The sequence below is a fragment of the Bufo bufo genome, chromosome 8, assembly GCF_905171765.1.
Source record: "Bufo bufo chromosome 8, aBufBuf1.1, whole genome shotgun sequence".
Taxonomy (NCBI): domain Eukaryota; kingdom Metazoa; phylum Chordata; class Amphibia; order Anura; family Bufonidae; genus Bufo; species Bufo bufo.
This window is the reverse complement of record NC_053396.1, coordinates 208,657,317-208,729,405: the sequence shown is the minus strand read 5'-3', so window position 1 is coordinate 208,729,405 and position 72,089 is coordinate 208,657,317. Positions and strand designations below refer to the sequence as shown.

The 72,089-nt window shown below is 45.0% G+C and overlaps 1 protein-coding gene across 1 annotated transcript; it reads left to right on the top strand.

Annotated features, from left to right (window-relative positions):
- The first annotated feature begins 12,748 nt into the window (after positions 1-12,748).
- Positions 12,749-46,334, top strand: LOC121009468 (mamu class II histocompatibility antigen, DR alpha chain-like). The gene is made up of 5 exons (XM_040442598.1): positions 12,749-12,893; positions 30,148-30,393; positions 35,671-35,955; positions 37,028-37,181; positions 45,786-46,334. The coding sequence occupies exons 1-4, from the start codon at positions 12,821-12,823 to the stop codon at positions 37,171-37,173; spliced, it is 750 nt and encodes a 249-aa protein (XP_040298532.1). The 5' UTR covers positions 12,749-12,820; the 3' UTR covers positions 37,174-37,181; positions 45,786-46,334.
- Positions 46,335-72,089: the final 25,755 nt, after the last annotated feature.

The following is a 72,089-nucleotide window of genomic DNA, read 5'->3' as shown; positions in this document are numbered from 1 at the left end:
AAGGACTCTGATATGGGGCTGGCACTTCTGCTAGCAAAGGAAGTCCCACTTGAGATTGTGGTTCCACCTAAGGACTTTGCATAGTCTCTCATAAAAAGCTTGTTCATTCTCTTTCTTGCTTTAACTTCATCATAGTTTGCTGCAGATGATAGTTCTATCATGAGCTTTACTAAATCTTTAGTGACCGCAGTACGTGTCCATGTTCCTTACAATATCCTGGGAAGATGTCGTAAATGACCGCAGGTTGACATATGCTGCCATAATGTCATGCCCCGCTCTGACGATGTGCGGAGGTCGGCCAGGATAGCAGCACGAGTTTAGTGTTTGTTTTGGAGCCGTGCTGGATCCGCCCCTCATCAGGTGCACTGGTGGGGTCATTAGTTTAAATAGCACATCATCCCAGAGCTCTGAGCGGATTATAGGAATCATTGTGGTCTTGGAAGCTAGGAAAGAAGGTTGTCTGTTCCAGCTCAGAAAGATAAGTGTGATTTCTAGTTTGGTTGTTTGCTGTCTTGGTTGTTTTGTGTCATCTCTCCCATCCAGGTTCTGTGCGAGCAGGCTGCTCCTATTTCCCCTCTTCACCATCTCAGGGAAGTTAGGGTGTTTTTCAGCCCAGGCACGGGGACACATCATACCTACCACCAAGGTCTGCATGTGGGCTGAGCAGTGCAGGGAAAGAGGTCAGGGATTAGCTAGGAGGTGACCCTTCCCCTGTCTCTCGCCCAGAGCCTGGTTGGTGGGTTATCTGTGAGTCTGAGTGCACGCCCGCCATGACATTATAATCCGCCATACTGTGACTGCCATTACTCAGCGTTTTTTTGATGGCATCAATTGAAGCACTGGTTGACCGCTTGCAGGGGCTATCCCTAGAGGTTGTGGAGCTACGTGGTTCGGTCACACGGTGTCAGAATGCTCTGGCAGCTGGTGCAGGTCAAATTTGTGTGGGGCCTAAAGTGGCTCTTCCTGATCGATTTTCAGGAGGTACGGATGACTTTATCCGTTTTAGAGAATCCTGCAAATTGTACTTTCGGCTGCGTCCATCGTCGTCAGGTGATGAGAGTCAGAGGATAGGTATAGTTATTTCTCTGCTTAAAGGGGACGCGCAATCCTGGGCCTTTTCTCTGCCACCTGGTTCTCGGGCCCTCCGGTCAGTGGAGGAATTTTTTAAGGCTCTGGGAATAATCTACGATGACCCAGATCGGGTCTCGATGGCAGAGTCGAGATTACGTAATTTGTTTCAGGGGGAACATACTGCAGAGGCTTACTGTGTTGAGTTTAGGAGGTGGGCTACTGAATCAGAGTGGGGTTATCTGTCAGGGGTTATCTGAAAGATTGAAGGATGCCCTTGCTTTTCATGAATACCCAGACTCTTTGGAGAACGCCATGTCTTTAGCAGTACGGCTAGATAGACGTATCAGAGAGAGGTATAGGGCTCCCCCTGCGCAAGGTATCCCTTCTGTGAGTAGTTTCATCTCTACTGCCTCCCCGGGTGATGTTACAGGTAACTCTGGGGTAGCGGAGGAACCCATGCAGTTGGGTCAGGTTTCTTGCCATTCTGATAGTAGGACTAAGTACTTGCACTTTAGAGAACGAGATTCGTATTTTTGCAATTTATTCTTCCCCTCTTTCTCAAAGGAGCCTTACTCACATTGTTCATGGTATTCACTTAAGGGTGGGTGATTCACATGTTGAAATGATTTCTTGTTTTGTCATGAAGGATTTGCCAGCGCCTATAGTTTTGGGGTTGCCATGGTTGACTTGACATAACCCAATTATAGACTGGCAAGCGAGACAAATCATTGGTTGGAGTGAGTTTTGTTCGGATAATTGTCTTGTCACATCTATCTCTGGTGTGTCCATTACGGCTTTACCTCAGTATCTCTCGGATTTTGCGGATGTCTTTTCGGAGGGTGGGGCTCAGGAATTGCCCCCTCATCGAGACTATGATTGTCCAGTTAATCTCATTCCGGGGGCTAAGTTGCCAAAGTCTCGGCTTTACAACCTCTCTCAACCCGAAAGAGAGGTCATGCGAAAGTATGTCGCCGAGAGTTTGGCAAAGGGTCATATTAGACCATCTAAGTCTCCAGTGGCAGTAGGTTTGTTCTTTGTGAAGAAAAAGGATGGATCACTGAGACCGTGTTTGGATTTCCGGGAATTGAACCGCATTACAGTCCGGGATCCATATCCCCTGCCTTTGATCTCTGATCTTTTTGATCAGATTGTTGGAGCCAAGGTGTTCTCCAAGTTGGATTTGAGAGGGGCCTACAATCTGATCAGAATCAAGGAGGGGGATGAGTGGAAAACGGCCTTCAATACGCACGAGGGTCATTTTGAGAACCTGGTTATTCCTTTTGGGTTGACGAACACGCAAGCAGTATTTCAGCAATTCGTCAATGACATTTTTCATCATTTGGTGGGGAGGTTCGTAGTAGTTTACCTGGATGACATTTTAATTTATTCTCCTGATCTGAAGACCCATCAGGATCATGTGAGACAGGTTTTGACGATCCTTCGGGAGAATAAATTATATGCCAAATTGGAGAAATGTTTGTTTGCGGTGCAAGAGCTTCCGTTCTTGGGATACATGCTTTATGATTCTGGTTTTCGTATGGCCCCCGAAAAGGTCCGGGCGGTTCTGGAGTGGGACCGACCAGAGAATCAGAAAGCTTTGATGCGGTTCTTGGGGCTTACGAATTATTATAGAAAATGTATTTCGAATTATTCTACCATAGTAAAACCTCTCACTGATATGACCAAGAAGGGCGCCGACGTCTCTGTCTGGTCGGATGAGGCATTGCAGGCCTTTTCGGCTATTAAGGAACGTTTTGCATCTGCTCCCATTCTGGTGCAGCCGGATGTGTCTCAGCCATTCGTAGTGGAGGTTGATGCATCAGAGGTGGGGGTTGGAGCGGTGCTGTCACAGGGTTCATCTTCTGGCAAGTGGGTCCCGTGTGCCTTTTTCTCCAAGAAGCTCTCGGTCGCCGAAAGGAATTATGATGTTGGAGATAGAGAGTTGTTGGCTATCAAGTTGGCCTTTGAGGAATGGCGTCACTGGTTGGAGGGGGCGTCTCACCCCGTTACGGTATATACAGACCATAAGAATTTGGCTTACCTGCAATCTGCCAAGCGTCTGAACCCTAGGCAGGCCAGATGGTCACTGTTTTTTACCAGGTTCAAATTTGTGGTTACCTTTCGCCCAGGGGTCAAGAACGTCAAGGCAGATGCCTTGTCTCGCAGCTTTCCTGGGGGAGGTGATTCAGAGGATCCTGCGCCGATTTTAACGGATGGGGTGGTGGTCTCCGCTCTGTACCCTGAATTGGAGATGGAGGTGTTGGGAGCCCAGGAAGGGGCTCCTGGTTCTTGTCCCCCAGGGAGGTTGTTTGTTCCTGAGGGCCTGCGATACAAGGTGTTCAAGGAACATCACGATACTGTCCTCGCTGGACATCCTGGTGGTAAGTCCACCTGTGATCTAGTATCCCGGAGGTTCTAGTGGCCAGGGTTACGTAAGAGCATTGAGAATTACGTGACAGCTTGTTAAACCTGCGCTCAGTCAAAGGTTGCTCATACTCGACCGGCTGGTTCACTTCTTCCATTGTCTATTCCGTCTCGTCCTTGGACGCATTTGTCTATGGACTTTATTACGGATCTGCCGAGTTCCTCCGGGAGAACAGTGATTTTGGTAGTAGTTGACCGTTTCAGTAAAATGGCCCACTTTATACCACTAACTAGTCTGCTTAACGCTAAGACTCTATCAGATTTTTGTGGATAATATTGTGAAATTGCATGGTATTCCTTCGGATGTGGTCTCTGATAGGGGCACGCAGTTTGTCTCCAGGTTTTGGAGTGTGTTCTGCTCTCGGCTTGGCATTCAACTTTCATTCTCTTCGGCTTTACATCCGCAGTCGAATGGTCAGACGGAGCGTACTAATCAAAACCTGGAGACCTATTTGAGGTGCTTTGTGGCTGAGAATCAGGAGGACTGGTCCTCATTCTTGTCCTTAGCAGAATTTGCATTGAATAACCGTAGGCAGGAGTCCACGGGTAAGTCGCCATTTTTTGGCGCATATGGTTTCCATCCTCAGTTTGGTACCTTTTCTGGGACTAGTTCCTCTGGGATGCCAGAGGAGGAGAGATTCTCTTCTGCCTTATCCTCCATCTGGCGGAGGATTCAAGGGAATTTGGAGAAGATGGGTGAGAGGTATAAACGAATGGCTGACAAGAGACGTGTGACTGGTCCGGACCTGTGTGTGGGTGATCTGGTGTGGTTGTCCACTAAGAATATCAAATTGAGAGTGCCATCTTGGAAACTGGGTCCAAGATTTATTGGTCCGTATAACATTTCTGCGGTGATCAATCCTGTAGCGTTTTGGCTGGATCTTCCGCAGACTTGGAGGATCCATGATGTGTTCCACAGGTCTTTACTAAAAAAATACGTGAGACCGGTGGAACCATCGCCATTGCCTCCTCCTCCTGTTCTAGTCGAGGGAAACTTGAAGTTTGAGATCTCCAGGATTCTCGACTCTAGAGTTCTTTGGGGTTCCCTTCAGTACCTGGTGCACTGGAGGGTATACGGCCCTGAGGAGAGGATGTGGGTTCCGGCGTTGGATGTCAACGCCAGCCGACTGGTGAGGGCTTTTCATAGGTCCCATCCGGATAAGGTTGGTCCGGGGTGTCCAGAGGTCACCCGTAGAAGGGGGGGTACTGTCATGCCCCGCTCTGACGATGTGCGGAGGTCGGCCAGGATAGCAGCACGAGTTTAGTGTTTGTTTTGGAGACGTGCTGGATCCGCCTCTCATCAGGTGCACTGGGTGGGGTCATTAGTTTAAATAGCACATCATCCCAGTGCTCTGAGCGGATTATAGGAATCATTGTGGTCTTGGAAGCTAGGAAGGAAGGTTGTCTGTTCCAGCTCAGAAAGATAAGTGTGATTTTTAGTTTGGTTGTTTTGTGTCATCTCTCCCATCGTTCTGTGCGAGCAGGCTGCTCCTATTTCCCCTCTTCACCATCTCAGGGAGTTAGGGTGTTTTTCAGCCCAGGCACGGAGACACATCATATCTACCACCAAGGTCTGCATGTGGGCTGAGCAGTGCAGGGAAAGAGGTCAGGGATTAGCTAGGAGGTGACCCTTCCCCTGTCTCTCGCCCAGAGCCTGGTTGGTGGGTTATCTGTGAGTCTGAGTGCACGCGCGCCGTGACACATAAGCTCTGATTCAGATTCTTCTACCGTCTCTACCATATAACTCAAGTTCCTTTTTATACTTTCTTGCTTTAGCTTTCTACGAATATCTTTAATGTATAATTTCCACTTATCATACATTCAGGCAAACTTCTTCTCTTTTAATGCTGCTTCTTGCTCCAAATTTTCCAGCATTTTTGGGGTTGGTTTTCTGGCATGTTATGAATGTCTTAGTTCATTTGTTTGGGCTATATTTGTTTGAGGCAAGACTAGTGCTGCATTAGACTCTTCTGACTCAGACAGGTTCTCTTGCTCTTCACCTTCTATCCTATCTATCTTTGTATCCTCTAACAGTGGCATGGTAATACTAGGCTCAGACATTTTACTTTAAATGCTATAATAATCAATACAAATATTAAAGGACCCTTCACTTAAAATGCAATATTGATAAATGCAGAAATAAGTGCCTTTCACTTAAAATGTAACAGCGATAAATGCAGGCAATAAATTACTTTCACTTTAAATACTTTAGAGTCAGTGTACTACAAACTGTCCTTTGTTTTACTTTAAAGTCTTTTATTCCTGAACACAAAAATGTCTCTTTATGCCAAAGCCTATATGCAATGATAAGTAATAAAAAGGAAAGCTCTGACCTTTTTGAAGAGCAGGACACTGCGATCTGAAGGTTGCTGGAACAAATTTCAGTCTTAAAGGAGATGTGTTTTTTCTTGCTTGCACTTGCTCAATCAGTTTCTCTTGATGTGATGCTCTGTGCCGACTTGCAACACTCTGTGGTGACTTGCAATGCTCTGTGCTGACTTGCGATGCTCTATGCTGACTTGCGATGCTCTGCGCTGACTTGCGATGCTCTGCTCTGACTTGCGATGCGCTAGCTTAAATACTCTGCTGAAGAATTTAGGCCTAATGGCAAGAAACTAGCTGGCTGCAGTATATGGCCTCTCTGTGGATAGTGGTACAGGCACTCTGGCTCTGGACTTTGGCCTCCCACCATTTCTCTCTCTAGGGATCGCAGGAGGGTTGGCGCTCTTTCTATGACTATCTTGCCTTTGCCATTCTGCCACTTTAAGGGTCGGCTGCAGTTTGACTAATACACACGTTCTATGGCCTCTGTGGTAGCTTAGCTGAGGCGTCTTTGCTTGCTCACTCAGGAAACTGTGCTTTGGTATATGCTGGTGCTCCGCTGCTCTAATGTGCTCTTTACTGTGCAAGTTGAGGAGCACTATCACTTCACCCTCTGAGTTCGATAGTTCCACTGTGACAGGCACAGCACAACGATGCCTTTTGCACTGTGGCATTAATAGAATTTGATATTTCAAGCTTTTTAGTCCAACCAGGCTGTCTGTTACTCTGCTTTAATTCCTCTAGTGCCATTCTATGGAAACAGTAGGTTTAAAGAGCACACCAAATGCTTGAAATAACTTCTTTATTAACTTCAACTTTTCTTAATATATAACACTGCCGCCTCTGCAGCAGATAGTCCATGTACAAAACACGTGTTGCATAAAGATTCATAAAATGGCGGTATGCATAAGATGGTGGTTCAACTGTTCAATCTTGTCATTCAACATAAAGTTGTGGATATATTTCTCTCTTCAGTATCTGTACTCTCACTTTAAGTTATTTAAGCACTTTATGATATCTCTGAGAGGTATATCTGAGGTCTAACTAATAGTTCTACTTGCTGAATTTGGTCGCAATTTGCAATATGCAGTTAGTATTAACTATTTGCAGATTGGTTGAGTATGATCTGGTATGGTTGTATGCAACTTGGATTGCAATATGGAATTAGAATTTGGATTGCGAACTTTGTAGTTTGCAATTGGTGGAACTGTAAGTAAACACATATAACTGGTTCAGTATACAGTTTTAATCACTATATTAACAGTAGTTACATTATATTACTGTTTTAAATACCTATTATAGCCTCTCTGCTTCCATAAAGCACAGCTCTTAGTGGAGTGAATGTCTGTTCAGCTTCGCTCCTCTGGTGTAATGATTCTAGCACAGTGTTTCCCAACCAGTGTGCCTCCAGCTGTTGCAAAACTACAACTCCCAGCATGCCCGCACAGCCAAAGGCTGTCCAGGCAAGCTGGGAGTTGTATTTTTGCAACAGCTGGAGGCACACTGGTTGGGAAACACTGTTCTAGCAACTCCTGCTAGGGGAATTTCCCACACAGGCTGTGTGTGAGGCTGGCTGTGATTGAGTTTCTGACTCCTAGGCAGTAAAACTTCTTTAACACAAGCTGGGAGCCATAAGGTAAGGCTTAATAGACACTGTAACGGACCGTTTCAGCAGACAAGGGGTTAAAATCCGTTTAGGCGATAAGCCCCTTTCTGAGAGACAGGCACAGCTACTGCAGGATACACCAAAGTCCCGAACTGGATACAAAATAGCACTCCAAACTGGAACCTCACGAATAGCTGCTAGCAGACGAACAGGGATCAGCTTACACCTCTGGCAATCGGTCTTCTAACAGCATACAGCGAATCCCCCCAATAACGAGACAAGGCTCCGTGTTGAGGGTCAAACAGTGGTCTGACTGTACTTGAAGTACAGCCTCTTTTATTCACAAAAAACAAACATAGTACTGCCCACAGGGGTTTGAAATACAACCAATCAGTATATTACAAGACATACAATGTAACTACAGCAACCAATCGTTCACGCCCCCAGAGGACCAGAATGAAGACTGTGACATAGGACAACATATCCCCACAATGCATCATGGTTTCCTCCTCTCTGTGCAGACAACCTGAGGAGCAATCCAATTATCTCTGAGGACAAAGGGAGATCGCCAATACACATGTGAGGACAACAGAACAGACATCACCATTTAAACACACAATGGGACAATGGCACAATGGAAACACACCCAGCATTTCCTCCCAAGCTGACAAGTTACACTTATTATAAATTGTTACAACTTTGTGAGTTTACATTGGCCATACATATAACTTACATTAATTCAAACATTATAACGTGGGGACAAACCTATCCAAAATTCACTTGAATGGGTTCAGGGGTTTAAAAGTTAGTATATGGCCCATAATCCTGGGGCAAGAGGCCAGCAGCCAGTCCTCTCCAAAATCCAGTGGCGAGGTCGGTTTCGCCACACATCTCCCCCCCCCCCCCCCCAGGGAAGACTAACCAGGTACCTGACCTCACGCCGGTCGGTACCTGAGTTAGTCTGGCAGCCCACCCACAACCAAATACTGGACCTGTTGACTTTAGTAGCCTGTCTCTGTCCAGTGAGTCCACCAAGGTTATGTTGGAAGCTGGTACTCCCGGTCTCTGTGTTGCTCCCTGGCTTGGAGTGGGGGTTGCTTTGTGGGCAGGTATCAGCGGTACTCTGCCATGGTGCCAGCGCTACCACGGAAGAAGCCTGGTTGAGCCTGGTTGTTGGAGGGGGAGACCGACTGTCTCTACCCCCTGTGCTGTAAGTGCAGAGACAACGGTCCCATCTGTACTGTTGTGGGGCTTACCGTCTCCCCCTGGTGCGTTAAGCTGCCGCTGGGGAGAGGGGGTAACGAGCTCCTCTCCCATACATACTTCCAGCCGCTGGGGAGGGCGACCGACCGTCTCCGCTCCCAATACAGTCTCCTGTTGCTGGGGAAAGGAGACTGGACTCTCTATTCCCTGCTGGACACTCTGCCGCTGGGGGACAGGACCGACTGTCTCTGCCCCCGGTAACTCCGCCTGCCGCTGGGGAAAGGAGACTGGGCTCCCAATTCCCAAAAAATCATGCTGTTGCTGGGGGGCAGGAACAACTACCTCTGCCCCCTGTAACTCAGCCTGCCGCTGGGGAGGGAGGACGCTGCTCTCCTCTCCCTGCACTTCACACTGCCTTCCCGGCATATCACTCTGCTGCTGGGGGGCAGGAACAACTACCTCTGCCCCCTGTACCTCAGCCTGTCGCTGGGGAGGGAGGACGCTGCTCTCCTCTCCCTGCACTTCACACTGCCGCTGGGGAATGGAGACTGGGCTCCCAATTCCCTGCAGGACCGGTGGAGAGACCTCGGTCCCATCTCTACCGGCCACCTGGGGTCCTTCCCAGTAACATTCTACAATATCTGCCCAGCTGAATGGGTCTGGATCTGGGTCTGTCACCTTACCGTCCTGCTGAGCCTTCTCAATGGAGTGGAAGAGATCTCGGTAGTCCTGCTCCAGTTCCCACTCCAGGGTTGCTAGGTGAGCCAGGTCTTGCTCTACTTCATGGGGGTCATCCCACTCATACCTAGCCTCCCTCTCATAAAAAATGTCCTGAAGTCTGGACTGTGCAGGGCTCCCGAAGTCAGGCTCTGCAAAGGACTCCCATAACAAGCCAGGACCATAAAACTCCTCTCCCTCTGGCTTGTCATGTTCGGCTGTCCAGGGTATATACTGTGCCATATACCACCAGAGCACCTGGTAGGCATCCTCCAGCCATAGCTCCTGCCATACCCGGTGCTCTAGTTCCTTCACCCATTCCTCCAGAGGCTGCTCTCCCAGGAAGGGCATCCGCAGGGCCACTTGCTTCTGCAACCGCTGCTCTTCACTGGGGAGACTCTCACCCCGCTGGTATTGTAGATTATCCAGGGCCTGGTACCAGATGCCTTTCCTTAATGCATCCCGGCCATCCAGGTCCTCCTCCTCGTATAACACTGCTGGTTCCATCCTGCTGCTGTCAGGGACGCTGTACTGGGACATGCGTTGTCCTTAAATTGTAGAATCCACAGAAATGGTGTCTCCTGTAGCTGTCCTTCTGGCTGTAGGAACGATCTCGCTGCTTGCCACCAATGTAACGGACCGTTTCAGCAGACAAGGGGTTAAAATCCGTTTAGGCGATAAGCCCCTTTCTGAGAGACAGGCACAGCTACTGCAGGATACACCAAAGTCCCGAACTGGATACAAAATAGCACTCCAAACTGGAACCTCACGAATAGCTGCTAGCAGACGAACAGGGATCAGCTTACACCTCTGGCAATCGGTCTTCTAACAGCATACAGCGAATCCCCCCAATAACGAGACAAGGCTCCGTGTTGAGGGTCAAACAGTGGTCTGACTGTACTTGAAGTACAGCCTCTTTTATTCACAAAAAACAAACATAGTACTGCCCACAGGGGTTTGAAATACAACCAATCAGTATATTACAAGACATACAATGTAACTACAGCAACCAATCGTTCACGCCCCCAGAGGACCAGAATGAAGACTGTGACATAGGACAACATATCCCCACAATGCATCATGGTTTCCTCCTCTCTGTCCAGACAACCTGAGGAGCAATCCAATTATCTCTGAGGACAAAGGGAGATCGCCAATACACATGTGAGGACAACAGAACAGACATCACCATTTAAACACACAATGGGACAATGGCACAATGGAAACACACCCAGCATTTCCTCCCAAGCTGACAAGTTACACTTATTATAAATTGTTACAACTTTGTGAGTTTACATTGGCCATACATATAACTTACATTAATTCAAACATTATATATGGGGACAAACCTATCCAAAATTCACTTGAATCGGTTCAGGGGTTTAAAAGTTAGTATATGGCCCATAATCCTGGGGCAAGAGGCCAGCAGCCAGTCCTCTCCAAAACCCAGTGGCGAGGTCGGTTTCGCCACAGACACTTTACAATGGTGGACTTCAGAGCCTTCACAAAGCCCCAGGCTGCCATTAGAGATATCCCGAACTATTCACGGCGAACAGTTCCCGGCGAATATTGCATGTTCGCGTTCGCCGCGGCCGGCGAACATATGCGATGTTCGGTCCGCCTCCTATACGTCATCATTGAGCAAACTTTGACCTGTACCTCACAGTCAGCAGACACATTCCAGCCAATCAGCAGCAGACCCTCCCACCTCCTATCAAAAAGCAAGGACAGCATCCATCTTAGATTAATTCTGAAGCTGCAGTGTCACAAAGTTGTAATCGCAATGCGATTAATACAGGTTATATTATTCGCATTGCGATTACAACTTAGAGCTGGGTTCCTAATGGTTATATTGATAGAATATAACGAAGATTGAGAATATAGTGCTATATTCGTTGTCAATTCTAGCAATACAACCATTATGAACTCAGATCTAAGTTGTAATCGCAATGCGAATAATGCAGGTTATATTAATCGCAATGCGAATTCAACTTAGAGCTAAGTTCCTAATGGTTGTATTGCTAGAATTGACGAATATAACGAATATAGCACTATATTCTCAATCTTCGTTATATTCTAGCAATACAACCATTAGGAACCCAGCAGCTCTAAGTTGAATTCGCAATGCCATTAATATATCCTGCATTAATCGCATTGCGATTACAACTTTCTCAAATCCGACAGTACATTCTAGCATGGAGCCGTTCCCATGGTGATGGGGACGCTCCATGAGCACGGAAGTCGGCAGAAGCTCTAAGTTGAAATCGCAATGCGATTAATTCAAGTTCTATTAATCGCATTGCGATTTAAACAGAACTTCTGCTGACTTCCGAGCTCATGGAGCGTCCCCATCACCATGGGAACGACTCCATGCTAGAATGTACTGTCGGATTTGAGAAAGTTGAAATCGCAATGCGATTAATTCAAGTTCTATAAATCGCATTGCGATTTCAACTTACCACACTCTGCGTCAACTACGTAATTTTCCATGGGAGTTTTGCCATGGATCCCCCTCCGGCATGCCACAGTCCAGGTGTTAGTCCCCTTGAAACAACTTTTCCATCACTATTGTGGCCACAAAGAGTACCTGTGGGTTTTCAAATTCGCCTTCCTATTGAAGTCTATTGTGGTTCGCCCGGTTCGCACGTTCGCGAACATTTGCGGAAATTCGCGTTCGCCATTCGCGAAAGGAAAATTTTATGTTCGCGACATCACTAGCTGCCATAGCTACCAATTGGCCCCTTTTTTTCTGACTAACCGCTAAGAAGTTGCGGTCGCAATTAACCACGTCATTTGAGGGGTTAAATGACCAAGACTGAAGTTATCTCGGATCTCAGTTATTGTGGCTGGGTGTCAGCTGAATAACACAGCCAGCATCCACCATGAATGAGTGAACTTACAGGGATTGCCTACTTTGGAAATACCCATTTGTTAAATAAGTCCTTTGACAACAAGACAAAAAATGTCACCCTCTCTCTGGGACCTCGAGTGATCTGCGGTAATCTGTGGGAAAATCAGAAAATGTTCAATTAACCCACAAGCATTACACACAGGTCCTCCAGAGATAGAGGTGCTCTTTGTAACGACTCTGGCCAAGAAATGAGGATCCTGAATATTCCCTGCATGAAAGTGATTTATATTTATTATATACTAGACAGTCATTTTAAGGGGTAATGTATAAAGTTCTTATATTTCACATATCTTATCATGTTTCTGGTCCTTAATAAAAATTTATGTAAAATCATCAGGCATAAAACCGACACATTTTGAATGATAAAGTACTTGTGAAGACATGCTAAAGAAGCTTGTAGAAGCATAAGTCTACCCAGAGACTGTGAGGTCAGACTCCACAAGTCAGCGTATTGGATGGGAAAAAAAAAGTCATGCACGCCCTTTAATGTTTTCTGTATGGTTCTTTTACTTTTAGTGGAAACAACATCTCAGAGGGTTTATTCAGAATTTCCACATTAGACAAGTAAGATGACCGGGAGAAGACATATGTACCTGGCTCTAATCTGTGCATTGTGCCTGAAAGTAATCCAGGCTGTGAGAGGTAAGTGGGGAGGAGGGAGGAAATGCACGGCTAGAAGAGAGAGAAGGTAAATGATGAGGAAAAGAAAGATTGTCAGATAGAATGATGCATTATTTTGACTGTGTAAATATATATACTTTCTTTATAGGGGTAAGAATCCATTAGTAAAATATGATAATGTACCAAAAATATTGTTCTGTTTGGGGATTCAACTAATTACTAGCATTAAAATACACTTCACCCATAAAAAAGTAACATTTAGAAATTGATAGTATATCTTTAAAATAGGCCATCAATATTAAAGGGCTCCGGGCTTTTCAGTATTGATGACCTATCCTCAGGTTCGGTGGGGGTCCAACACCCTCGTCGATTAGCTGTTTGAGAAAACGGCTCGCGCAGTGCGTACGTGCCATCTCCCGACTCTATGAGACAGCAGCAGCGGACAGAAAGAGACTGGAGACGGCACGTGCGCACTGAGCGCGCCGTTTTCTCATACAGCTGACACCCGGCACCTCTGCTGATCTGATATTGATGACCTATCCTGAGGAAAGGTCAGGAACATGCTTATTTTTTTTGCAGTGCGGAGGCACGTACTCAAGTCTCATGGAAGCACTCCGTAGTGCTTTCGTGGCCTTCCAATCTGTGCCTCTGCTGCACACCGTTCCGTAACATGCAGATTTTTGACCCATTCATGTGATATGGAGCGCACACGGCCGGTGACCATATATTCTGGACCCGCTGTTTGCAGGCTGCAATACGGGCACGGGTGGCACACGTTCATGTGCATTAGCCCTTATTACTACTGATACAGAGTAGATGCGGAGCTGATTACAAGAGACATCAGCTTCTGAAATCCAGGCACTTTTCAGTTTATTCTATTTTTCAGCAGCACTTTCAGATATGTAAACCTAAGCACAACATACCAAATAGCAATTGAAGCATATTTTACAAAAATCAACTTCTGAAATGTTTCAAAGTCATGACAGAATACAACTGGTGTGACAGATGCACCCAGTAACGCTAGTTTCACTTCTTCAGCAGAGCTCTCTGGCGGGCTGGTCCTCAGAGTTCTCCGGATACGGCATAGCTGGATACTGCCGCCAGTCCTCCAGTCCTCTTTGACAATGATATGCCGGGACATGTGACAGCCGTACATGTGAAACTAGTTTCCCACTAGCGGCAGAGGAGTCCGGCAGGCTGTTCCGGTGGGTGAACAGCCTGTCGGGTCCGTCCTGCCGCTAGTTTACGCGTGCCACCGAACTGCCGGTCCGTCCCCATTGACTATAATGGGGGTGGAGCGGAGTTCCAGCAGCAGCACACGGTGAGAGGCAGCCGGACAAAAAGTACTGCATGTCGTACTTTTAGTCCGGCTGCCTCTCGCCGTGCTGCTGCCGGAACTCCGCCCCCCCTCCCCTATTATAGTCAATGGGGACGGAGCGGCAGTCCAGGGCACACGTGAACTAGCGGCAGGACGGATCCGACAGGCTGTTCACCCACTGGAACAGCTTGACTGACTCCCCTCCACTAATGTGAAAGTACCCTAAGAGATGCCCTGTTCTCTCCCATGACAGATTTTCTCTAAATGATAAGCAAGAATATATTTTTCCATACACTATGGCAGGGGTGGCATTCAACTTTCAAAGAATAGCTTCTCAACAGGGAACTGCAGATGTGAGGGCTCATAATACATATATATACAGTGGTTATAAAAAGTCTACACACCCCTGTTAAAATGTCAGGTTTCTGTGATGTAAAAAAATTTGACAAAGATAAATCATTTCAGAACTTATTTCACCTTTAATGTGACCTATAAACTGTACAACTCAATTGAAAAACAATTAGAGGGAAGGTAGAGGGAAGACAAAATATAAAAATAAAATAATATGGTTGCATAAGTGTGCACACCCTTAAACTAATACTTTGTTGAAGCACCTTTTGATTTTATTACAGCACTCAGTCTTTTTGGGTATGAGTCTATCAGCATGGCACATTTTGACTTGGCAAGATTTGCCCACTCTTCTTTGCAAAAACACTCCAAATCTGTCAGATTGTGAGGGCATCTCCTGGGCACAGCCCTCTTCAGATCACCCCACAGATTTTCAATCGGATTCAGGTCTGGGCTCTGGCTGGGCCATTCCAAAACTTTAATCTTCTTCTGGTGAAGCCATTCCTTTGTTGATTTGGATGTATGCTTTGGGTCGATGTCATGCTGAAAGATGAAGTTCCTCTTCATGTTCAGCTTTCTAGCAGAAGCCTTTATTGTGCCAATATTGACTGGTATTTGGAACTTTCCAGCTGAAGAAGAACAGCCCCTTGGCATGATGCTGCCACCACCATGCTTCACTGTGGGGATGGTGTTCTTTTGGTGATGTGCAGTGTTGTTTTTGGGCCAAACATATCTTTTGGAATTATGGCCAAAAAGTTCAACCTTGGTTTTATCAGACCATAACACCTTTTCCTACATGTTTTTGGGAGACTTCAGATGTGTTTTTGCAAAATGTAGCCTGGCTTGGATGTTTTTCTTCGTAAGAAAAGGCTTTCATCTTGCCACTCTACCCCATAGCCCAGACATATGAAGAATGCGGGAGATTGTTGTCACCACACAGCTAGTACTTGCCAGATATTCCTGCAGCTCCTTTAATGTTGCTGTAGGCCTTTTGGTCGCCTCCCAGACCAGTTTTCTTCTCATCTTTTCATCAATTTTGGAGCCATATTTTCTCCACTGATGATGACTGTCTTCACTGTGTTCCATAGTATATCTAATGCCTTGGAAATTCTTTTGTCCCCTTCTCCTGATTGATACCTTTCAACAATGAGATCCCTCTGATGCTTTGGAAGCTCTCTGTGGACCATGGCTTTTGCTGTGGGATGCGACTAAGAAAATTTCAGGAAAGACCAACTAGAGCAGCTGAACTTTATTTGGGGTTAATCAGAGGCACTTTACATGATGGCCGGTGTATGCTGACTCCTATTTAACAGGATTGTGAATGTGATTGCTTAATTCTGAACACAGCTACATCCCCAGTTATAAGAGGGTGTGCACACTTATTTTAGTTTTTTGTTTTCTTCCCTCCACCTAAAGGATTTCAGTTTGTTTTTCAATTGAGTTGTACAGTTTATAGGTCACATTAAAGGTGGAAAAAGTTCACACAGGTGAAACTCGAAAAATTAGTCCATTTATTTCAGTAAGGCCTCATGCACACGACCGTTGTGTGCATCTGTGGCCGTTGTGCCGTTTCCCGTTTTTTTTTCGCGGACCCATTGACTTTCAATGGGTCCATGGAAAAATCGGAAAATGCACCGTTTTGCAGCCGAGACCGTGATCCGTGTATCCTGTCCGTCAAAAAAATATGACCTGTCCTATTTTTTTGACGGACAACGGTTCACGGACCCATTCAAGTCAATGGGTCCGTGAAAGAACACGGATGCACACAAGATTGACATCCGTGTCCGTGATCCGTGGCCGTAGGTTACTTTCATACAGACGGATCCGAAGATCCGTCTGCATAAAAGCTTTTTCAGAGCTGAGTTTTACACTTCGTGAAAACTCAGATCCGACAGTATATTCTAACACAGAGGCGTTCCCATGGTGATTGGGACGCTTCAGGTTAGAATATACTAAAAGAACTGTGTACATGTCCCCCCCCTGTAGTTAACACATTGGTGGCCAGTGCGGCCGGCCCCCCCCCCCTCCCTCCCCTGTAGTTAACTCATTGGTGACCAGTGGGCCCCCCTCCCTCCCCTGTAGTTAACTCTTTGTTGTCCAGTGCGGCTGGCCCCCCCTCTCTCCCCTGTAGTTAACTCGTTGGTGGCCAGGTGGCCCTCCCCCCTCCCTCCCCCTCCTAATTAAAATCTCCCCCCCTATCATTGGTGGCAGCGGAGAGTACCGATCGGAGTCCCAGTTTAATCGCTGGGGCTCCGATCGGTAACCATGGCAACCAGGACGCTACTGCAGTCCCGGTTGCCATGGTTACTTAGCAATTTGTAGAAGCATTATACTTACCTGCGAGCTGCGAAGTCTGTGTCCGGCCGGGAGCTCCTCCTACTGGTAAGTGACAGATCATTAAGCAATGCACCGCACAGACCTGTCACTTACCAGTAGGAGGAGCTCCCGGCCGGACACAGACATCGCAGCTCGCAGGTAAGTATAATGCTTCTACAAATTGCTAAGTAACCATGGCAACCGGGACTGCAGTAGCGTCCTGGTTGCCATGGTTACCGATCGGAGCCCCAGCGATTAAACTGGGACTCCGATCGGTACTCTCCGCTGTCACCAATGATAGGAGGGGAGATTTTAATTAGGAGGGGGGGGAGGGGGGAGGGCCCACTGGCCACCAACGAGTTAACTACAGGGGAGGGAGGGGGGGCGGCCGCACTGGACAACAAAGAGTTAACTACAGGGGAGGGAGGGGGGCCCACTGGCCACAAATGAGTTAACTACAGGGAAGGGAGGGGGGCCCACTGGCCACCAATGAGTTAACTACTGGGGAGGGAGGGGGGCCGGCCGCACTGGACAACAAAGAGTTAACTACAGGGGGGGAGGGGGGCCGGCTGCACTGGCCACCAATGAGTTAAAAACAGGGGGGGGGGGGTCTGCCCCCTGCTGCCTGGCAGCACCTGCCAGGCAGCAGGGGGCAGTCATGTACACAGTTCTTTTAGTATATTCTAACCTGAAGCGTCCCCATCACCATGGGAACGCCTCTGTGTTAGAATATACTGTCGGATTTGAGTTTCACGATCTAACTCATATCCGACAGTATATTCTAACAAAGAGGCGTTCCCATGGTGATGGGGACGCTTCAAGTTAAAATATACCATCGGATTGGAGAAAACTCTGATCCGATGGTATAAAAGGGACTCCTGACTTTACATTGAAAGTCAATGGGGGACGGATTCGTTTGCAATTGCACCATATTGTGTCAACGTCAAACGGATCCGTCACCATTGACTTGCATTGTAATTCAGGACGGATCCGTTTGGCTCCGCACGGCCTGGCGGACACCAAAACTACTTTTTTTTCATGTCCGTGGATCCTCCAAAAATCAAGGAAGACCCACGGATGAAAAAACGGTCACGGATCACGGACCTACGGACCCCGTTTTTGCGGACCGTAAAAAAAAACGGTCGTGTGCATGAGGCCTAATGCAAATTAAAAGGAATTACATTAATGCAGCTTAAAATTAGAATTTTGTGAAAAGGTTCAATATTCTAGGCTCAAAGTGTCACACTCTAAAAACATCCAAGGAATGTCAGAAAAAACTTTACACTAGGCATATCTTCCATAGTTTTGTAAATCTATTTTTCTTTTGAATATTTACCAAATGGAATTATTTTCTCCAGTGCGCTGGGGCCCCGGGGGGCGGGAGAGAATGCAGGGAGGTATTATTACTTTTTTTTTTTTTTTTAGGCAGCAAATAAAGAAAAATGGGTGGGGGGGTGTTATACATGGAACTGTAATTTTAAAGTTGTTATGATGTTTTGTATGATGCTAGAAAATATATAATAAAGATTATAAAAAAAAAAAGCTAATTAATCCATCCCACCTTAGCAAAGGGGACCTCAAAATTGTGACTTTGGGGTTTCATAAGCTGTAAGCCATAATCATCCAAATTATATCAAATAAAGGCTTGAAATATCTCGCTCTGCTTGTAATGAGTCTATCTTATATGTTAGTTTCACCTTTTAAGTTGCATTACTGAAATAAATGAACTTTGCACGATATTCAAATTTTTCAAGTTTTACCTGTGTATATATATATATATATATATATAAAGACACCACAAATAAATACACATACATCATATATATATATATATATATATATATATATATATATGCAATACACGCATATATAGCCAATAAAATAAGAGAAATCCTTGACACCCAGTAATAATAGCAGGAATCCTTATTTTTAGACACTCGTTGCAGGTAATACAAGGGACACCAACACATGTCGATCAGCCTGCAGAAATTGTTAAATAACACAAAACAGCCATTGTCTGCTCCCCGTGTATTTCCTGAAATGAAGCTCCATGTGCAATGAAATCTATGGCACTATTTTAATTGGTAACTGCCGTGGATTTCCTTTATTTTAAATGACTGCTACATAAGTAATTTGCATGATGACTGACATAAATGCTGACATTTCTGTTATATGAACCTGACACACAATAACACACTACACACACACATATATATATATATATATATATATATATATATATATATGCGACACACAAAAAAATAACATACCCAAATAGAAATGTCAGGTTGCTGCAAAACTCAGCATGTGGTTATGTCTCGGGCATATAGTTTGTTTAGACACTGGGTCTTGCCACAAGAGGGTGTAAGTTTTTTATGCACTTACATATTCCTCAGCGCTTTACAGACATTAGCATCACACTGTCCCCAATGGGGCTCACAATGTAATTTCCCCATAAGTATGTATTTGGAGTGTGGGTCCCATGTAAACATGGGAAGAACATTCTAACTCCATGCAGATGCTGTCCTTGGTCAGATTCAAAGCAAGGCATCAGTGCCATCCTCTGAGCCACCATGCTCAGTGATACAAGAGACACTAACAGCTCAGTGATATGTGCAGGACATCCTGCGACCACATGTGTTGCCTCTCATGGCAGGGCTTCCAACTGGCATTTTTCGGCAAGATTGCAACATGTCCTGGCCAGTTGCCATATTTATCATCAGTCAAGCATTTATGGGACTATCTGGGACATCAGATTCAGCAACTTACAAGTGTGCAGGACCTACAGGCCCAGCTGTAACATCTGTGGGCAAATGTGCCGCAGGATACCATATAGGACCTGTATGCCTGCATGTTCAACCATATCTCATTTTGTATCCAGTCAAGTGGCCGCCCAACAGGGTCCTAAAGCCGCCTTTCAAATGTAGAGTTTTTTCCAATAAACTTCTCCTTTCACTCTAAGGCCTCATGCACACGACCGTTGTTGTGTTCCGTTCCGCAAAATGGGGTTCCGTTGTTCTGTGATCCTTTTCCGTTTCCATGTGTCTTCCTTTATTTTTGGAGGATCACCAGACATGAAGGAAAGTAAAAAAAAATCTAAGTCAAGTTTGCCATGCAAATGATAGGAACGCGCGGACGCGGATGACAATCTTGTGTGCCTCCGCGTTTTTTCACGGTCCCATTAACTTGAATGGGTCCGCAAACCGTTTTCCGGTTGGCAAACGGTGCATTAGCCGAGTTTTCAACGGACCCATTGAAAGTCAATGGGTCTGCAGAAAATCACAAAAAACGGAACAACGGACACGGAATAAAACAACGGTCGTGTGCATGAGGCCTAACATTGTAATCACCTACAGATATCATCATTACATTCACGTATAGAGAGTATAATTCCTTTCCAACATCTCCTTCCTGGTACATCAATGAGTGCATATAGTGCACGCACATACACAGGGGTGAACCTATAGGGGTGCAGAGGTAGCAGTCCCTGCCGGGCCCAGGAGCCTGAGGGGGCCCAAAGACTTGTGCCTCATAAGAAGACACCAATATTATAAACAATGCATGCTGTGAGGGCTCTGTTATAGATTTTGCACTGGGGTCCAGAATGTTAAGGTTCACCTCTGGCTGGGAGGAAAGGGTCAGGTAAAGAATTCGGCATGGGAGGGTGCTGTTTCAGTTTTTGCCTCAGCAGCAGGAAGACTATATGCTCCCCTGCCCCAAAGCACTGAGGGAAGGGGGGCCCCAAGCTGAACTCTTGCACCAGGGCCCATGGGCCTTTAGCTACGTTCTTGCACATACAGTTAGGGCTGGGCGATTAACCCTTAGGATACCGGAGGTTTTTTGTTTTCGCGATCAACTCTATGCAACGAAGATGTGTTGCACAACGTGAGGCAAATACACCAGATACTGACTGGTTTTCTGACTCCCCCCCTCAATTCTCTGAAACGCCTTTGGAGACGGCTTATGGTAGAGAAATGAACATTCATTGCACGGGCAACAGCTTTGGTAGACATTCCTGCAGTCAGCATGCCAATTGCACGCTCCCTCAAACGTTGCGACATCTGTGGCATTGTGCTGTGTGATCAAACTGCACATTTCAGAGTGGCCTTTTATTGTGGACAGTCTAAGGCACACCTGTGCAATATTCATGCTGTCTAATCAGCACCTTGATATGCCGCACCTGTGAGGTGGGATGGATCATCTCGGCAAAGGAGAAGTGCTCACTGACACAGATTTAGACAGATTTGTGAACAATATTTGAGAGTAATGGGTCTTTTGTGTCTGTAGAAAATGTTTCAGATCTTTGAGTTCAGCTCATGCAAAATGGGAGCAAAACCGAAAGTGTTGCGTTTATATTTTTGTTCAGTGTGTGTGTATATATATATTAACCCATGCAATCCCCTGGCAGTCTTTAGATATATATACAGACTGGCAGTGTAGGGATTAATATATATAGTGCAATATGCAGTGCAAAATCGTATCAATAAAAATTACAGATTGCTCTGCAAACAAATGAGCCCACACACAGACTGTTTAAAAATCAAAATCCAAAGATTTTTTTTTTCAGTATTAAAACACAAAAAACTCTATACATATGTGGTATGGAGAATGAAAATATTAGGTCAGTTTTACTGCATAGTGGACACCGTTAAAACAAAACTCATAAAACTATGGTGGAATTGTGTTTCGTTTATAATTCCACCCCATTTGGAATTTTTTCCCCGCTTCATACTACATTATATGCAACCGTAAATGGTGCCACTGTACATGTACAGAAGATGTTGGGTCTTTAAAGATGGAACCCGCTCTGGAACCGAGCAAGCACCATAGCTAGTGGTTAGGGCATAGCTAAAGGCTCATGGGACCTGGTGCAAGAGCTCAGCTTGGGCCTCCCTTTCCTCAGTGCTTTGTGGCCAGGGGCAAGGAAGCACATAGCCTTCCCGCTGCCTGAGGCAAAAATTGAAACGGATGCCCCCCCACACCCATGCCAATTTCTTGACCCAACCCCTTCCCTCCAGCCAGAGGTGTAAGATTCTGGGTCCCGGTGCAAAATCTATAAGATCCCTCCAAGCATGCATTTTCTATAATACCGGTGTCTTCTTATGCAGCGCAAGGGTCTTTTTGTCCCCTCCGGCTCCTGGGCCTCTTAGCAACTGCTACCTCTGCACCCCCTATAGCTACGCCCCTGCTAGTGGTTGCCTGCTGTTTCATACAGCAGACACCCGTGGCTAATGTCTATGATCAGCGGTAATGCCGATCATGGATATTTTACCACTCATTTAACCCCTGAGAAGCCGGAAACCCGGAAGCGAGCAGGAACGCCTCCCCCAGCGGAGTTAGTAGGCTTGAGCCAGCATTAGGCTTCCAGGCTCATTACTTGTATATTACAATTCAGACCATCAGGTGACAGCACTGAATTGTAATATAGCTATTTCTGTATAGGATAATGGGGAAAATGTCATTACCCTATACAAATTGGAGTCTGATAATTGCATGTTGTGGTCCACCTAAAAAAAAAGTTTTAAAAAATATTTTAAAGCGCCGTACAATAACGGCAGGGTTTTAAATATGAAAAGACAAAAAAAATGTTAGTTTTTTTAAAGGTTTTTTTCAGTATTAAAGCACAAGAAAAAACAAAAAAAATGTGGTACCGTTGTCACCGTAGTGAAACAGAGAATGAAACGCACAGGTCAGTTTTACTGCCTAGGGAACACTGTAGAGACAAAACTGTGGCCGAATTTTTTTTTTCCAATTTCAGCCCATTTGGAATTTGTTTCCGGCTTCCCACAACATTGTATGCATTATTAAATGGTGCCATTAGCAAGTACAACTTGTCCCGCAAACAACAAGCCCTCATACGGCTATGCGAATGGAAAAATAAAAAAGTTATGGCTCTGGGAAAACAAAGAAGAAAGAAGTAAAAAATGCTCCAAGACTCAAGGGGTTAAGATTGTGTGCAAATGTGCATATGATGTGTGGTGCACGCCACTTGCATGCTTTTCCAAAGCATGTTGTTCAGTATTGCAGGACTGTAGGCTGAAATGGGTGAACTTTACAAATGAGCGAATAGATTGTAACAAATTGATTTGTCTCATCAGCAGGACTTCTTCCCCTGTTGGCATTATCCCCACAGGTGGACAAGCGCCCACCTGCCGCTAGATTGACACAGGCAGACATTTAGCCCAGCCCTGACAATTTCCTTCCGCTGCTCCAATTTGCAGAACAAGGGCAGAGTCTCTGCTTCAGCTTTGGAGCAGCGACTGCTCAGGTTCTACTACACGTCCAGGCCTGCAGAGTTCCTACTCTGATGCCGAAGCAGATCCTCTGCCCTTGCTCTTCTAACTGGAGCAGCGGCAGGAAATTTTCAGGGCTGGGCTAAATGTCTGCCCGTGTCAATCTAGTGGCAGGTGGGCGCTTCTTCACCTGTGGGGACAATACCGACAGGTGAAGAAGTCCTGCTGATGAGACTAATCGATTTGTTAGCATCGACTTGCTCATCTCTAATGAATTTATGATGTTTTCTGAATTGCAAACTGTTAACATGTTTTCGGCAGATTTAATTGATAAATGTGCTTCTGAACAAAGTGAGATTAAAGGACCTGTCATGTCCCTAAAAAGAAACTGCCAACAGCCTCTAATAATTACATAGTAACATAGTTTATAAGGCCAAAAAAAGACATTTGTCCATCCAGTTCGGCCTGTTATCCTGCAAGTTGATCCAGAGGAAGGCAAAAAAAAAAACTGTGAGGTAGAAGCCAATTTTCCCCACTTAAGGGGAAAAAAATCCTTCCCGACTCCAATCAGAATAACTCCCTGGATCAACGACCCCTCTCTAGTAGCTATAGCCTGTAATATTATTACGCTCCAGAAATACATCCAGGCCCCTCTTGAATTCCTTTATTGTACTCACCATCACCACCTCCTCAGGCAGAGAGCTCCATAGTCTCACTGCTCTTACCGTAAAGAATCCTCTTCTATGTTTGTGTACAAACCTTCTTTCCTCCAGACGCAGAGGATGTGTCACGGATGGTGTACAGGAAACAAGATGATACAAATAACATACGATGACTCACTGGATCCACAACTAAGGAACAAAAAGGGAGACCCCTGCAAACGACCTGCCGCTCTCCCTTATTGCTCAGCCTATGCGACCACTCTAAAGGTGAATGGGCGCATATCCACGTACCTCGGCTATCTGAACCTGAAGGCCCTACAATAGTGAGGGGACACGACCACCGGCTCCCTACACAGACACGGAGGGAGTCAGGGTCACCTGGATCCAGACAACAGAAAATCATAAATACTAAAACAACACTTATCTGCAGACGAACTGAGAACTGGTAGTTGGGAGCTGAAGACAGCATGCACACTCATTCCAGGAAGTTGTATCAGCCACACCCAACTACCTTATGGGGAAGAATATAAAGGGAGGTAATGAGTCTGACTGCATGACAGCTGAGATAGCCTAACGAGGTGAGGAACAGAAACCAAAACAAAGAAACTCAAGGGGGAGGATCTGAACGGCTCCTGTCAGAACTTCTCAGCTGTCTGCTTGTGACAGTACCCCTCCCTCTAGGAGTGGACTCCGGACACTCAGGGCCCACCTTCTCAGGATGGGACCTATGGAAAGCCCTGATGAGGCGAAAGGCCTTAATGTCCGTCACTGGGAGCCACATCCTCTCCTCAGGACCATAACCCTCCCAATGAACGAGGTACTGGAGGGAACCGCGGACAAGACGAGAATCCACAATCCTAGAAACCTGAAATTCAAGATTCCCATCAACCATAATCGGAGGAGGAGGCAAAGGTGAGGGTACAATAGGTTGAACATAAGGTTTCAATAAGGACTTATGGAAAACATTATGGATCTTCCAAGTCTGAGGAAGATCAAGACGGTAGGCAACAGGATTGATGACAGACAGGATCTTGTAAGGCCCAATAAACCTAGGACCCAACTTCCAGGAGGGAACCTTCAATTTGATATTCTTGGTAGACAGCCACACCAAATCACCAACATTCAGGTCCGGACCAGGCATACGTCTCTTATCCGCCACACGCTTATATCTCTCACTCATATTCTTTAGATTATCCTGAATATTTTGCCAAATAGATGACAAAGACGAGGAGAATCTGTCCTCATCAGGCAAACCAGAAGAGCCCTATCCAGAGAAAGTCCCAAACTGCGGATGAAACCCATATGCACCAAAAAATGGTGACTTATCAGAGGACTCCTGACGACGGTTATTTAAAGCAAACTCAGCAAGGGACAAAAACGAACACCAATCCTCCTGATTCTCCGCCACAAAACAGCGCAGATATGTCTCCAGATTCTGATTGACACGCTCTGTCTGGCCATTCGACTGCGGATGGAAAGCAGAAGAGAATGACAAGCGAACCCCCAAGCGAGAACAGAAAGCCTTCCAGAATCTGGAAACAAACTGCGTGCCCCTATCAGAGACTATGTCAGAAGGAATCCCATGCAATTTGACAATGTGGTCAACAAATGCCTGCGCCAGCGTCTTAGCATTGGGCAAACCGGGAAAAGGGATAAAGTGCACCATTTTGCTAAAACGGTCCACCACCACCAGAATCACAGACTTCCCCGAGGAACGAGGCAAGTCCGTTATGAAGTCCATGGACAGATGTGTCCAAGGACGGGAAGGAATGGGCAAAGGAAGGAGAGGACCTGATGGCCGTGAGTGAGGGACCTTGGCACGAGCGCAAGTCTCGCAAGCTGCCACAAAACCCTCAACCGACTTACGAAGCGCAGGCCACCAGAATCTCCGAGCAATGAGATCCAGTGTGGCTCTTGTCCCCGGGTGCCCAGCAAGGACCGTATCATGGTGTTCTTTAAAAATCTTGTGTCTCAAAGCGAGAGGCACAAACAACCTCCCAGGAGGACAAAGATCAGGAGCTTCTGACTGGGCTGCCTGCACCTCTGCCTCCAATTCAGGAAAAAGAGCAGAGACCACCACACCTTCAGCTAAAATGGGACCCGGGTCTTCAAAATTCCCACCTCCCGGGAAACAACGTGACAGGGCATCTGCCTTCACATTCTTAACCCCAGGGCGGAACGTAACAACAAAATTAAACCTTGAAAAGAACAAAGACCATCTGGCCTGTCTCGGGTTCAGACGCTTGGCTGACTCCAAGTAGGCCAGATTTTTATGGTCAGTAAACACGGTAATAGGGTGTCTGGCTCCCTCTAGCCAATGGCGCCATTCCTCAAAAGCCAACTTGATGGCCAACAATTCCCTATCTCCCACATCATAATTTCTCTCTGCGGAGGAGAGCTTCTTTGAGAAAAAGGCACACGGTTGCCATTTGGCAGGAGAGGAACCCTGAGACAAGACCGCCCCCACCCCTACCTCAGAAGCATCAACCTCAACTATGAAGGGTAAGGAAACATCAGGTTGTACTAGGATGGGAGCGGAAGCAAAACTCTCCTTGATATCAGAAAAGGCCTTACGCGCCTCTACCGACCAGGAAGAAAAATCTACCCCCTTTCTGGTCATATCAGTGAGTGGTTTAACAACAGAGGAATAATTCAAAATAAATTTCCTGTAATAATTAGCAAAGCCCAAAAAACGCATCAGCGCCTTCTGATTCTCAGGAAGCTCCCACTCAAGCACAGCGCGGACCTTCTCGGGGTCCATGCGAAAACCAGAAGCGGAGACAAGAAACCCCAGAAATTGGATCTCTGGAACCGCAAACACACATTTTTCCAGTTTCGCGTATAATTTATTCTCCCGCAGGATGAGTAAGACCTGACATAAGTGTTCCTTATGAGATTTGAAATCAGGAGAAAAAATCAAAATGTCATCCAAATACACTAATACAAATTTTCCCATTAAATGATAAAAAATGCTGTTGACGAAATGCTGAAAAACGGCTGGGGCATTCATCAAACCAAAAGGCATAACTAAATTCTCAAAATGGCCCTCAGGGGTATTGAAAGCCGTCTTCCATTCGTCTCCTTCTCTGACCCTAACCAGGTTGTATGCCCCTCTTAGGTCTAATTTGGAAAAGACTTTAGCCCCAACAACCTGGTTAAACAAATCTGGGATTAAAGGAAGCGGATACGGATCACGAATAGTGATACTGTTCAGCTCCCTGAAATCCAGACAAGGTCTTAAAGAACCATCTTTTTTCTTAACAAAGAAAAAACCAGCGGCAACAGGTGACTTTGAGGGTCGTATGTGTCCTTTTCTCAGACTCTCAGAGATATAAGCACGCATCGCGACCCTCTCAGGTTGGGAAAGATTGTATAAACGAGATTTAGGCAGCTTGGCACCTGGGATGAGATCAATAGGGCAATCATACTCCCTGTGCGGAGGCAAATCCTGAACTCCACTCTCAGAGAAAACATCCAAAAATTTAGAGAGGAAAGGTGGTACAGTTTTAGTAGAAACCTCAGAAATAGATGTTATGAGGCAATTCTCTCTGCAAAAGTCACTCCAACCATTTATTTGCCTCGCTGGCCAATCAATGGGGTTATGTTTAGAGAGCCAGGGTAGCCCCAACACTAGAGGAGTAGGCAAACCGCTAAGGACGAAACATGACACATCCTCAACATGAGTATCATTCACAATTAAACGGATATTGTGAACTATGCCCTTTAATGATTTCTGAGAAAGTGGAACTGAATCAATAGAAAAAACAGGAATATTTTTTCGCAAAGTGCAAACCTGGAAACCATGAGTTATTGCAAATTGGTTATCAATGAGGTTGACAGCTGCTCCACTATCCACAAAAATCTCACAAAAAATGCTCTTGCTCTCTAGCGCCACCCTAGCAGGCAGGACAAAACGGGAACTACAAGCAAAAGACAATTCTTCAATTTCCGCCTCAACCCTGCCAATAGTAACAGACGGAATATTCTTAAAATATTTCTTCCTTTTTGTCTCTTTATTACTCCCAGAAAACTGCCTGAATCTCCTAGAGGGACAAACATTTGCCAGATGATTTATACCTCCACAACAAAAGCAAACCCTCCCCTGCGGGCTGAATCCTCTATTGTCAGAGGCAATCAACCCCAGCTGCATGGGCTCCTGCTCAGAAGGGGCTGACAGCGACTGAGACCCCTGTGCACAGAATGACACCGCTGCACTGTCCCAGGACTGAGCATGATAAGAAGGAGAAATCTCTCCTCTTTCTCTAAGACGCCTGTCAATACGAACAGCCTGAGACATAGCAGAATTCAAGGAGGTAGGTCTTTCATGAAAGGCAAATGCATCTTTCAATCCCTCAGAAAGACCATAACAAAATTGACTTCGGAGTGCAGCATCATTCCAACCCGTATCTGCTGCCCATCTCCGAAATTCTGAGCAGTAAATCTCTGCGGATTGTTTACCCTGGCATAACAGACGTAGTCTAGACTCAGCCAGAGCAATACGATCCGGATCATCATATATCTGACCCAGGGCTAAAAAGAATTCATCCACTGAACGGAGGGGTTGTGCCCTCTCCGGCAGCGAAAAGGCCCAGGACTGAGCATTACCCCTGAGCAGCGATATAATGATGCCCACCCTTCGTTCTTCATCACCGGAAGAATGGGGAAGAAGGCGAAAATGGAGTTTGCAGGCCTCTCTAAAACGTACAAAATTCTCACTACCCCCGGAAAACGTATCCGGGAGCGAAATCTTAGGCTCAGCACAAACTCCATGAACGCAAGCTGAACCGGTCACTTGAAACTGAGAAAAAGTCTTACGGAGGTCAGCTACCTCCAAAGCAAGACCCTGAAAGCGTTCAGCCAAAAGTGAAACCGGATCCATGCTAGACGGTTTTGGTGGCTGATAATGTCACGGATGGTGTACAGGAAACAAGATGATACAAATAACATACGATGACTCACTGGATCCACAACTAAGGAACAAAAAGGGAGACCCCTGCAAACGACCTGCCGCTCTCCCTTATTGCTCAGCCTATGCGACCACTCTAAAGGTGAATGGGCGCATATCCACGTACCTCGGCTATCTGAACCTGAAGGCCCTACAATAGTGAGGGGACACGACCACCGGCTCCCTACACAGACACGGAGGGAGTCAGGGTCACCTGGATCCAGACAACAGAAAATCATAAATACTAAAACAACACTTATCTGCAGACGAACTGAGAACTGGTAGTTGGGAGCTGAAGACAGCATGCACACTCATTCCAGGAAGTTGTATCAGCCACACCCAACTACCTTATGGGGAAGAATATAAAGGGAGGTAATGAGTCTGACTGCATGACAGCTGAGATAGCCTAACGAGGTGAGGAACAGAAACCAAAACAAAGAAACTCAAGGGGGAGGATCTGAACGGCTCCTGTCAGAACTTCTCAGCTGTCTGCTTGTGACAGGATGTCCCCTCGTCACAGTCACAGTCCTGGGGATAAATAGATGATGGGAGAGATCTCTGTACTGACCCCTGATATATTTATACATAGTAATTAGATCTCCCCTCAGTCGTCTTTTTTCTAAACTGAATAACCCTAATTTTGATAATCTTTTAGGGTACAGTAGTCACCCCATTCCAGTTATTACTTTAGTTGCCCTCCTCTGGACCCTCTCCAGCTCTGCTATGTCTGCCTTGTTCACAGGAGCCCAGAACTGTATACAGTACTCCATGTGTGGTCTGACCAGTGATGTGTAAAGTGGTAGGACTATGTTCTCATCACGGGCATCTATGCCCCTTCTGATGCAACTATTATCTTATTGGCCTTGGCAGCAGCTGCCTGACACTGGTTTTTGCAGCTTAGTTTGCTGTTCACTAAAATTCCTAGGTCCTTTTCCATGTCAGTGTTACCGAGTGTTTTACCATTTAGTATGTATGGGTGACTTGCATTATTCCTTCCCATGTGCATAACTTTACATTTGTCAGTGTTAAACCTCATCTGCCACTTCTCTGCCCAACATGACTCCTAATTGCTGCACCCTCATCAACCAACTGTTTCAAAGTAGGTTACTGCATCGCTGCTTCCATTGACGGGCATCAGAGACCTCTGCTGATAAGATACAGACGTAGCCGAGCTAAAATGTATTCTGACAACTCATATCACAGTGTTATCTCAGTTATCTCGTGACAAAAGCCATTGAAATCCATTGAAAAGTCAGTTAGCATTTTCTTGCCATTCTTTACTTAACGGATTAACCATCAAGTTTACCTCGGCTGCATCTGTATTTATAACAAAATTCTTGACAACCCCTTGAAAAGGTTTTTAAACCATGAATGTAAAGCATGACTGTACAGCCAGACGATCGGTGCGCCATATCTGTGACATTCATCATGTGAATATGTTTTGTTTCATTAGTCGGGAATGTGCTGATTCAGTCGGAATTCTATCAGACTCAGCTTCCAAGCGCAGAGTTCGCTTTCCAGTTTGATGATGACGAGATATTTAATGTGAATTTTGACAATAAAGAGGTGAGATGGAGACTGCCGCAATTTGGAGAGCTGGCCAGTTTTGAGGCTGCTGGTGCCTTGCAAAACAGAGCAGTGATGACTCAAAACCTGCAGATATATATAAAGAGATCAAACAACACGGCAGCAAAACCAGGTACAAATCATTAAGAAGCCAATGTCATATCTGAAATACCACTGTAGAAAATACAGCCGAATGCAGAAAAGTAGGGAAAATTAAAGTATGAGCAGACTTCTGATGTTATTGACCTTTCAGTGTAGCATACATTAAAGTGAGCTTTTCAATCCATATTCAAGAATATTGGGTATTTCACATTCATATTTCTTTTATTTAGTATATCCAAAGGCATAAATAATCAATAAGAGCATACACCATGAGGGACCCTGTGACGCACATCACTCGATCCTCCTCCCCTCTACGTGACGTTTCGGGAGATGAAGCCCCCTTATTCATATATATATATATATATACAGTACAGACCAAAAGTTTGGACACACCTTCTCATTCAAAGAGTTTTCTTTATTTTCATGACTATGAAGGCATCAAAACTATGAATTAACACATGTGGAATTATATACATAACAAACAAGTGTGAAACAACTGAAAATATGTCATATTCTAGGTTCTTCAAAGTAGCCACCTTTTGCTTTGATTACTGCTTTGCACACTCTTGGCATTCTCTTGATGAGCTTCAAGAGGTAGTCCCCTGAAATGGTCTTCCAACAGTCTTGAAGGAGTTCCCAGAGATGCTTAGCACTTGTTGGCCCTTTTGCCTTCACTCTGCGGTCCAGCTCACCCCAAACCATCTCGATTGGGTTCAGGTCCGGTGACTGTGGAGGCCAGGTCATCTGGCGCAGCACCCCATCACTCTCCTTCATGGTCAAATAGCCCTTACTTTCGAAGTTTTCCCAATTTTTTGGCTGACTGACTTACCTTCATTTCTTAAAGTAATGATGGCCACTCGTTTTTCTTTACTTAGCTGCTTTTTTCTTGCCATAATACAAATTCTAACAGTCTATTCAGTAGGACTATCAGCTGTGTATCCACCCGACTTCTCCTCAACGCAACTGATGGTCCCAACCCCATTTATAAGGCAAGAAATCCCACTTATTAAACCTGACAGGGCACACCTGTGAAGTGAAAACCCTTTCAGGGGACTACCTCTTGAAGCTCATCAAGAGAATGCCAAGAGTGTGCAAAGCAGTAATCAAAGCAAAAGGTGGCTACTTTGAAGAACCTAGAATATGACATATTTTCAGTTGTTTCACACTTGTTTGTTATGTATATAATTCCACATGTGTTAATTCATAGTTTTGATGCCTTCAGAGTGAATCTACAATTTTCATAGTCATGAAAATAAAGAAAACTCTTTGAATGAGAAGGTGTGTCCAAACTTTTGGTCTGTACTGTATATATATTCTATATATACCAGAACATTTTGTAATGTCATTTTAGCAACTGCAAAAAATTTAACTGCACAAAATAAATTACAATAATAAAAAAAAAAATCATTTTTTTGCCATTTGTCATTTTTTTTAGTCACCTTGTCCCCCCAAAAAATAGGATAGGACTGTTCTATTATGGGCCGAATGTTCCATAAAATGCGGAATGCACGCGACCTTGTTTTATTTTTTGCGTGGTATCGAATGGTATCGAGTATCGCAATACTTTTTCATGGTATCGAAATCGAATCAAAATTTTGGTATCGTGACAACCCTGGGTTACGTAGCATCATAAATCATTATAATGCTATGCGACCTCGGCAGTGCTGGGAGGTCAGGACGGGAGCTGCCGCATACTCACGCTGCGAGTCCGATGCATGGAACTCGCTCATCTGAAAGGGGCCATTATGTGTGTCTAGGTTACTATTATGGTGTATATGCACATACAAATGGTACCAAACCCTTATGGCCAATTAGTGCACAGCAAAATCGTTCACGTTTTACCATGAATCTCAGAAAGTTGCTGTAAATCCAGTTTTCTCATGAGGTTATAAGCTGCATGGCACGTTACATTGGCACATGAGAATTCATCCTCACTTGTCCTGTGAGTGCTCCAGTTAATATGCAAACAAATATACTTTATGTGTAGAAATTGTGAGGTTTAATTTTATTTATTTTCTCATTTCATACACATCAGAATATATCAGAATTTTAACCTAAATGAATCGGGTAAAGAGATAATTATTCTTATCTATGTTTGTCTTCCAGTCACTCCTATAATACACATATAAAAAAAAATCCATCATAGAAGGAGAACTATATAAATAATGGAAGCGCTGTTTCCATCAAATGACAGAAATAAACGTCACCTGATAGACCACACTGACTAATGCGGCTTTATGCCCACAACTAGAGATGAGCGAATTTCATATTTTGAAATTCGTTCACACTTCGTTTGGTGGTAAAAGGTGAATTGCGTTATGGATTCCGTTACCACGGATCCGTTTTGCAGCTCGTAGACTTCTATTATGACGGAATGAATAACGGAATGCCTCTAAAAGCATTCCGCCATAGAATTGCGTTATGGTCCGTGGTAACGGAATCCATAAAACGCAATTCACCTTTTACCACCAAAGTGTGAACGAATTTCATAAGTGGAAATTCGCTTATATCTAAACACAACCATATCCATTTTGCTGTCCGATAACAGCAAATCTTCAAGATACGGATCCCGGCAGTGTGCTGGCCGCATTTTTTGATAACCCATTGACTTCAATGGGTCCGTAGACCGCATTTTAGGGGCCAGAAAAGGATATGTTCTATAATTTGTGGAACGGGCATACGGATGCAGACAGCACATGGACCGCATCTATATTTTGCAGATTCACGTTTTGTGGACTGCAAAACAGAAAGTCATTTGCACGAGGCCTTATAGTCAGTGCAGTCAATCAGGTGATGTTCCATCATTTGATGGAGACAGCGCTTCAATTATTGTGTCCTCCTTCTCTAATGGAAAGTTTTGTCATTATAGTAATTGATTTTGTGTCATAAATTTTTTTGCAATTGCTAAAAATATAACATATCTTGGTATATATAGAAAAAAAACTCCCATAAAATATCCTAGTATATATTAGAGATATAGATTTCAGTACGTTTCAGTGATACTGTGGCTGTGGTCACATGTAATTTGACAGTGACTTTTAAAAATAGCCTTTGTGAAAAAAAACAACTATAAAAACTACGCAGAGAAAAATGCATTCAAAATCTGGGTAAAATCACATGCAAAATACTGGTACATGACATTACACAGGATCTAATTCTATCAGAATGTTGCCATTGGCCCCTTTCAGACGAACGAGTTCAATACATCGGACTCACAGCATGAGTATGCGGCAGCTCCCGTCCTGACCTCCCAGCACTGACGGGGTTGCGTAGCAATGCTGCCAGTGTTATCCAATACATTCCAGACCTCTAAGGGTTAGATTAGGGTTGCATCGGGTATCGAAATTTCGATACCCAATCAATACTTTTATACCAGTATCGATTCGTTACCGGGATTTGCATTATTGTGATACTAGGCTGCGCGAACTAGTATCTCCTCTTATGAGAGAACATGGCGCTCGGCGCGCGCTATGTTCTGTGGCAAGACAGTAGAGAAGGAGAGAGGGAGTCCCTCCCTCCTATGACGCAACCGCCGCTGAGCCCAATGAAATGAGCGAGCTCTAAAGCGGCCCGCACCACTGCCACCAATGAATGTGCAGCTAATTAAAGCAGGAGGAGGGACGGGGGAGGTAATGAACTGCTGCGCCGTCTGAGCTAGTGAGCTCGGCGAATGGCAGCAGCAGCCTCATCCTCCTGAGTGTCTTGTGTCCTCCCCAGGCAGCCAGCAAGATTGGGGTTAATGTGACTCATGCTGGACCCCATGTGCCTCACATTAATAGTAAGTGACCCCCAAAGTACCATCTCACATAATGGGCAACATGGGGTTAATGCGAGTTACAGAATACAGGCCACTTATAAGGGTCCATTCACATGTCCGTATGAATGGTCCAGATCCGTTCCGCAATTATGCGGTGCAAACACATTCATTTTCAATGGGGCCGTAAAAGATGTGGACAGTACACAGTGTGCTGTCCGCATCCGCATTTCCGGTCTGCGGCCCCGCACTTCCGGTCCTCGGCTCCGCAAAAAAATAGAGCATGTCCTATTCTTGTCCGCAGCTGCGGACAAGAATAGGAATCCTCTATATAGTGCCGGCGATGTGCGGTGTCAGTGATTTGCGGACCGCAAAACACGACGGACGTCTGAATGGACCTTTAATATGAGGCACATGGATTGGAAGTCAAAATTCATAAGACTGTGCCAATAGCAAGTGACTGTTCGTGTAGCTCAGGGATGCTCAACTTGTAGCCCTCCAGCTGTTGCAAAACTACAACTCCCAGCATTCCCAGACAGCCTACAGCTATCAGCCTACAGCAGGGCATGATGGGAGTTGTAGTTTTACAACAGCTGGAGGGCCGCAGGTTGAGCATCCCTGATGTAGCTCATGCATTAACCCCATGTTGCCCATTAGGCAAGGATATGGATACTTGGTAGGGTTATTATGAGGCACATGGGCGTTTTATCACTAGCAATGGTTGGACCTGTGCCTCACATTAACCCCATCATGTATCACTTTGGCAGCTTCCAATCGGAGCCATGGCAAAAGTCCAAACTATTAAAATATTAAAAAATATCCCATGTGGTGAACGCCGTAACAGAAAAAAAAAAAAACCCGAGCCATTTGTCATTTTTTTTAGTCACCTTGTCCCCCCAAAAAATAGGATAGGACTGTTCTATTATGGGCCGAATGTTCCATAAAATGCGGAATGCACGCGACCTTGTTTTATTTTTTGCGTGGTATCGAATGGTATCGAGTATCGCAATACTTTTTCATGGTATCGAAATCGAATCAAAATTTTGGTATCGTGACAACCCTGGGTTACGTAGCATCATAAATCATTATAATGCTATGCGACCTCGGCAGTGCTGGGAGGTCAGGACGGGAGCTGCCGCATACTCACGCTGCGAGTCCGATGCATGGAACTCGCTCATCTGAAAGGGGCCATTATGTGTGTCTAGGTTACTATTATGGTGTATATGCACATACAAATGGTACCAAACCCTTATGGCCAATTAGTGCACAGCAAAATCGTTCACGTTTTACCATGAATCTCAGAAAGTTGCTGTAAATCCAGTTTTCTCATGAGGTTATAAGCTGCATGGCACGTTACATTGGCACATGAGAATTCATCCTCACTTGTCCTGTGAGTGCTCCAGTTAATATGCAAACAAATATACTTTATGTGTAGAAATTGTGAGGTTTAATTTTATTTATTTTCTCATTTCATACACATCAGAATATATCAGAATTTTAACCTAAATGAATCGGGTAAAGAGATAATTATTCTTATCTATGTTTGTCTTCCAGTCACTCCTATAATACACGTTTTCACAGAGGAACCAGTCGTCCTGAATGAGCCCAACAAACTGACTTGTTTTGTCAAGGAAATCTTTCCACCAGTTATCAAGATGAGCTGGCTGAAGAATAATGAGCCGGTGACGGTCGGAGTTTCAGACACTGACTATTATTTTGCATCAGATTTGACTTATTACAAATTCCTATACTTGGCTACCATCCCGGCAGAGGGCGACGTGTACACCTGCTCTGTAGAACATGCTGGACTCCCTACTAACCCCACCAACAAGTTCTGGTGTAAGTAACACCATAAAAGCTCATTTATACTTTCATATTACACATACGCTTTAGTTTTTTTTTATCATTGATAAAATGGTGCCCACATACTTAAAAGGGAACCTGTCACTTCCAAAAACCATCCCAAGCCGCCAGCAGTACCTGAGAGTAGTCTGCAGTGTGTTTCTAATGATCATTTTCGTTCAGCAGTCAGATGTGGTAAAAGCTCTGAAAACGTTCTTTTATTCCCTGCCCGCGCTATTTTCTGGTCATGCTTGAAGTCAAGGGGGCAGCGGCCTCTTGAAGTCACGGTAACCACGCCCCTTTCCCTGCCCCTTCGCTGTGACTGACAGCTGGCAGTTCGGCTGAGTTTGCTGAACTCTCTGCATAAGCGCTGCATAAGTTATTCTGATCCTGCATGCAGTACTTTTTTTTTTTCTCTCTAAAATAACGGATCTTTGACGGAAATGGCACAAACGGATGCCAAATGTACATAACTAATGCACAGGATCATTTTTTTTCTTTATTTTTCTGTTCTTCTGATGGCAGCCGTTCAGCATGGTGAATAGTGTTGAGCGAATTGAAATCCACAATTCGATCTGAATTCCAGGATAAATTTGATTCGTCACAAAGCCGAATTTGCTTGGTAGCAAATCGATTAAAACTGAAATAGTGAAAAAAAAATGATACATACCTGATCCATTTGCTTGCAACGGGCCGGTGGCCGCCATCTTGCTTGAAGATCTCTCACGAAATGCACGTCACCACGAGCCGCACAAGATTTCGCGCCATATTTCAAGCAAGATGGCAACCTGTCGCGAGCAAATGGATCAGGTAAGTATGTATAAGTATACTGACTTATAATGCTATGTGTCTCTGCATGACCTTGCTTCTACAGGATCATAGTGACCTAAAGCTGTCATTATAATTCTGTAGCAGTAAGGTCGTGCAGAGGCACACAGCATTATAAACCAGTATAATACCGTGCGCTCCTGCAAGATGAGCAGTGTCCAGAACGGAGGATCACGCTCCCACACGGAGAGTGTGAAACAGCCCTGTCTGTAATGTCTCATAGTTTACCTTTGTCTTTCAGTTCCTGAGGCGCCCAGTCATCTGTCAGAGACGTCCGAGAATGTAGTTTGTGGCCTGGGCCTAGCGGTTGGAATAATTGGAATCGTTGCTGGCATTTTTCTGATCTTCAAAGGACTAAGGAATAATAATCAAAATAGAGGCCGCTGATCTCCCAGGTATTGTCTACTGTGTTTCACTCACGTCAAGACCCAATCCTATTAAATTTACATCCCAGAATTAGATGATTGTTCATATTTCTCATCAGAGGTCACAGTAACGCCTGTACAGGCAATTTTACACTCTGAAAAAAAGTGTCATGCGTATTAATACATGGAGACTTTCCCTGCTATTAATGTGCATGCTGTGAACAGTCAATGATACCGGTAATTTCACGAGAGGCAGTTTGTACATGCGCGCTAAAGATATTTAGGTTCCCGTGATGTTGCTGAACATCTTTTATCCAGCTTCCTGCTGATTGGATGTCAGCAGTACTGGTGGGAGAATGAATGGGAGAAGTTTAGCTGCAAACTGGACCAAATTGGAGGCAGCCAGCTAGAAACATCTGACAGGAGCAGTGGACACCACTGGCCTTAGCTTCTGGCATCCAAGTAGTAAGACTATGAAGAAGACTGTGCTGCTGCATTCTTCTAACTATGGAGCCAGATCAGAGGTGAGGAGAGAAGGTCACTGCCAGGCGAGAGGTTAGATTCTGGTGTCAAGACTCAAAAGAGGTATGATGAAGTGCTGTTCACAGAACAGCTCATTATGGGGTTAATCATACTGCTGATGGGCCAATGTAATACTGGAGATGCAGAACACTGATAACTTGGCGCCTGTGCAACTCAAACAAGATGTGGATTGATTGAGGCAAACATAACATCCTGACATCACTGAACAGCTGAGCCTCTGATTGTTCTTCTGTCCCTCACATCAGGTTTGAGAGGCACAGCCAGAAGATACTGGTACAGTCAGGATTAGAGATAAGCTAAGTTTTCAAATATTCTATTCGGATGCTTCACCGAATTTCGCCAAGAAATTCGGTTTGTTGCAAATTAATTTGTCACAAAGCGAGTTAACTCAGGTCTATCCCGGCCTGCAGTTAAACTTCAGGGAGAGTGTATCTCGGTGTACATCAATGTGCATTGCACAAACATGCATAGCTAGTCCTTTCTGGTAGCAGATATTGTGCGTCAGAATGACAGGCAGGTCTCATATATAACGTGTGCATTGTCGTGCAGGCCACCAACATTTCTAGCTAACCCCTAGCTAAACAAAAAGAAAAGCATACAGCAGCCTTCAGTAAAGAAAAAAATTGCTGCACATCCCTGAAGGAGATGTGTCCAAATGACTCTTTATTGGAACAAAATAAAGATATAGAGACAGCACCAATAAAGTAGTGGAGAGAAAAAAAGTTCTTTCAATTCATGTTGTGGCAGTGCAAACACATGCTTTTGAATCCCTTCTGTAGAACTACTGTGCATCACTATTAAGCCTCATTCACATGTCAGTGTTTTGGTCAGTGATTTCCATCAGTGATTGTGAGCCAAGACCAGGACTGGAGCTACACAGACATAAGGTATAAGGGAAGTATCTGCACATGTTCTGTGTTAAGAGCCACACCTGGTTTTGGCTCAAAATCACTGATCGAAATAATTTACCAAAACACTGACGTGTGAATCAGGAATTAGGCTCAGTTCACACTTCAGTTATTTGGTCAGTTATTCTTATCAGTTATTGTCAGCCAAATGCAAGTGCCGGTCAAACCCACAGAACAGGTGTAGATCTACTCATGATACCTAATCCAAGAGTAGTCTTGGCTCCTGAATTTGGCTCACAAAAACTGATAGAAATAACTGACCAAATAACTGAAGTGTGAACTCAGCCTTAGGGCTGTTTCACAGGAGCGAGTCCATTGCGGGAATCACGCTCCGTCTGTGAGTGTGATCCTCCGCTCTGGACTTGCAGGAGCACACGGCATTATCATGATTTATAATGCTATGTGTCTCTGCATGGCCTTTTTTCCACAGAATCATAGTGACATAAAGCTGTCAGTCACACTCACACATGGAGCGTGATTCCCGCAATGGACTCGCTCGTGTGAAACAGCCCTAACAGATCAATTTTATCGTCCGGTTTAATTTATCCGTGTGGACTGAACTGTGCAGTGGCCCAAGATTCAAATAGTGGCCCCGGGACAGAGTGGGGAGGGTGTCAGCAGTAAGGTTGTGTTGCCGTCAGTTTTTTTCCCCTTCTTCTGATCCGTCAGAAGAACAGCCAAAAAAAAACAAATCCTCTATTTTGAGCATTCACCTTTACATGGTCAGTATTTGGTCACCATTTGATCAGTATTTGTAAGGCAGAAGCAGGAGTGGGTCCAAAATAGAGATAACATGTGATGGAAATATTTTCTTGTTTTCTGTGTTTTGGACCCACTCCTGCTTTTGGCTTCCAAATCATGATCAAATCCTGATGCTAAATATTGACCATGTGATAGAGGCCTTATGGACACTCAAACGACAGGACCCGTTTATTTTTATTTATTTTTCTGTTCTTCAGGCCGATCAGGACGGAAAAATAAATGGTGATGTCAACATGACCAAACAGGGACACAAGTGGCCCCATAATAGACTGGTGAGGGTGGCAACAGCATAAGGAGTCACAATAGTGGCCCCAGAAGAGAGTGGGGAGGGTGGCAACAGCATGAAGATGGTAGATCACAGTAGGAGCAGATGGCAGTAGAGGCAGCAGGAGTCTGGTATCAGGTGGGTGGCAGCAACCAAATAGTGGCAACAGCACATGGCCAGAAGTTACGAGCAATTTGTCACAATGTTCTGATGTGGCAGCATCATTACTGCCAGAATGCTCTAGTCTGTTGCATCAGGCACCAATATCTGGAAATCCTAGTTGATCTACGTCTAATTCATCTTTATAAAGGTTAGTTTTAGTGTTGTGTTGAAAGGCGAGTTCTCTTTGGGGTAACTATGCCTCCTGCTGCACTAAACACTCGCTCTGATGCCACACTACTGGCCGGGCAGGAAAGCTTTGCCCAGGGCAAAGTCGGCCAGTTGTGGCCACAATTCAAGTTTGGCTGCCCAGTAGCCCAGGGGATCTTGGATCTGGGGTGACAGGCTGCAGTCCAAGTATGCCACCACCTGCTGGTTCAGGTTCTTCTCCATGTCCTGCTGCTTGGTGGATTCTTCAGTAGAAGGCTAAAGAAAACTGCTCATTAAATACTCAAGACTTATGTTGTTGCTGTTGCTGAAGTTACTCCGGGTGCAGAGTCAACGACATAGAAAGGGAGGGACTGTAATACCAGCAACTTGGCCAGGTGCATGTTCAGCTTCTGCGCCATTTGATGACTGCACGCATACTGTTGTCTCTTTGCTACTGCCTCGATAATTGATTGCTGGCAAAACACGTGACGAGGAGAATAACGAGGAGCATCGGGAGCTACAGTGTACATAGCAACCTCTTAATGTTATGCGTGCCTCTGTATTATTTATTTCAATTAATGCAACTCGTACTCCTCCTCGGCTAAACATACTCCTCAAAAATGCTAAGAGGAGTATTTTTACTCTTCCAGAAAAAATGTAGTGCGACTTCTGTTCCTCATATTACTAGTGTAGCGGTTGGGTTTGGGGTAGCCTCAACGCTACGCTGGGTCTCACGGACATCATTGAGGTGTCACCACATGTTGCTGCTGTCTGAAGGGGATGGTAAGGGGTTGTGCACCCCAATGGGAAATAAGTCCAGAAAGTCAGGGTCTGGCGTAAACCAGTGTGCTTCTTTACTGGAACAATTCAGATGCAAAACAATACAGGTGAGGCATAGGGCTGGCTTCTCCAGTCTCCTCCCTGGCAGAATAAGGATTTGATGCTGAGGAAAGGCCTGAGCTAGCTGTCCATCTCTCTCTTCTGAAGGCTGGTACCCTTGACAAAGTCTGGAGGCCCAGGGCCTGTGGCAGAGTATCCCTGTCTCAGCGTTTTCTTCTGGTCACTCAGGTAGTCTAGAAGAGTATACCCCTCCAAGCACAGTTCCCTAAATGGTAAACTAGAACCTTCTAGTGGGAGGGATGGAGTGGAGAAACTCAGCATAAACAGTTAGAATGTTACATTTCTGGTCTCACATAGACTTATACAGAGCTTCAATAATTCTCAAAGGGAATGACACAGCAGTTTTTCCAGACAAAAACAAGTCTTCAGCTATAACAACATAGCAGCACCTGGCATTCAAAAGGTCAAACTGTCTGGTTTTGGTGGTAAACAAGTCTGGCTTTTTCCCTCCAAAACATGCTCTTCTTTAAACCCTATGGTAGCTGTTTAAAATTACCAGCTTCTCATTATTAGCTAGAAAGTCCCAACAGTCTCTCAGTATTCATTAACCCTTTCCACAGTGCTGTGCAAACACAGGGCAGATGAACAGGATATACTGTATATCACACCAAACAAATGCAATGCAGTTACACAGTATTAAACAGTATAAGTCAGTGCAAGTTAACCCTTTAAAGTGCAAAACAGTAAGGAGTTGATGACTTTGCATAGGGAGAAATGCCTACAAATGTCCAGACTTTAAAGTACCCATGCTCCAGGGCACTACACTAGCTTCTTGGAGTATTAGCGACTGACTATTTTCTACCTTTATAAGTGAACAAACAAAATACATATGTTAAGCGTGTTTAATTAGTGTTACAGTAAATAGTTTATCTGTTTTTTAACAACCTCTTTTCACATGTTAGGGCACAGATAGCTAATAAAGGGGGTATAGAGATGTACTAAGACTGACATTTCATATGCTAGTCTTAGTGAAAAAAAAAAAAGACCCTGGATTAAGATGTTCCAAATTGGTGCATCTTTCGACTATGAGCTGAAGTAGATTTGAACTATAATTTTACATCTGGCGTAAATTATAGTAAATATCATGGGCCTCGGGAGGCTTTGTCCCTCCCGTAAATCACACCCACTTTTCTCAACATTTTTGAAAAGTAGAAAGAGAAGTGAAAGGTAGCAGATAATGCTACAACTATGGCATGCACCATAATTTGCAACTTTTTTTACACCATTTTTGTGGCATAAATGTATTGATTTATTAACGAAAGTAACTAAAAATGGCTACATAATATGTGAATGAGAGTTTGACAGTTGACATCCAACAGATGTTGGATTTTGTGAACCCTTAAATAGAACTCAGTACAAAATATAGTGTAACTGTCCTCACAAACAAAAGATGGGCTGGGTTCAGACTACATCTTTATTATCTGCTTAACAGATCCTGATAAACAGATCTGCTAAGAGGATGATAGAGATGTGATGTCAACCCAGTCCTATAGGGGTTATTCAGGGGCATAGCTATAGGGGGTGCAGAGGTAGCAGTCACTACCGGGCCCAGGCGCCTGAGGGGGCCCAAAGACCCTTGTGCTGCATAAGAAGACACGGGTAATATAGAAAGTGCATGCTGGTCAAGTTACACCTTTGGCTGTAGGGAAGGGGTTAGGTCAAGAATTTGGCATGCGGGAAGGGGGGCTGTTATTTCAATTTTTGCCTCAGGCAGCACTAAGGCTATGTGCTCCCCTGCCCATGGCCACAAAGCACTGAAGGAAGGGGGGCCCAAGCTGCCTCAGGGAGCACCAGGTAGTGGCAAGAGGCGGGCAGCAGAAGGACCATGGGCAATGAATGCTTTCATTGTGGAAAAGCTCATCTCTACATATTCAACTGCATCGCTGTACTCAGGACTGCAATACAGTTGAATGCAGCAACGGTGCATGGGAGCAATGTCTCCGTGGCCCACCGTTTCCTCTAATAGGCTTTAGTCCTAGTTCATGTAGCCTATCAGGGGCCGGTGTCATTATTATTGTGCTATCTGAGCCGGGCTGGATAGAGCTCAGGGCACAGACTAGAAGAGGTCTGTGTCTTGCACCGCATCACTGACAGCAGAATGGAGGTAAGTATTTGAGTTTTTTATTTTTATTTGGCACCGTGCTGTTGGGCCACAATGGGTTGGGGGTCATTATTTTGCAATTGGAGAAAGCAATATGGGGACATTGCACTGTAAGAAGGAGCATTTTTGTACTGGCACACATTATAAGGGGGCCACTATGGGGACATTCGTTGTACTGGGAGCCCTAAAAGGGGATAGTTTTTTGTACTAACACTTGTTATAACGGAGCATTTTTTTGTACTGGCACATAAGAGGGCATTTTTGTACTTAGCGCACATTATAAGTGAGCATTTTTTTTGTACTGGCACATGTCATATGGGAGCATTTTTTGTATTGGCACATATAAGAGGGTATTTTTATACTGCCACACATTATAAGGGAGCATTTTTGTACTGGCACACATTGGAAGGGGGAATTATTTTACTGGAAAACATTATAAGGGGTCATTTTTGAACTGGCACACATTATAAGGGGGTATTTTTTGTACAGGCACACATTATAGAGGGAATTATTACTACTGTGGGCACTATGAGGGCATTATTACTTCTGGGGGCAAAATGAGGGACATTATCTGTATAGTGTGGTAATAGTATTTTCAGGGGGATTATCTGTTTCTTCAGCATAGTATTGGGAAGCACAGTGGGCTTAGTATTACGGGTGGAAGGATGTGGTGTTCAGAAGGTAGGGAGGAGGATGGAAAAGTAGTTGTCAATCTCTGCAGAGACAACAGATGGCTGAAAGAAATAACCATGGCGGTCTGGTCTGAATGGAGAAGATAAAGAAAGAGAACGTCTACATCAGAGGAGACGTCACTGGATGTAAGAGGTATGTGGTGCTGTATTACTCTGCATGTTTTGTAGTGCTGTATGTAATGTTTTCCAAGTATGTCTATAACAGTAGGGCTGAAGGGAAGTGGTTAGGTTAAGTAATAGGGGGGTGGGGGTTGCCGTTTCAGTTTTTGCCTCAGGCCGCAGAAAGGCTAGGTGCACCCCTGGGGCTCATTAGTCTTTAGCTACAACCCTGTCAGTAGGTCACATCATTTGGGGTTTTGGGACCTCCTAACATGTTCTGAATGAACTGTTCCTGGCTCTTATTTTAAATGACAGCTATCCATGCTTCCTTCAATGGAATGAGAGCCAGACAGGGGCATAGCTATAGGGGGTGCAGAGGTAGCAGTCGCTATCGGGCCCAGGAGCCTGAGGGGCCCAAAGACCCCTGTGCTGCATAAGAAGACACCAGAATTATAGAAAGTGCACGCTGGTCAAGCTACTGCTTTGGCTGTGGGGAAGGGGTTAGGTCAAGAATTTGGCATGGGGGGGGGTGCTGTTTCAATTTTGGTCTCAGGTAGCACAAATGCTATTTGCTTCCCTGCCCCTGGCCACAATGCACTGAGGGAAGGGAGGCCCAAGCTGAACTTTTGCACCAGGGCCCATGAGCCTTTAGCTACACCCCTGGGGTTGTTCCATATTGCTTTCATAGTGAGATGGGACTAAGCACTGGCCTCGGTGGCCAGAGTTATGGAAATGGCCAAGTGGCTGGCACTCTGTTGTTTCCGTAAATCTCATAGCAGTGCATGGCAGCTACATAAACAGCCTAGGCTATGTTATTTCTGCAACTCCCAGATTACGGACACAGCATTGTATGCTGGGCTTCCACTATCTTCATAGTCCCCCATGCACTGCTATGAGAGATACAGTGACAGCCGAGCACTGGCTGTTTTTGTAACTCTGCCTCCCCTGGCTGGAGGGTTAGTCCCATCTTGGCCATGGAAAGGGTGAGATGGGGCAACACCTTTTAAATAGTATTTTCACCAGTCGTCGGATATAATCAGTATTCCTTTTTGATATTTTTTGGGGGTTAAATGACATATTTTACTCTATTTCTGCCATTTTTCAGTAACTTTCACTATGTAATGAATTCATGTAAAGGGTCGGCTTGTGACTGGAACAGCATACCATATCTCCTTGTGTACATAGGGGATGTGCTGCTGACAATGGTCGTCCGTGCCCATACAGAACGATGATTGCTGCGTGTAAAGAGCACTGATCAACTTGCTATATAGTTCATTGGCACTCATTATGGCAGAAAATCTGTACATGCAAAAGGGCTCTAAAAGAAAACAAAAGTTGTGATATAGCGTATAGCTAATGCTGAACTAATAAGTTAGAGATACTTAGCAAATCATTTTGTACAAAATTATTTGAGCCCGCCTGCCGAACGTCAAGGCAATCTCTAGTTAGTTTGTACTGGAGGTGTGGCTGCCTCCCCAGTCATGCACTCCTTCCAGCTCGTCTGTCCCACAGGTTGATTTTAATCAGTGTTAGTATTTAGCTTGGCCTGCTCCCCCCCACTCACTGAGGCCATCTGGCACCAGGAGAGAGATAGTGTGTGGACTCTCATTGCAGTCCTTGGTGACCATGTGGCGCCAGGAGTGGTGTGGAGTGGGCTCGGCGTGCATGCTGGTAACTGCTTTCCCTGGATGTAATGGAGGCCATTTTGGCACCGAAAATGACGGAAATTCAGGCGGATCCAGCATGCAAGTGGAACCTACACTTTCTGAATTTTATGATAGCCGCTATGGCACATAACAGGTATATTTAGTGTTAGGAACCCGTCTAACTAGAGATCGCCTTGACGTTCGGCAGGCGGGCTCAAATAATTTTGTACAAAATGATTTGCTAAGTATCTCTAACTTATTATTTCAGCATTTGCTAATAGGATGCAATTTTGTACTTTATTTGATTTGCAGTGAGCTGTTGCATTGCTTATTTTGTCTAGCGTATAGCTAATTGATTTTTATAAGTGTATAGAAAATGTATTAATATATTTAACATTTTTTCTTCCAGCTTTTATACTACAGCAGCGAATCATCACCCTACACAGATGATCTAACTATCCCTAAATGTTGCCGAAGGTCTGATCTTCTATATGCAGATTGAAGATGTGGCTGCCCTGCTTGCCCAGGCACTATGGAAGCCCTGTCTCTAAATTCTACCTGCGGTTTTTTGTACGCTTCCTTTTTTGTAGGCTGTGCCAGGATTCACGGATACAGTACATGGCTTGGCTTGAAAGGCTGTGTAAAAGGCGCTCTTTGAAATTCTCTTTACAATGTGCATATTGGCACGAGACACAAAATTGATATTTCCTTTGTAAATAGGTGTTTGCTTCAGTTTAATCATCTTACTACGGTCGGCTTCTGCACTTTCAACACTATAATCATATCACTGATATTTGCTATTGAATCATGTAACAGCTTTGTACAACAGCAGTGCAGGAATATATTACAGGATCTGTCCATGAAGTCATCTATAGGATGTTTTTTAGGTTTAGTAGGACATTTTAAAGTTGCCTTAATAAAAAATAAAAAATAAAATAAAAAAAAACTTTTGTAAAAGTTCCAGTCAATTTTGCTAACAAAAAATATCCGTCGTATACTATACATCAACTGTCCTAAAGGGGTTATCTAGGAATAATTATCTGGTAAAGGGGTTAACCTATGATTAATGTGAATAATGAAAATCAGACCACATGTAGTACATGACAATCAGTTTCTAAGAAAGCTAGAACCAGCCCTGCACCTCCCATGGATCCAGAGATCTCCCCATTCATTGCTCTGCTAGATCTATATCAAGCTGGCAGCTCAGGGGAGTGTCCTTTCTCAGAGGGCGTGTCCTTTTGCTGCAGCTGTTGGTAGTTGAAGGAGGGAACTGAGCATGTGCACCCATCGCACTGTGGAGAACAGAGAAATTAGAAAAAGAACAAACAGCAGGTGGCGCTATACAGATGGATTTCATTGACTAACCCAGTAGCTATAATACATTTTTTATTACATGCCATTACAAAAGTATTCACATCCAGGTGCTGTTTTGAAAAAATGTTGAATATTTTTCTTGGGACAACCCATTTAACTGAAGGTCCCCAGCCTGCATTAGACTGGGTTCACATCACCTTTCCTTTTCCGTACTTCTGGTCCGTCAGAAGAACAGAAAAAAAAAAAAAAGATCCTGTATTTTAAAGGGGTTGTCCTCTTTTTACTATTGATGACCCATGCTTAGGATAGGTCATCAATATCAGATTGACGGGGGTCCGACTGCTGGCACCCTTGCCAAGCAGCTGTTTGAAGCGAAAGCAGTGCATAACAGCATAACTAATGCTTAAAGGGGTGGTCCGCTTTTTGCTATCTTCAGGATTGGTCATCAATATCGGATCGTCAGAGGTCTGACTCCCGGGACCCCCAGCGATTAGCTGTTTTAAGAGAAAGCAGTGTTCATACGAGCTCTGCCTTCTCTGCTCTGTTTACATGCCCTCCGCAGCAATTGCAGTGGTGAGCAAGTCTAATTACAAGTATGGCGTCCCCATTCACTTTTAGGGGACGGCTCTGTAGTATTCAATTAAAAAACGCTGTCTTATAGAAGTCAATGGGGACGCCATACTTGCAATTAGACCTGCTAACCACTGCAATTGCAGGTAAACTGAGCAGAGAAGGCAGAGCTTGACACGGCATTGCAAAGGATGAAATTTACAGTGAAAATCTGATGCAAATCTAAAACATAATAGGCACTGAAGATTTGGAAATTCACAGCATTCTCTCAAATTCGCTCTAGAAATCTTTAAATTATTGGAGATTTTCAGTGCAGAATCTGCATATATTTCCAACATGAAATGGTACTCTGAAAGCACATAACAAGTATGTAGTGAGGTAAGACGAGTGACAGGAGTGTGGGTCAATGCGTCTCTCAACTTGCTGCAATGTTTTCTACATGCCTTCAATCCTAGAAATTTTTGTTTAATAAATTTAATTTCATTAATTCTGTTCCTGTCTGGTTTCCTGTTAATTGTTATAAGGGGTTAAAAGTGGTTAGTGGTTTACTTTTAGGCTACATTCACACGTCAGTATTTTTCTATATCCCGATTTTCGGTCCGTTTTTTGCGGATCCGTTGTTCCTGAAAATGTTTCCGTATGTCATCCGTTTTTTGCGGATCCGCAAAAAACGGAAACATGTATAAATTTCAATAAGCAAATTGTTTTGATTTCTTTGAAAACAAATTGAAAAAAAAAAAGTGAATAAAAGTTTATAAAATAAAAATGTAATTTCCAGGAACGGAATCCGCATAAAACGGATGACATACGTAATGACATACGAATGTCTTCAGTTTTTTGCGGATCCATTGACTTTGTATTGTACCAGGATCCGATTTTTGCGGAAAAGAATAGGACAAGTTTTATATTTTTTCGGACATGCGGAACGGAACAACGGAAACGGACAGCACACATTGTGCTGTCCGATTTTTTCCAGGACCCATTGAAAATGAATGGGTACAGAACTGGTCCAGATCTGTTCCGCATAAAACGGAACAGATCAGGAAAGAAAAAACGGACGTGTACCTTTCAGCTCGTGCTGCGTACGCTGTGGGCAGGGTCAGGAGTAGAGATGAGCAAATTTCATATTTTGAAATTCGTTTGCGGTATCTAGTGAATTGCGTTATGGATTCCGTTACCGCGGACCATAACGCAATTCCATGACGGAATTCATAAAGGAATGCCTTTATATATCTACTATACTGCTGAAAAAAACGAAAATTATTCTGTGTGCATTCCGTTTCCATATGTCCATTCTGCAAAAAAACAGAACATTTCCTATTATTGTCCGCATCACGGACAAGGACAGGAATGTTCTATTGGGGGCCAGCTGTTCCGTTCCGCAAAATATGGAATGCACATGGACGTAATCTGAATTTTTGCGGATCCGTGTTTTGCAGACCGCAAAATGCATACGGTTGTGTGCATGAGCCCTTTATCGATATGTCAGTATCTAGAAAGAATATGTGTGCAGTGTACTAAAGAGGGAAAGAGTGGAGAATTTCACTGATTTTCATCTTAATAGGAATACTGATTGTTTAAAAACTGAAGCGGGGACATGCCGGTATATGAACAGTGATTGGCTGCTGCGGCAGTTATGTGCCGTTTACCTGCATGTCACTGTGCATGTCACCGACACTGTGATGTGCAGGTGAACGAGACATCATCCCTTCAGCCAGTCACTGGACAACCCCTTTAAGTAAAATTCATTATCATATTTTAGATCAAAAGTGTATTACGTTTTAGGTCAGGGGTATGCAGAAACTCAGAATGGAGAACAGACTTTTGAGCAGTCCAATACATAATTTAAATGGACTCTGTCACCAGATGCAACGCTGCAATCCTTGATTTTCATGGCCATCGAGCTCCTTCGTGCCACCAATTCACTATGCATGGTAATTGGGAGAAAACTGTCATTAATTAGCAGGGGGGAGCCTGCTGCTCAAAAATACTCAGGACTCCTGAACGCACACACATCATTGGACGGACTCCTGCACTGCACCTGATAAATTGTGATTTCATAAAAACCGACTGCATATTGAAAAGCAAGTGACACCCGCTATAATCAGGGTCTCTATCTCGACTAAACCTTCTCCTTAACCTCTTTTCTGCATTTTGGACATAACTACATCCATTTTAGCGGTGCCTTATCACAAATGGGCATACAGTTACATCCACTGGATAACTTGGGCATAGGACCTGTATCCGCACCATCTGTAGCGGGGGCCCATCTATAATATACAGCTAGTTTTTCCCCCCCATGAAATATGCTTTTATATTGCAAAAGTAGTAAAATCTCAAGATGAACTATACATGTTTGGTGCTGGTATAATCGTACTGACCAATATAGGTCAGTTTGCATGGTGAAAGGTACAATGTATATACTGAAAAAAACAATAGGTGATCTTTTTTTTTTTACGATCCTTCAAGAAATAGTTATAGGGGTTATCCCTTGACTAATGTAAAAAATGAAAATCTGACATCATATAATACATGACAATCAGGTACCAGCCCTGCACCTCACATGGATCCAGAGATCTCCCCATTCATTGCTCTGTTAGATTTATATCATGCTCACAGTGGAAGGGGAGTGTCTTTTCTGCTGCAGCTCAGGGGGCGTGTCCATGCTCTCCCTATCACAGCTCAGGGGTGTGTCTCAGCGCTCCCTATCACAGCTCAGGGGGCTTGTCCATGCTCTCCCTATCACAGCTCAGGGGTGTGTCTCAGCTCTCCCTATCACAGCTCAGGGGGCGTGTCCATGCTCTCCCTATCACAGCTCAGGGGTGTGTCTCAGCTCTCCCTATCACAGCTCAGGGCATGTGCGGCCATCTCAGTGAGCAGGTCAAAAAAATAAGAAAAATAAACAAACAGCAGATGGCGATATACAGATACAGTTCATTAAATAATTATGCTACCGCTATGCTAAATTTTTTATTACATGCAAGTGCAAAAGAATTCAGATCCAGGTGCTGGTTTAAAAACTGTAGAATATTTTTCATAGGACGACCCCCTTTAAGAAATCATTGAGAGATCAATTGTCACAGGTAGGGAGCATACAGTATATGAAGAGACGTTTATTCAAGGAATAATAGCATCCTCAGTGACTAGTTCCGGTTCAATCCTGAGCCTTTTTCAAACTGCAAGGTAGGGAGCAGTGAGCCCTAGAATTTCCCATGGCACAGAATGGAGGTCAGAATAAATACCACATCATAGGGGCAACGTAAATACCAAGCCGAGGTCCAAAACCAGGAGAGCACGTCAGAAGCCAAATCAGAGTCCACATACGTAGTCAGGTATACAATCCAGGACAGAGTCAGGAATAACAGTCAGATGAACGCTAGGGTCAGAGAATAACACCAAACAGAGGCAACTGTTTAAAGGGTTTCTACCACTTAGTTTTCACATAATTAGCTTTCAGACACTAGCGATCCGCTAGTGTCTGCTCTACCAAACAATCCTAATATAATAGCTTTTTGTGCAGCCGTTTCTCTAAAAAGCGAACTTATATAGATATGCTAATGAGCCTCTAGGTGCTATGTGGGCGTCTTTTCAGCACCTAGAGGCTCGGTCTACCTTCACAAAATGCCGCCCAGCGCGTCTCTCCAGCCCGCCCATCTCCTCCGGAATGCGATCCTCCCTGTGAGCCAGCGGAAGAATTCTCGCGCATGCGCCGTGCGCGTCTGTATTCGGCGCATGCGCAGTGAATGTCTGACCGCTCCCTGCTCAGGCATCTCCACTGCGCCTGTTCCTCGGAGCACTATGACGTCATCGGCGCAGGCGCAGTGGAGATGTCTGAGCAGAAAGCGGTCAGACATTAACTGCGGCGAAGACAGACGCGCACGGCGCATGCGCGAGAATTCGTCCGCTGGCTCACAGGGAGGATCGCATTCCGGAGGAGATGGGCGGGCTGGAGGGACGCACTGGGCGGCATTTTGTGAAGGTAGACAGAGCCTCTAGGTGCTGAAAAGACGCCCGCATAGCACCTAGAGGCTCATTAGCATATCTATATAAGTTCGTTTTTTAGCGAAACGGCTGCACAAAAAGCTATTATATTAGGATTGTTTGGTAGAGCAGACACTAGCGGATCGCTAGTGTCTGAAAGCTAATTATGTGAAAACTAAGTGGTAGAAACCCTTTAAAGGGATTCTGTCACCTCGATTTGGCCTATAGAGCTGAGGACATGCACGGCTAGATCGCCGCTAGCATGTCCGCAATATACCTGTCCTATAGCGCTGTGTCCTTTTATTGTGTGTGTTTAAAAAATGATTTTATAGATATGTAAATGAGCCTGGTAAGGAGCCCAAGGGGCTGTACTAACCTTCTTGGAGCCCAGCCACGCCCCCTGTGAAGGAGCACTGCACCGCCTGTGTCCTCCGAATCTCCTCCTTGCTCACAGTTAGATTGCCGTAATCTCGCGATGCGCGAGCTCGCGGATGCGCAGTTCCTTCCATGAGGCTGATGCCAGCACAGGGAAGGAACACTATACCAGCACTGCGCATGCACATCACGAGATTACGGCAATCTAACTGTGAGCAAGGAGGAGATTCAGAGGACGCAGGCGGTGCTGGGCTCCTTCACAGGGGGCGTGGCTGGGCTCCAAGAAGGTTATTACAGCCCCTTGGGCTCCTTACCAGGCTCATTTACATATCTATAAAATCATTTTTTAAACACAATAAAAGGACACAGATTTTTTAGGACAGGTATATTGTGGACATGCTAGCGGCGATCTAGCCGTGCATGTCTGCATCTCCATAGGGTAAAATGAGGTTTAAGGCAGAAGCCTGATCAAATACCCCACTTCCTGGACGAGCAGGTTTGGCGCAGAATCCAGTGGGTCCAGTGTGTCATGTGACCCGGCGTTGATGCCCTGGTAGCAGCCTGAGGACGACATGACCGCCCAGTTCCCAGCTGCCACATTTTACATTAAAGGGGTTGTCCGGTTTCAGGAGGAAACCATACAACATAGGGGATCTGCCTGCAACAAAGAAGTGATCATTGCTTAATTGGCAGACCCCACACTGGCACTCCAGTTCTCCAGGCCGGGATCTGTTTACCCCACTGTAGTAGTGAGATTATGTTGACAACTGACGGCTGGAGCCACTCACTGGCCTCTCTGGTGCACTACTGAGATCAGTGATTGGCTGCAGTGGTCCCCAGTTCTTGACATGACAGCAGCCAGGTAAACAGATCCCAGCTAGGAGAACTGAAATGGCGGCATTGGATCTGCCAGGTAAGTAATGATCACTTCTCTATTGCATATGGAACCCATGTGTTGTCCGGTTTTCTCCTTAAAATGGAAAACCCCTTTAACAATGAATCTTCACTACTCAGCAATTACTACTGTAGAAGAAATACTGGTTCTTAGAGCCGTTTACGCAATTGCTAGGTTTATTTCTGGAACTTGATACTTAGTTCTTTGCCAGGGACTTTCTGCCTCAAAAATCACCTCCCTGAAAGGAAGCCACAGCCAAGCACTCGCAGCTTTCTGTTCCATATTACATTTCTACAGACACCGAAAAATTGATCGTGCTAATTACAGGGAAGTGAACAATTCAAGGTCCAAACCCCAAAGTCATGTCTCCCTTTCCCCAGTACTCTTAGGTGAAAAGAGGGGTCATTAAATTTGGCGTTAGGCACATTTATGGAGTATTTTGTCACATTTTTTCCCTGTTTTTTCAAGGCTTGTTTACGTCAAGATGCACAATGGGAGTGAATCATCAATTGTGTCATACGAGGAATGAATTTGATCAGTGCAAATTATGCAAATTGTTCCAAATTTATCAGAATGATGTACGTGGTATTATCTGTTAATTTGACAGAACTAGGCCTTCATTTTAGCTACACCTCTTCATGCTGTGCTGCCACAAAATGCAGAAGAGTTGCAGAAATGCAACTAACGAAAGTGAATAAGATTGCTTTGCTACCTGCCAGTTGCCATGATAGCCAGCATGTCAGGTTGTGGCCATGGCATCTTGAGGGCCGCAACGTAAACCTATTACCTTCACTACTTGCAACACTGCAATCTTTTTCCGTAACGTGTGTTGCTGTAAAAGTCACCGCACAGCCCGAAGCCTACATTTTTGTGTTATGTTGGGTTCTTCAAATAAGGTTTTATAATGTATTTTTAATGGGGTATTCCCGGTATAACAATTTATCCCCTATCCACAGAATAGGGGATAGCTATCAGATTGGTGGGGCCCCCCACCAATCACGAGAATGGGGGCCCTAAACCTTTGGAGCCCCCGGGAATGGATAGAGCATGCCGCTACTCCATTCCTTTCCGTAGGAGCGCCAGAGATAGCCGAGTACAGCGCTCGAGTACTTCCTTTTTAAATGCCACAAAAAACACGTGGTAAAAAAGAAACGCCGGACATCTAAACCTGGCATTTTTAAATGGTAATAAATACTGGTATCATATTATATGCTGGTTGTGGGGGTAATGTATTAAAGGGCTTCTGTCACCCCACAAAACTCTTTTTTTTTTTTTTCGATAGTTACATTCCTTATAGGGCGATATAGGAGAATATAATAGTCTTACTTACTTTCATGCGGCCGATTCTTTATAAAACGAACTTTTATAATATGTAAATGCGGTCTCTACCAGCAAGTAGGGCGTCTACTTGCTGGTAGCCGCAGCAGCAATCCGCCCCCTCGCCGTGTTGATTGACAGGGCCAGCCGTGATCTCCTCCTCCGGCCGGCCCTGTCAGTAATTCAAAAATCGCGCGCCTCTGGTCATTCGGCGCAGGCGCTCTGAGATGAGGAGGCTCGTCTCCTCAGTGCGCCTGCGCCGATGACATCACCGAAAGAGAAGACGTCATCGGCGCAGGCGCACTGAGGGAGTGCTGAGGAGACGAGCCTCCTCATCTCAGAGCGCCTGCGCCGAATGACCAGAGGCGCGCGATTTTTGAATTACTGACAGGGCCGGCCGGAGGAGGAGATCACGGCTGGCCCTGTCAATCAACACGGCGAGGGGGCGGATTGCTGCTGCGGCTACCAGCAAGTAGACGCCCTACTTGCTGGTAGAGCCCTCATTTACATATTATAAAACTTCGTTTTATAAAGAATCGGCCGCATGAAAGTAAGTAAGACTATTATATTCTCCTATATCGCCCTATAAGGAATCTAACTATCCAAAAAAAAAATAATGAGTTTTGTGGGGTGACAGAAACCCTTTAAATGCACCGTGCCAGAAAAATAGAGTGATTTTGCCTGTTTTGTCAGTGGAGTACACATATGCGACAAATTTGTGATGTTTGCACCATTTTTAGTGTGGTTTGTCTGGCAGTTTGCATTTACTAAGGCAGTGGTGCGCAAACTTTTTTGTCAACTGAGCCAAATATCGCCAAAACCACAATTGAAATTTCTTTTGAGAGCCACATTTTTAAAACCTAAAATATATAGGAAGGAAGCGCATGTTGAAGTGAATGGGTCCATGATGCGGGCTGCACACGGCCGTGTGAAGCCCGTATCATGGACCCATTCACTTCAATGGGTCCAGGATCCGGGATATGAGTGCTACAGAGTGCTTCCGTGGTGCTTCTGGCTGTGCCTCCGCACCGCAAAAAAGTAGTGCATGCGCTGTTCAGCTTCTGTGGATGACCCACTGTTATGTATCTGTGGATGACGCACTGTTAAGCATCTGTGGATGACCCACTGCTAAGCATCTGTGGATGACCCACTGTAAAGCTTCTGTGGATGATGCACTGTTATGTGGGGGATCTGTGGAGGACACTGTTATGGGGGATCTGTGGAGGACACTTATGGGGTGGATCTGCCAGCATAAGACACACATATAGCATCTTATGCTGGTCCCCCTCATGGCCCCTCATGTGTCCTAAACTGTGCACATAACTGACTTTGTGTGTAAAGTATTTTACCACTGTCTGAAACAATCTCTATCCTATTGATAAAATGGCCAGCCTCTGTGCTCACTTTCATTATGAATGCACGGTAGCGAGCAGGCCTGCCGGTGTTCTGCCACATTTCTATACCCGGACAAAAGTCTATACCCGGAAGTGATGTAGCTGCAACGGAAGTCGCTCGCTGCAGTGCATTCATAGTGAAAGTGAGTAGAGAGGCTGGCCATTTTATCAATAGGAGAGAGATTGTTTCAGACAGTAGTAAAATACTTTACACACAAAGCCAGTTATGTGCGCGGGGCCCCTTCATATATAATCGCAGCATTTTCGGGTCGGCCAAATCGCATTTGGCGATTATCGCGATTCGATTATTTCGCACCAAAGAGCCGCATAGAAGGGTCTAAAGAGCCGCTTCTGGCTCGCGAGCCGCACTTTGCCGACCACTGTACTAAGGTGTATCTAGCAGTGGTTACATTTTTAGCCAGGTTTATCATTGTAGCTTGTAAAAAGTTGCAAAAAAGATGCAAGTGTACTTGGGTCTCCTAGTGGAGTGCAAACTGACGGAACTTTTGTAATAAATACAACTAGATTTTACAAAAATGACCATGTCATTTGCTTAATAATATATTTAACAAATCGCGTGCAACATTTAGTAAATTTGTTACAAAAGAAAAAAGGCTTCAAACCAAGCAGACACGCCAAAACAGGAATGGAAAAAGTAACGGTTTAATACAATATCCCCTAAATCTATCTCCCGCTGGTGTAGATGTGCCACAATTATTAAGAGGTGCATGCTTCCTAGTGTTGAGTGAATTGAAGTCAAGCAAACTGACTTCGATCTGAATTTCAGGGAAAATTTGATTCACTGCAAAGTTATGGTAATGAATCTATTTTCTCTGAAATGGCGGTAAAAAAAAAATACATACCCAACTCATCCATTTGCATGTGCAGAGACCATTGTGGCCACCTTGATTGCAGAAACAGCACTAAATCTCGTGCAGGGAGACATATGACGTCACCACGCCGGATGGACACAGTGACATCATCAGTGAAGATGTCACTGCGCCTGGCCAACCAGGTGACATCATCACACCACCGCGAAAGATTTTGCGCGGTGTCTTCAATCAAGTTCTCCACGATGGACTCTATACGAGCAAGGTTTTTTTTTTTTTGTTTGTTTTTTACCCTGACTAACCACTGAAAGGCCTAAATTGTAGCTTCAGATGCATAGGGGTTAAATTACTGGGGGTTGGCTTGATCACTGTTTTCCGTCATTGCGCACGCTACATTCAAAGAAATGCGGCTTATGAAAAGTAATTCATCACAAATCGAATTCCTTTGTGAAATTCGGTGAAGCAGCTGAATCGAATTTTTCATAACTTCGCTCGTCTCTACACTTAGGCCTCTTTCACACGGGCGTCGCGTGTGAGGGCTGGATAGGATGCGGGTGCGTCGCGGGAAAATGCACGATTTTTCAGTGCGAGTGCAAAGCGTTTTAATGCGTTTTGCACACGAGTGAGAAAAATCTGCATGTTTGGTACCCAGACCCGAACCCGGACTTCTTCGCAGAAGTTCGGGTTTGGATTTGGGTTAGGTGTTGTGTAAATTTTATTATTTTCCCTTATAACATGGTTATAAGGGAAAATTATAGTATTCTTCATACAGAATGCTTAGTAAATTAGGGATTGAGGGGTTAAAAAAATAAATATATTAAACTCACCTCTTCCACTTGTTCGCGCAGACCGGCTTGTCTTCTTTCTTCTTCTTTGAGGACCTGGGCTAAAAGGACCTTTGGTGATGTCCCTGCGCTCATCACATGGTCCATCAGCAATTTGCGGAACGGAACAGGAGGCCCATTATAGAAATGCCTATTCTTGTCCGCAAAACGAGCAAGAATAGGACAGGACTCCTAATTTTTGCGGTGCCACGGAACGGAGCAACGGATGCGGACAGCACACAGAGTGCTGTCCGCATCTTTTGCGGACCCATTGAAATGAATGGTTCAGTGTACGGACCGTATACGGATTTAAAATACGGTTCCTATACGGAACGCAAAAATCGTTTGTGTGGATGAGCCCTAAGTCCTATTTTGTCAATTTTTGCTAACCAATAGTCCCCATACAATTCAAGGGGACCGTTTTTAACATCCTTTTCTCAGAAAGGCATCAGTGAAAAAGAAACGTCCATTAAAAACTGACAGTTTATCTGTTTTTAAGGCCTCTTGCACACGACCGTATGGCTTTTTCAGTATTTTGCGGTCTGAAAAAAATGGATCCGCAAAAAATATGGATGACATCCGCGTGCATTCCGTTTTTTGCAGAACGCAATAGCTGGCCCCTGATAGAACAGTACTATCCTTGTTCGTTTTGCGGACAATAACAGGACATGTTCTATCTTTGAACGGAACGGAAAAATGGAAATACAGAAACGGAAGGCATACGGAGTATCATCCGTTTTTTTGCGGAACCATTGAAATGAATGGTTCCGTATACAGTCCGTATACGGAACGCAAAAAACGGAATGTAAACGGAAAAAAAAATGTTCGTGCGCAAGAGGCCTAACTGACATTTTTTCCGCTGTGGTGTGAATGTAGCCTAAGCCACTTTCCTAGAATAGATTGTAACGGATGGGCTGAGTCAGCTATGGCCACCCATTCCCCCCATGCGCTTTTTGTAAAAGCCTCTAAGGGTGCCCTCACACATGGAAAAAATTTTGGCCAGAAAACGCCAAACATCAAGACTTCCCCAATGTTATTCTATAGGGCTGAAAATTGCCTAACCCTGCGTTGTGTTCCGCTGTGAAATTCCACGGCGTAAATAACCATTCAGTTCAATGGCAAACTGTTACTGCAGTTGAAAACTCTGTGGAAAAATCTGCACCAAAAAAACGCCCTGATTTTTCGGCAGTATTTTTCACTGCAGAATCACTTTGCCATTAAATTGAAAGATTCTTAGGGTACTTTCACACTAGCGGCAGGACGGATCCGACAGGCTGTTTACCCTGTTGGATCCGTCCTGCCGCTATTTCGCCGTGCAGCCGGACTGCCGCTCCGTCCCCATTGACTATAATGGGTCAATGCAGCACGGCAGTGCGAGGTAAAAGGCCGCTGGACTAAAAAGTCGGACATGCAGTACTTTTAGTCAGGCAGCCTCTTGCTGTGCTGCACCGGAGCTCCGCCCCCCTCTGCAATTTGCATGATAATTCACATCAAAAATACTCAACTTTGATAAAATCTGCGCCTACGGATTTTCTGTCAGAATTTTCTGCTACATGTGAAGGCACCCTTAACCTCCAAGAACTCACACAATTTTGCCCAAGCATGGCAAGCGCCAACTTTCGTGGTTTTTGAATGCTAGTTGACTGGTGTACAGAGGTTGATAAATGTCCACCCATGTGAAGGACCCAAAAAGCAGCAAAAAACGCTGCGTAACTGCTGACCCCTAAATCAGCACTAACGCAAAATGCTACGAAGAGAGAACCGTACCATGCAGTTGGTTTGTGATACTGATGACAAGGAAAAAGGGGAAGGTTAAGGTTCATGGAGCGCTGTATACTATTTAGTATATTATATTATTTTTATAATATCAGTGCTCTAATATTAATGTATTCTCGATGTAAGCTTTATGTTTTCACACAGCAGACCTGTTCGTGGAGGCAGAAGGATGGACTCACATCATGGTGATTTCCAGACTAAAATACTGTTTACCCCACAAGGGACAAAACAAAAAGATTCAGCCAATCACAGCCAAGAAATTCACAGCATCACCTGTTGCTGGAAGACGTCCGATTCATTCTGACCATGCTGAATAAAACCGCTGCTTGTGCTGCAGTTGCTGCACAGCGCCACCTACAGACTGAAGGTAGAGGTTCACAAAGAAGTGCGTCCAGAATGCAAGTAACTGTAGAGCAGGGATGCCCAACCTGTGGCCCTCCGGCTGTTGCAAAACTACTTCATCTCCCAGCATGCCTACAGCTATCAGGGCATTTTGGGAGTTGTAGTTTTGCAACAGCTGGAGAGCCGCAGGTTGGGCATCCCTGCTGTAAAGAATTATCATTGTATGATTGGGTCAGCGACAGGTTAACGTGCACAGAGCTTAATCTAAAACCACAGCTCGTGTAACTTCCATTTTTTCCCCTTTGTGTTTTATTTCCATCTGGAGGTTAATCAGGGGAGGGCTGGCAGCCTTAGTCCTGGGGGGCAAATCCAGTCAAGTGGCCCATTTTAGCTCCGCCCGTTATTAAAAGCCCCTCCTACATATAATAGGCCACTCCCAACAAACACTGTACAGCTGACATTCTATAGTTGCGGCCTGTCTCTACACATCATACGGAGAGGGGGGGCCTGTCCTGGCTGCACTGCCTGCTTATACAACAAGATACAGCCAGGAAGCTCCTCCGCTCTCCTCCCTCCCCTGATCCTGCTCAAGGCTTGTGGTTCCCCCCCACCATCTGCCACCCGCCCGTGGCCTGCTGCCCCCTTTGGCCGTCCTCACCCAGCTCTGAATCCTCCTTCTGCAAATGGCAGGGGGAGGAGCCGGAGCATCTCCTCTCCTACATAGCGCCCCCTACCTCTTACATCCAGTGATGTCACCTTTGTTGTAGACGTTCTCTTTCCTCATCTTCTCCATTCAGACCAGACCGCCATGATGATTTTTCTGCCATCTCCCGTCTCTGCAGAGATTGACAAACAGACATTAGTTTCCCACATTTCCATCATCTTCACATCTTCTGAACACCCCATCCTGCCACCCCCAATACTATACTGCAGAAACAGTCCCCCTGGAAATACTACTACCACACAGATAGTGCCCCCAATACTGTGCCCCAATACTATACTGCAGAAACAGCCCCCCTGAAAATACTACCACCACACAGATAGTGCCCCAATACTGTTCCCGCTATGCCTCCAATACTATACTGCAGAAACAGTCCCCCTGGAAATACTAATACCACACAGATAGTGCCCCCAATACTGTGCCCGCTATGCCCCCAATACTATACTGCAGAAACAGTACCCCTGGAAATACTACTACCACACAGATAGTGCCCCCTTCAACAATTATTGGCAGACAGTGCTCTAAAAAATAACTGCGCCCAGACACTAATAGTATAAAGATAATGTCAGCCCAAAAATAATTGTGCTAAGCTGATACTATGCCAGGGTGCCCCCAAAGTAACAGTGCTCCCCAAAATCCCACCAATTGAAATACAGGGAGTGCAGAATTATTAGGCAAATGAGTATTTTGACCACATCATCCTCTTTATGCATGTTGTCTTACTCCAAGCTGTATAGGCTCGAAAGCCTACTACCAATTAAGCATATTAGGTGATGTGCATCTCTGTAATGAGAAGGGGTGTGGTCTAATGACATCAACACCCTATATTAGGTGTGCATAATTATTAGGCAACTTCCTTTCCTTTGGCAAAATGGGTCAAAAGAAGGACTTGACAGGCTCAGAAAAGTCAAAAATAGTGAGATATCTTGCAGAGGGATGCAGCACTCTTAAAATTGCAAAGCTTCTGAAGCGTGATCATCGAACAATCAAGCGTTTCATTCAAAATAGTCAACAGGGTCGCAAGAAGCGTGTGGAAAAACCAAGGCGCAAAATAACTGCCCATGAACTGAGAAAAGTCAAGCGTGCAGCTGCCAAGATGCCACTTGCCACCAGTTTGGCCATATTTCAGAGCTGCAACATCACTGGAGTGCCCAAAAGCACAAGGTGTGCAATACTCAGAGACATGGCCAAGGTAAGAAAGGCTGAAAGACGACCACCACTGAACAAGACACACAAGCTGAAACGTCAAGACTGGGCCAAGAAATATCTCAAGACTGATTTTTCTAAGGTTTTATGGACTGATGAAATGAGAGTGAGTCTTGATGGGCCAGATGGATGGGCCCGTGGCTGGATTGGTAAAGGGCAGAGAGCTCCAGTCCGACTCAGATGCCAGCAAGGTGGAGGTGGAGTACTGGTTTGGGCTGGTATCATCAAAGATGAGCTTGTGGGGCCTTTTCGGGTTGAGGATGGAGTCAAGCTCAACTCCCAGTCCTACTGCCAGTTTCTGGAAGACACCTTCTTCAAGCAGTGGTACAGGAAGAAGTCTGCATCCTTCAAGAAAAACATGATTTTCATGCAGGACAATGCTCCATCACACGCGTCCAAGTACTCCACAGCGTGGCTGGCAAGAAAGGGTATAAAAGAAGAAAATCTAATGACATGGCCTCCTTGTTCACCTGATCTGAACCCCATTGAGAACCTGTGGTCCATCATCAAATGTGAGATTTACAAGGAGGGAAAACAGTACACCTCTCTGAACAGTGTCTGGGAGGCTGTGGTTGCTGCTGCACGCAATGTTGATGGTGAACAGATCAAAACACTGACAGAATCCATGGATGGCAGGCTTTTGAGTGTCCTTGCAAAGAAAGGTGGCTATATTGGTCACTGATTTGTTTTTGTTTTGTTTTTGAATGTCAGAAATGTATATTTCTGAATGTTGAGATGTTATATTGGTTTCACTGGTAAAAATAAATAATTGAAATGGGTATATATTTGTTTTTTGTTAAGTTGCCTAATAATTATGCACAGTAATAGTCACCTGCACACACAGATATCCCCCTAAAATAGCTAAAACTAAAAACAAACTAAAAACTACTTCCAAAAATATTCAGCTTTGATATTAATGAGTTTTTTGGGTTCATTGAGAACATGGTTGTTGTTCAATAATAAAATTAATCCTCAAAAATACAACTTGCCTAATAATTCTGCACTCCCTGTAATTCTCTGCCAGAGCACACTTAGTAGTAATAATTCTCCCATAGTGCCCATACTAGTAATCATGTTCCTCATAGCCCCCCAGTAGTAGTAAAGCTCCCCATAATACCCCCTAGTAGTAATAATTCTCCCTATAATATGACAGTAAATGAAATACCCCCGCTTAGTGTCCACTGCTAATGTCCCCACAATGTATGCCAGTATAAAATACCCCTATATAGTGCCCCAGTAAATGCTCTCATAGTGCTACTCTCCCCCTTCCCCATAGTGTCCCCCATAATATGCCAGTAAAAAAATGCCCCTTCTTAGTGCCCCCAGCAGATGCCTCTATAGTGCTCCTCTCCCCCACAATGTGCCAGTAAAAAATGCCCCTTCTTTGTGCCACCATATGCCCCAATAGTGCTCCACTCCCCCATAGTGCCCCCAAATAATGACCCATAGTGCCGCTCTCCCCATAGTGCCTCCCATAATGTGCCAGTAAAAAATGCCCCTTAGTGCCACCAAATGCCATAGTGCCCCCCATAATGTGCCAATAAAAAAGGCCCCTTTAGAGCCCCCACTTCCCCATAGTGCCCCCAAATAATGCCCTATAGTGACACCAGATGCCCCATAGTGCCACTCTCCCTTATAGTGCCCCCTATAATGTGCCAATAATTACAAAAAGCCCCTTTAGAGCCCCCAGATACCCCATAGTGCTCCTCTCCCCCATGGTGCCCCCCCATAATGTGCCAGTAAGAAATGCCCCCATAGTCCCAGCTCCTCCCATAGTGTCAGCACCCCCCCATAGTGTCAGCTTCCCCAATAGTGCCAGCCCCCCATAGTGCCAGCTCCCCCCATAGTGCCAGCTTCCCCCATAGTGCCAGCTCCCCCATAGTGCCAGCTTCCCCCATAGTGCCAGCTCCCCCATAGTGCCAGCCCCACCCATAGTGCCAGCTCCCCCCCATAGTGCCAGCCCCCCCAATAGTGCCAGCTCCCCCATAGTGCCAGCTCCCCCATAGTGCCAGTTCTCCCCCCCATAGTGCCAGCTCCCCCATAGTGCCAGTTCTCCCCCCCATAGTGCCAGTTCTCCCCCCCATAGTGCCAGCTCCCCCATAGTGCCAGCCCCCCCTATTGTGACAGTCCCCCCATAGTGCAAGCCCCCCCATAGTGCCAGCTCCCCCACATAGCAATAGTGACAGGTCACTCCCATAGTGACAGCTCCCCCCGCAAAGAAAGAAAAAAAAACACTAATACTTACCTCCATCAGCAGCGATGCGATGCAGGCCTCTTCCGGCCTGTGTCCTTGCTGTGTGCTGCCCGGCTCAGGCGGCACGATGATAATGACGTCATCGCGCTGCCTGAGCCGGCCTCTGATAGGCTGCAGGCATTAGTGCCTGCGGCCTATCAGAAGAACAGGGGAGGGACACGCCTCTCCCTCCCCTGCTGCACAGTCATTTGTATCACTGTCCTGAGGACGGCGATACAGATGAATATGGAGATGAGCGCTTCCACAATGGAAGCGCTCATCTCCTACTGCCCGCCGCAATTACATCCAGGGCCGCGCCGCCTGTGGTGATCGGCGGTGCGGCCCTGAGGAATAAAAAAAAATAAAAAATTATTTGTTAAAGACGGCCCAGCGGTCGTTTTTTTTAGGGCGGCCTGGGGGGCAATTGCCTCCCTGGCCCAGCCCGCCCCTGAGGTTAATGCACCTTCTTGAAGGTTTAAAGTTTAAAGCGGGTCTGTCAGCTTAAAGGGTATGTACATTTTTGGAGGCAATTTATTTTTATTATTGCTTTGTACTCATTATGAGGTAAAAATAATTTTTTTAATTGGTATTTATTAAAAATATTAAGTCTTTTTTTATGTACAAAGCTGAGATGCTCTAATAGAGGGACCTTAATTTTCTCTCTGATCTGTCAGTTGGGGAGCTGACAGGCTCCTTATCTCTGTTCTCTGACCTTATAAACACTGATTATAGCTCAGCTCGTATCTTACTGATAAGAATGTGGCCTAAATAAGTATTTATGACCTCTCAGTAGTTTAGAGATGAGGGTTATTAGATGACCGGCACAAAGTGAAAGTACCAGTCACACAGTTAGAAAAACAGTTAACCCTTTGTGACAGAATGGCTCCATATTTTTAATAAAGACCAATTGATTTTTAGCCCAAAATGAGTAAAATGCAATCATAAAAAAAAATTGCCCCTGAAGGTGTACATAGCCTTTAATTTATACTATATGGGGTGTGTTCTCCTTATTCACCTATCCATAAAATACAACAAAACCAATTTGCCAGTTATTTCTCATGTAGATGAAGATGATACAAGGCAATTACTAATGTATTGTGATTCTCCATATTGCCTCCTTTGCTGGCTTCATTCATTTTTCCATCACATTATACACTGCTTGTTTCCATGGTTACGACCACCCTGCAATCCAGTAGCAGTGGTCGTGCTTGCACACTATAGGAAAAAGCGCAAACCTTTCTGATGGTTGGGACCGTGGGAGCGCACCTAGGCACGCATTCGCAGCAGCTCCCTTCCCGGCCACAGCGCAGATACGAAGTAGCCCCTGGAAACGAGCAGTGTATAATGTGATGGAAAAATGAATCTATCCAGCAAAGGAAGCAATATGGACAATCACAATACATTAGTAAGTGCCTTGTATTAACTTCCTCTACATGATAAATGCCATTTACTGAAGTGAGACGACCCCTTTAAGGATATGTTCACACTTAGTGTTTGAGGTACAGTTAAAACTGCAACAAAACCGCATCTGGATAACCACAATGCAGGTTTTCTATACAGTTGCATTGCTTTCTACAAGTAAAACATGTTAAATGTGTGTTCACCTGTAAAACATGATTTGGAGGATGCTATATCTCCTTAGGAGTCTAGTAGGCCAGAATATGCAAATGACTTCCTCAAATCTCTGCCTCTAATTCCACTAGATGTAAGGTAGCGCTATCCTTTAAGTCAATGTTTGACCTCGTTAACAGGCCTTGAAACATGACTGGGATAATAATTAAGCCAGCATCTCATCTGCAGACAGCTGTTTTGGGGTGATTGCACTGATAGCTGCCTTACATCTGGTGGAATTAGAGGCAGAGCTTGCTAAGAGATCATTTGCATACCATATTACCTGTAAAACAGCAGCCCCACCAAAAACTACATTGAAACTGTCTTTCCAATGCAGTTTTTATTGCAGTTTTAACTGCATCCGAGCCACTACATGTAAACGCGACCTTTACTAGAGCAAGTTTATGGTCATCCATAACCATTTTTTCACATAGCTTCAACTATTATCCCTATTTATTTTTAAGGGAGGATTACACCTGTCGCAGCTCACCTGGGCTGGGGTCATGTGTCACAGCAGGTTTAGGGGCACTGATCCAGAAATGGTCATAGGAAGCATCTACAAATGTATCTCTGCATCTTGTAGCCTCATATTCACATGAACATCCACTGCTTATAGTAAGTGATTTTCCAGGCCATGTAACTGAATCCTGTTACAAATAAAATGAATTTGCATCATTATACCAAAAGTTTCCATAAAGCACAGATTATTGCACATGTGATGCGTCGCTACATAAGATGTTTGCTTCAAACAAAGCCAGGTATCTTCTTTCAATGTAAGGCATTTTCTACTTTGGCAATTTATAGAAAGACTTGCAGATAAGCGAGGGTCCGACGACCACTACTGATCACTACAACAAACATGCCGCAGAACCAGAACCAGGCTCCTAGGGATGGACAGGAGTAATACTGTGCAGGAACATGTCAGAATCTGCCATGCTTAGATAAGCTTTCTTCTAGTGACCCCAGTAGTCAGACGCCCACCCATCAGTTATGGTATATCCATTCGATAGGTCCTAACCTGCTATGGTGAAAGAACGTCTTCGACTACTTGTGGAGCACATGTAATGACGCTGCGTGCTGTGCATGTAGTGACTTTGCTGAGTTTGCAGCTGCAGAAGCTGGTTGTCACACTGTTATGGCAGTGGATGTGGAACCACTGTGCCAACCAACAGGTTTGACTTTGGGCTAATCCTAAGGGTGCTATCCTGGCAGTCCCCTGGTTTTCACTCTTCAACCCCTATACAAGGATCTGGGCTACATCTCCAGGGAAGCCAACAGTGGTCCAGGGAAGCCAACAGTGGTCCCTGTGTGGTTGACAGCTGAACCATGGGGGTCAGAGCTAGTGGCTGTCCCTCTCCGTCACCGGATGTTTTTATCCACGCAACGGGGAGATGCAGCAGCGGACGTGAGCGCATCAGGAGCGATGCGGGTGTCGGGGAGCAGTGTAAGTGTAACCTACATTAGGGGCCCGGGCATTAGCGGGGACATTATAGGGGTTGGATAACCCCTTTAACTGTAGCAACCAGTGTCAGGCAGCTGCTGCCAAGGCCAATAAGATAATGGGTTGCATCAAAAGGGGCAAAAATGCCTGTGATGAGACCATAGTCCTACCACTTTACAACTCACTAGTCAGACCACACATGGAGGACTGTGTACAGTTCTGGGCTCCTGTGAACAAGGCAGACATAGCAGAGCTGGAGAGGGTCCAGAGGAGGGCAACTAAAGTAATAACTGGAATGGGTGGGCTACAGTACCCTGAAAGATTATCAACATTAGGGTTATTCACCTCAGCCGTGTTAGCCCTCCCATATCAACATTTTTGAACAAAACATATGCAGTTGGTTAGATCTTTGTTAGATCAATTGTTGTTTGCGTTAGATCTCACACAGAAGTTGAGATATTAATAGTTATTTGCAGGGGGGCTAACCCGTCATCAGCCCCCCCCCCCCCCCCTTATCAAAAAATTGACCAAACAATTAGCTATTTTGGAAGATATTTGTTAGATCAGGTAAGATCAACTAGTTGTTTTGTTAGATCTCACATAATTACAGACTTATTAAGTGATTAATGAGGAGGGGCTAGCCCCCCACATGCAATTTTCAGGTAAAATTTCATTCAGTCTAATAGATCTGCATTAGATCCGGTAAGATCAAGTGGTTTCAACGTTAGATCTCATATAATTACAGAGATATTATGGATATTTGGTATTACATAAGGGGGCTAGCCCCCCCACATGCAAGTTTCTGGTAAAATTTCATTCAGGCTAATAGGCCTTCGTTAGATCCGGTAAGATCAAGTAATTTTAACGTTAGATCACATGTAATTATATGAGATCTAACGTTGAAACCACTTGATCTTACCGGATCTAATGCAGATCTATTAGCCTGAATGAAATTTTACCATAAAATTGCATGTGGGGGGACGACGACGACTAGCACCCCTATTTAATACTACCTAATTTCTGTGTTTTCATGTGAAATATCTCTGTAATTATATGAGATCTAACGTTGAAACCACTTGATCTTACTGGATCTAACGAAGGCCTATTAGTCTGCATCAAATTTTACCTGAAAATTGCATGTGGGGGGGCTAGCCCCCCCCTCATTAATCACTTAATAAGTCTGTAATTATGTGAGATCTAACAAAACAACTAGTTGATCATAACGGATCTAACAACTATCTTCCAAAATAGCTAATTGTTTGGTCAGTTTTTTGATAAGGGGGGGGCTGATGACGGGTTAGCCCCCCCTGCAAATAACTGTTAATAGATCTCACACAGAATTAGAGATAACGCAAACAACAATTGATCTAACAAAGATCTAACCAGTGGCGTAACTACCGGGGAAGCAGCTGCTTCGGGGCCCGGCAGTGTGTGTGACAGTTTATTTTCAAGTTAGTTAAATAGCCGCAGCAGACCAGGCCCCCTCGCTAATGTGATCTAATCTTACTGTCTCCTGATGTGTCTAGGATTCGAACCCACAACCTCCATGTACCATAGGCAAAGCATTTACCCACACAGCCATAAGGGCTGCATTGATATGAGACTTCTACTGTTATAACTGGCTAAGTGTACATCTATACACATGACAGCTGCCCCAACACACCCAGCACTGCTATATCTCTATATGACAGCTGTCCCAGCACACTCAGCTCTGCTATATCTCTATATATGATAGCTGCCCCAGCACACCCAGCTCTGCTACATCTAATACACATGACAGCTGCACCAGCACACTCAGCTCTACTATATCTCTATATATGACAGCTGCCCCAGCAAACCCAGCTCTGCTACATCTATACACATGACAGCTGCCCAAACACACCCAGCACTGCTACAGCTAAACACATGACCGCTGCCCCAGCACACTCAGCTTTGCTATATCTCTACACTGCGTGCAGAATTATTAGGCAAATGAGTATTTTGACCACATCATCCTCTTTATGCATGTTGTCTTACTCCAAGCTGTATAGGCTCGAAAGCCTACTACCAATTAAGCATATTAGGTGATGTGCATCTCTGCAATGAGAAGGGGTGTGGTCTAATGACATCAACACCCTATATTAGGTGTGCATAATTATTAGGCAACTTCCTTTCCTTTGGCAAAATGGGTCAAAAGAAGGACTTGACAGGCTCAGAAAAGTCAAAAATAGTGAGATATCTTGCAGAGGGATGCAGCACTCTTAAAATTGCAAAGCTTCTGAAGCGTCATCATCGAACAATCAAGCGTTTCATTCAAAATAGTCAACAGGGTCGCAAGAAGCGTGTGGAAAAGCTAAGGCGCAAAATAACTGCCCATGAACTGAGAAAAGTCAAGCGTGCAGCTGCCAAGATGCCACTTGCCACCAGTTTGGCCATATTTCAGAGCTGCAACATCACTGGAGTGCCCAAAAGCACAAGGTGTGCAATACTCAGAGACATGGCCAAGGTAAGAAAGGCTGAAAGACGACCACCACTGAACAAGACACACAAGCTGAAACGTCAAGACTGGGCCAAGAAATATCTCAAGACTGATTTTTCTAAGGTTTTATGGACTGATGAAATGAGAGTGAGTCTTGATGGGCCAGATGGATGGGCCCGTGGCTGGATTGGTAAAGGGCAGAGAGCTCCAGTCCGACTCAGACGCCAGCAAGGTGGAGTACTGGTTTGGGCTGGAATCATCAAAGATGAGCTTGTGGCGCCTTTTCGGGTTGAGGATGGAGTCAAGCTCAACTCCCAGTCCTACTGCCAGTTTCTGGAAGACACCTTCTTCAAGCAGTGATACAGGAAGAAGTCTGCATCCTTCAAGAAAAACATGATTTTCATGCAGGACAATGCTCCATCACACGCGTCCAAGTACTCCACAGCGTGGCTGGCAAGAAAGGGTATAAAAGAAGAAAATCTAATGACATGGCCTCCTTGTTCACCTGATCTGAACCCCATTGAGAACCTGTGGTCCATCATCAAATGTGAGATTTACAAGGAGAGAAAACAGTACACCTCTCTGAACAGTGTCTGGGAGGCTGTGGTTGCTGCTGCACGCAATGTTGATGGTGAACAGATCAAAACACTGACAGAATCTATGGATGGCAGGCTTTTGAGTGTCCTTGCAAAGAAAGGTGGCTATATTGGTCACTGATTTGTTTTTGTTTTGTTTTTGAATGTCAGAAATGTATATTTGTGAATGTTGAGATGTTATATTGGTTTCACTGGTAAAAATAAATAATTGAAATGGGTATATATTTGTTTTTTGTTAAGTTGCCTAATAATTATGCACAGTAATAGTCACCTGCACACACAGATATCCCCCTAAAATAGCTAAAACTAAAAACAAACTAAAAACTACTTCCAAAAATATTCAGCTTTGATATTAATGAGTTTTTTGGGTTCATTGAGAACATGGTTGTTGTTCAATAATAAAATTAATCCTCAAAAATACAACTTGCCTAATAATTCTGCACTCCCTGTATATATCTATCTACTGTATAGCAATACTAAGAGATATATAGATGTAGCAGAGCTGGGTGTGCTGGGGCAGCTGTCATATATAGAGATATAGTAGAGCTGAGTGTGCTGGTGCAGCTGTCATGTATATTAGATGTAGCAGAGCTGGGTGTGCTGGGGCAGCTATCATACATAGAGATATAGCAGAGCTGAGTGTGCTGGGACAGCTGTCATATAGAGATATAGAAGTGCTGGGTGTGTTGGGGCAGCTGGGAGTGTTGTGTATAGATGTAGACTTAGCCAGCTATAACAGTAGAAGTCTCATATTTTTTCAGTCAGCAGCAAGGCAGCTCTTATGGTCGTGTGGTTAGGTGCTCTGCCTCTGATACAGAAGGTCGTGGGTTCGAATCCTAATAGAAACTTTTCTAAAATACAAGCACTGACTCCATATATGGACATACAGGGCGGGACACAGGAAGAGGCTGACATGGAGATAAGCGTATATTTTATTTTTTTTAATACCCGACTGTTACTGCCATGGGGGGAGCGGGAGGCACTTGATACTGGCACATGGGGGGAGGGGGGTTGGCACCTGATACTGGCACATGGGGGGGGGGAGGGGGGTTGGTGCCTGATACTGGCACATGGGGGGGGAGAGGCACCTGATACTGGCACATGGGGGGGAGAGGGGTTGGCTGGCACCTGATACTGGCACATGGGGGGGAGAGAGAGGCACTTGATACTGGCACTTTTTTTTGGGGGGGGGAGATGGCACTATGATACTGGGACATGGGGGGGGAGAGGCACTTGATACTGGTACGTGGGAGGGGGGGTTTGGCACTTGATACTGGCACATGGGTGGGTTTGGCACTATGATACTGGCACATGGGGGGAAGAGGCACTTGATACTGGCACTTTTTTGGGGGGGAGATGGCACTATGATACTGGGACATGGGGGGGGGAAGAGAGAGGCACTTGATACTGGCACATGGGGGGGTTTGGCACTATGATACTGGCACATGGAGGGTGGGAAGGAGAGAAGCACTTGATACTGGCACATTGGGGGGATGGGAGATGGCACTATGATACTGGGACATGTGGGGGGAGGAGAGAGGCACTTGATACTGGCACATGATAGGGGGGCATCTATGGGGACACTTACTGGCACATTATTGGGGGGCATTATGGGGGACACTAGGCCGGCAGCCTATCAGAGGCCGAACACTGAGGGGCATCTACTGGGGCACTATATATGGGGCATTTTATACTGGTACATTATGGGGGGCACTAGCAGGAAGGGGGAGAGGAGCACTATGGGGGCATTTACTGGGGGCACTATATAGGGGTATTTTATACTGGGACATTATGGGGGCACTATGGGGACATTAGCTCAACTGGGGGCATTACAAGGGGGTATTTTTGCACTGTCACATTATAAGGAGAATTATTTTTACTGGGGGGGCATTATGGTGGGCTTTATTACTCCCCCATGGTATGACCCCCTAGTAGCAGCACCAGCCTCCCCCTGCTCTGATATCCCTCTGCCCCTTCTCCAAATCCTTGTTATGAAATCTTTCTCATTAGGATAAAGCACAACATCAGCTCCACCGAGCCCCCGACCAAAGTGTGGAAGTGGTGTCTGAGATCCCCAAGGGCCAAGTCAAGTAACTGTAAGTTTTCATATCAAATATGTTTACGCTATACACATATAGCCTACACTGTGCCACACAATATACAGTATACCGCTACACTGTGCCCCACAATATACAGTATACCGCTACACTGTGCCCCACAATATACAGTATACCGCTACACTGTGCCAAAGGAGTGGGGTTTACACAGGAGGAGGGAGGTGCGCTGGGGGGGCCCTTACAAATATTTGCTGTGGGGCCCAGTCACTTCTAGTTACGCCCCTGGATCTAACCAACTGCATATGTTTTATTCAAAAATTTTAATATGGGGGCGCTAACACGGCTGAGGTGGGTTATTCACTTTAGAAAAAAGTCGACTGAGGGGAGATCGAATTACTATGTATAAATATATCAGGGGTCAGTACAGAGATCACTCCCATCATCTATTTATCCCCAGGACTGTGACTGTGACGAGGGGACATCCTCTGCGTCTGGAGGAAAGAAGGTTTGTACACAAACATAGAAGAGGATTCTTTACGGTAAGAGCAGTGAGACTATGGAGCTCTCTGTCTGAGGAGGTGGTGATGGTGAGTACAATAAAGGAATTCAAGAGGGGCCTGGATGTATTTCTGGAGAGTAATAATATTACAGGCTATAGTTATTAGATTTATGGAGAAGGGTCGTTGATCCAAGGAGTATGCTGATTGTCTCATTGGAGTATGGAATTTTTTTCCCCCTAAAATGAGGAAAATTGGCTTCTACCGCATGAGGT

Bases quoted from the DNA above. Each gene is read 5' to 3' on its own strand.
- LOC121009468 (XM_040442598.1), top strand. From the start codon at position 12,821: ATGACCGGGAGAAGACATATGTACCTGGCTCTAATCTGTGCATTGTGC. The intron at 30,394-35,670 runs GTACAAATCATT...TTTGTCTTCCAG, and splicing joins CAACACGGCAGCAAAACCAG to TCACTCCTATAATACACGTT. The intron at 35,956-37,027 runs GTAAGTAACACC...TTTGTCTTTCAG, and splicing joins CCCCACCAACAAGTTCTGGT to TTCCTGAGGCGCCCAGTCAT.